This window comes from Anolis sagrei, chromosome 12, assembly GCF_037176765.1.
Source record: "Anolis sagrei isolate rAnoSag1 chromosome 12, rAnoSag1.mat, whole genome shotgun sequence".
NCBI classification, from domain to species: domain Eukaryota; kingdom Metazoa; phylum Chordata; class Lepidosauria; order Squamata; family Dactyloidae; genus Anolis; species Anolis sagrei.
In genome coordinates, this window is record NC_090032.1 from 9,174,250 (window position 1) to 9,246,338 (window position 72,089).

The window sequence follows — 72,089 nt, forward strand, 5'->3', positions numbered from 1 at the left end:
AGACGACATTGTCATCAGCATACTGGAGTTCTATAACAGATGTCAATGTTTAATAAGAGGGCGAGCTTCTCGTATGCTTCTGCAAAGGTGTTTAGAGTGGCTTGTAGTTCTTCTTCTGAATGTGCACAGACGACATTGTCATCTGCATATTGGAGTTCTATAACAGATGTTGTTGTGACCTTGGTTTTAGCGTTCAGTCTGCTGAGGTTCAATAGCTTGCCATCTGTCAATGTTTAATAAGAGGGCGAGCTTCTCGTATGCTTCTGCAAAGGTGTTTAGAGTGGCTTGTAGGTCTTCTGAATGCGCACAGACGACATTGTTATCAGCATACTGGAGTTCTATAACAGATGTCAATGTTTAATAAGAGGGCGAGCTTCTCGTATGCTTCTGCAAAGGTGTTTAGAGTGGCTTGTATGTCTTCTTCTGAATGTGCACAGATGACGTTGTCATCAGCATATTGGAGTTCTATAACAGATGTTGTGACCTTGGTTTTGGCTTTCAGTCTGCTGAGGTTCAACAGCTTGCCATCTGTCAATGTTTAATAAGAGGGCGAGCTTCTCGTATGCAGAAGCAAAGGAGTTTAGAGGGACTTGTAGGTCTTCTTCTGAATGCGCACAGATGACGTTGTCATCAGCATACTGGAGTTCTATGACAGATGTTGTTGTGACCTTGGTTTTGGCTTTCAGTCTGCTGAGGTTCAATAGCTTGCCATCTGTCAATGTTTAATAAGAGTGCGAGCTTCTCGTATGCTTCTGCAAAGGTGTTTAGAGTGGCTTGTAGTTCTTCTTCTGAATGTGCACAGACGACATTGTCATCTGCATATTGGAGTTCTATAACAGATGTTGTGACCTTGGTTTTGGCTTTCAGTCTGCTGAGGTTCAATAGCTTGCCATCTTTCAATGTTTAATGAGAAGGCGAGCTTCTCATATGCTTCTGCAATGGTGTTTAGACTGGCTTGTAGGTCTTCTTCTGAATGTGCATAGACGACGTTGTCATCCGCATATTGGAGTTCTATAAAAGATGTTGTGACCTTGGTTTTGGCATTCAGTCTGCTAAGGTTCAATAGCTTGCCATCTGTCAATGTTTAATAAGAGTGCGAGCTTCTTGTATGCTTCTGCGAAGGAGTTTAGAGTGGCTTGTAGGTCTTCTTCTGAAGTCTGCTAAAGGAACTCTGCACACGCACAGAGGCCCCTTTGTCAGATGGAAAACCTAGCTACAGTCATTGCATGATTCATTTGAAACAACGAGGCCCTGCCTTTCAGCAAAAGGGAACAACTCACTGTCTGCGTCATCGGAAACCAGAAATGGTTGCAACTCCTTAAACCACAAAATGTCCAATTTAGGCACCAAAAGAAGGAAATGCCTTGTATTTGGAAATGCCTTGTATTCCAGCTTCGGCCTGGAAGGATATTTCGAATTACCCCCAAAGTCTGTGAAACTTTGTAAAATGTCAAAGATAAACACTATGCATCTTGCAATAAATAAGAAAAGAAGCAAAAACCCTGACAGGGCAGATATTTAAACACATGTTCATGACTCACACATTGCTAATTGTGAGTAATGCCAATGAGTTGCAAAAGTATCGGATCAGCACCGAAAGGTCGCATTGAACATTATGCAGATTGTAATCGTTACCTGCGAGAACGAAAATAGCCAAGTCATAAAGAGGCATACGAAAACCGTATGGACCAATAACTGTTGGGAAGTCATTATGTTCAGAGAGGGATTACTGTATGCAATAATAATAAAGTAAAATAATAAATGTAATAATCATCATAAATAGTGTAAAATAATAAATGTAATAATAATAATAATAATAATAGGGTAAAATACTATAAATGTAATAATAATAAAGAGAGTAAAATAATACATGAAATAAAAATAATACTAATAGCAGAGTAAAATAATAAATAACCTTGACTCGAGTTTAAACATAGTTTTTCAGCCCCCCCCCCCTTTTTTAGCCCCTCAGCTTATACTTGAGTCAAAGTTATTGATTATTTTACTCTGTTATTAGTATTATTATTTTTATTTCATGTATTATTTTACTCTCTTTATTATTATTATTACATTTACAGTATTTACCCTATTATTATTATTACATTTATTATTTTACACTATTTATTATTATTATTACATTTATTATTCTACTCTATTATTACTGTTATTATTGCATTTCTATTATTTTACTTTATTATTATATTTATTATTTTACTCTATTATTATTACATTTATTATTTTACTTTATTATTATTATTGCATTTATTATTTTACTCTATTATTACATTTATTATTTTCCTTTATTATTATTGCATTTATTATTTTACTCTATTATTACATTTATTATGTTACTCTATTATTACATTTATTATTCTATTCTATTATTACTGTTATTATTGCATTTCCATTATTTTACTTTATTATTATATTTATTATTTTACTCTCTTTATTATTATTATTATTACATTTATTATTTTACACTATTTATGATTATTATTACATTTATTATTTTACACTATGATTATTATTGCACTTATTATTTTACTCTATTATTACATTTATTATTCTACTCTATTATTACTGTTATTATTGCATTTCCATTATTTTACTTTATTATTATATTTATTATTTTACTGCACATGTTTGTAACTTGGGGACTGCCTTTGTGAAAACTAGGCTTGGGTGGGTAACCACGGAAAAAATTGGTTCTAAACTCGTTTTGTTTTTAGGGGGCCCTTGCATTTCGTTTTTTTTAAGAATTCCGAAATTTTCCTTTTAAACATTTCAAAATATACGAAATTTCGTAAAATTATGAATCGATTCATTAATGGCGGACGCAATTGTGCAATATGCTAAAAAAACCTCCAAATGGGACAGGGGGAACTTCTGAAACTTCCCTCTCCCTCTGTGGTTGACTGTTGGTGTGATAAAACAAACAACAACTATATTATATTATATTATTATAATATTATATTATATTGTTGTATATTATATTATAATATTATTATATATGTTATATATATATTATATTATATTATTATAATATTATTATATTATATTATTGAATATTATATTATTATATTATAGTATATTATATATTATATTATATTAGAATCATTGAATCATAGAATCAAAGAGTTGGAAGAGACCTCATGGGCCATCCAGTCCAACCCCATTCTGCCAAGAAGCAGGAATATTGCATTCAAAGCACCCCTGACAGATGGCCATCCAGTCTCTGTTTAAAAGCTTCCAAAGAAGGAGCCTCCACCACACTCCAGGGCAGAGAGTTCCACTGCTGAACGGCTCTCACAGTCAGGAAGTTCTTCCTCATGTTCAGATGGAATCTCCTCTCTTGTAGTTTGAAGCCATTGTTCCGCGTCCTAGTCTCCAAGGAAGCAGAAAACAAGCTTGCTCCCTCCTCCCTGTGGCTTCCTTTCACATATTTGTACATGGCTATCATATCTCCTCTTATTATAATATTATTATGTTGTTGTTCATTCATTCAGTCGTCTCCGACTCTTCGTGACCTCATGGACCAGCCCACGCCAGAGCTCCCTGTCGGCCGTCACCACCCCCAGCTCCTTCAAGGTCATTATATTATATATAATATTATAATATTATAATATTATAATATTATAATATTATAATATTATAATATTATAATATTATAATATTATAATATACAATTATAATATAATATAATATATTATATTATATTATTATAATATTATTATATTATATATTATATTATAATTGTATATTATATTATATTATATTTTATACTAGCTGTACCTGGTAACGCATTCCTGTGGCATAGAGTGAGGGTATGAAAAATAAAGTAATGAGAAATTTTGGGTAAGAAGGATGCCAGGAGAAAGAGGAGCGAGGGGGGAATGTGGGGTTTGCCAGCAGGAAGGAAGGAAGGAAGGAAGGAAGGAAGGAAGGAAGGAAGGAAGGAAGGTAGCCCAGTGCAGCCCAGAGTGAGGCAAGAAGAAGCATGAGGAAAGAGGAGGGAAGCAGCAGAGCAAAGGGACCGGAAGTGGGGTAAATGCGAGATTGTAAAACTTGCACCAGACATACAAAAATAATTACGAAATAATTACAAAATAATTACGAAATAATTACGAAAATTGGAAAAATTGTTTTGATTCTTAATTACTCCTCACACTATTCCTGCATGACTCAATATTGGATTGTAAGCTAATTTAAATACGAATTAATAACGAATAACGAAATTAACGAACTGGATCGCCCAAGCCTAGTGAAAACTCCAAGGTTGGTCTCAATATCAGGCTTCCCTGTCACCTGATGTGCTGCGAGTCGAAACTGACGGTTGAAAAGCCAAAGGAGACCGAGCCAACAACTTAACTCAAGAGGATCTGATGACTCAGGAAACCCCACCCTGGACTTTGGTCTTCTCTCGGCGTCATCCAGGTGAGCGCACCGGTCCCACCCAAAAGAAAGGACTGGTTGCCAAGAATTGAAAAAACACAGCAAGAAAACGCATTAGGGCAGACCCATAGGGCTTGAGGATCCAAATAAGTCCAAATTTATTTATATCCCGATCTTCTCATCTCCGGGGGAGTTGTGAACTCCGCCAATAATGGACCTGGACCAAACCTGGCACACAGAACCCCCATGACTAACTCAACGTACTGGAGAGGTTGGAGGGGAATGACTCACCTAATGGGAGTTGTAGTTTAGCCTACAGCCAGAGAACACACTGAACCCCACCCATGATGCATTTAGATCCCTAATCTATCTAAAACACAGACATGTGCTTTTCACCTTAAGAACAGACAAGCATCCCGAACTCTGAGGATTACCTGGGAAGAAATCTCACTGGAGCATTGCAGCGCACCCAAATATCTGGGAGTCACTTTGGACCGTGCTCTGACCTACAAGAAGCACTGCCTGAACATCAAACAAAAAGTGGGCGCTAGAAACAGCATCATACGAAAGCTGACTGGCACAACCTGGGGATCACAACCAGACACAGTGAAGACATCTGCCCTTGCGCTATGCTACTCTGCTGCTGAGTATGCATGCCCAGTGTGGAACACATCTCACCACACTAAAACAGTAGATGTGGCTCTTAATGAGACATGCCGCATTATCACGGGGTGTCTGCGCCCTACACCACTGGAGAAATTACACTGCTTAGCCGGTATTGCACCACCTGACATCCGCTGGGAAATAGCAGCCAATAGCGAAAGGACCAAGGCAAAGACATGTCCAGCCCATCCACTGTTTGGGTATCAGCCAGCACGTCAACGACTTAAATCAAGACATAGTTTTCTTAGATCTACAGAGACACTCGCTGGAACACCTCAGCAAGCGAGAGTTCAAAAGTGGCAGGCCCAAACCCAGCACCTCAATTCATGGGTGATACCAGATGAGAGACTCCCCCCTGGGCACTCAGAAGACTGGGCGACTTGGAAGGCGCTGAACAGACTGTGCTCTGGCACCACGAGATGCAGAGCCAACCTTCAGAAATGGGGCTACAGGGTGGAATCCTCGGCATGCGAGTGCGGAGAAGAGCAAACCACTGACAACCTGCTGCAATGCACCCTGAGCCCTGCCACATGCACAAGGGAGGACCTTCTTGCGGCAACCCCAGAGGCACTCCAAGTGGAAAAACACTTAAAACAATACAATAATTAAAATGAAGAACAATTTTAACAAATATAAGCTTAGTAGTATTTCAATGGGCCTGCTTTTGGCTGATGAGATAGGATTGTTGTTGTGTGTTGAGACTTACATTAAGAGACTATTTTGAGTTAGCGTTTGCAATACGCTTCTGTTTACTTCTGTTTCCTTTTCGGCTGAGCTCAAGCCTGGAAGATCCGGAATACTGTGTTTTCTAATTGTCTTTGGCGACCCCTCTGACAACCCCTTGCGACCCCCCCAGGGGTCCCGACCCCCAGGTTGAGAAACACTGGTCTAGAGGCATTCTCTCCTGACGTTTCGCCTGCATCTATGGCAAGGATCCTCAGAGGCAGTTTATTTACCTGCCTGAAGGTTCCTTTGAGTTGCTAATTTTCACTGCTGTTAAGTGCCTCTTTTGTTGTACCTCATTAAGGACTATTATTAGCATTTCAATTGCTGTGAAAGACATTATCTGTGCTCTAAGTCTCAACATTGTGTGCTTTCAAAACGTTTCAGACTTAGGTTGACCCTGAGCAAGGGCCGGGTAAATAATCTTGGAGGGCCGCATCCGGCCCCTGGGCCTTAGTTTGAGGACCCCTGATTTAGAGCAAACTTGCCCAACATAACAAACTTCAAGTACTGGTCATTCCACAGATATATAAACCCCTTTTCCTAGTTCCAACAGACCTCACTACCTCTGAGGATGCTTGCCATAGATGCAGGCGAAACGTCAGGAGAGAATGCCTCTAGACCAGTGTTTCTCAACCTGGGAGTCGGGAGAAGGGGTGGCTCAACCCATTACGCGAAGTAAGCATTTGCAGTATAGTTGATTTTGCCCAGGGGCGCTCTTGGGGGAAAATAGACCTTGACATATGCGAGTTGTAGTTACTGGGATGTATAGTTCACCTACAATCAAAGAGCATTCTGAACTCCACCACTGATGTAATTGAACCAAATATGGCACACAGAACTCCCATGACGAACAGAAAATATGTATCAGTGATTGGTTGGGGGGGGGGGGGCGCCAAAATACTGTTTGCTTACCATTGAAAATTACTTAGGGCCGCCTCTGGTCGCAAGGGGTTGTCAGAGGGGTTGCCAAAGACAATTAGAAAACACAGTATTTTCCGTTGGTCGTGGGGGTTCTGTGTGGGAAGTTTTGCCCAATTCTATCATTGGTGGAGTTCATAATGCTCTTTGATTATAGGTGAACTACATTGGTGGAGTTCAGAATGCTCTTGGATTATAGGTGTACTCCCAGCCACTACAACTCCCAAATATCAAGGTCTATCTTCCCCAAACCTCACCAGTGTCCACATTTGGGCATATTGAGTATTCATGCCAAGCTTGGTCCAGATGCATCGGCGTTCTCTGGATGTGGGTAAACTACAACTCAAAAACCCAAGGTCAATGCCCACCAAATACTTCTGGTATTTTCTGTTGGTCATGGGAGCTCTGTGTCCAAAGTTTGGTTCAATTCCATCATTGGTGGAGTTCAGAACGCGCTTTGATATTGTAAGTGAACTGTAAATCCCAGCAACTACAACTCCCAAATGACAAAATCAATCCTCCTCTCAACCTCACCAGTATTCAAATTTGGGCGTATTGAGTATTTGTGCCAAATGAATGAAAATACACCCTGCATATTAGTGTTGCATCCCAGTTCAAGAAACAAGACCATAAGATTAAATCCACCACTCTGGACTGTAGGAAAAGCAATCCTTGTTTATTGATGAAAAATTGGTTACAAAAGAAAAGTAAATGCAGAGTAAAAAAGCCACAGAAAAACACAGTAGTCAATAGGATCTCTGAACTTGAGCAAAACTTCAAAAGCCACAAAACAATAACCAGGAGTCTGTTAGCCTTTTACTAACCATGAACTTGGAAACTACAAGCCTCTAGGATTACTGGCCATGGAACACAGGAATTCTGCCAAGACCAGCCACAGTCCCGAACGTTGCTTGACCTAAAGAAGCACCCGGCAGGGATGCTCTTAAACCAAAGAAGCTATTCTTAGAAACGCCCCTTGACTTTTCTGTTTGGGCCTCTTTCTGCTGAAGGCGCTGTGACCTTCGTACAGACTGGGAAACAAATCTATCTCTCACTATCTGTTCTCTTCGGACCTCATTATCAAGCCCAGGTGGGGAGATATCACGGCTAATTTCCAAAACATTTTCTTCTAACTGTTGGGTTTCGTTTTCATTCCCACTGACCTCTGCATCAACAACAGATTCCACACAGTCAGAGTCAGGGAGAGCTTGCTCAGTTGGAAAAACTATCAGAGAATCCTGTTCACACAGATCAGGATCAGACTGAACCCCAACAATTAGATATTTACAAGATGATTCATAACAGGAGCAAAATTATAGTTGTGAAGTAGCAATGAAAATAACATTATGGTTGGGGGTCATCACAACATAAGGAACTGTATTAAGGGGTCACGGCATTAGGAAGGTTGAGAACCACTGCTCTAGACTATGGCCATATAGCCCGAAAAACCCTACAACAACCCATTATTATTATTATTATTATTATTATTATTATTTTATCTTGTAAGCCGCGCTGAGTCCCGTTTGGGGTGAGAAGGGCAGCATATAAATGTTGTAAACAAACAAATAAATAAATCTATTGCTTTGGACAGTAATTCCCATCAGCCCCAGCTAGTAAGTGATTATGGAAGCAAACAGTCCTATTCAGCATCCAGAGGCTCTAGTTTAGCAGGTTATGTTTCCTTCTAAAAGGGTGTGCGTTCTCTTGCTATTTCCATCTCAGAATCTTATTTAAACAAAGGCAAGGAACATGTTCGCTATGGCTACACCACAGCAAACGGACCAAAGTCCAAGCCATGGATGCAATCTCAAAAGCAAGGACTTACAAATAAGGAAGCGAGTGGTTTTATTTCGCCTTGGACATGAGGACATGGCCAAGCCGTGTTTCCACGGGAGCAAAACCTTCAGTGAACCCAGAAAGCTTGCATATTTTAGGCTACAAGGAAGTCAAAACTGCAGCTCGATTTTCCAGCCCACTGGGGCTCAGTTAGGCATTAACCAAAGCCGGCAGAGAGGCAAGAACCAGACGAGTGTTTTTCATTTTCTTGCCACAAGACCTTAAAAGGTTATTTCATGGCGACGCCTCTGGGGAAATGGAAAGGAAAACATTAACGTGTGTGTGGGATAGGGAAGAAGGATCAACCAGGGGTGTTTAAATAGGACACTGCTACTGGAAGTTTCCAGTTTGGTGGGTCTACATAAGTTGAATATGCTTTTATGGATTTTAACTGCTTTTTTAAAAATACCATTAATATTTTGTTTTAATGTTTGCATATTTGTAAATTTAAAATAGTATCAAAATGCTTTGCTTTTACTGGAAGTAAAAGAGACATACACAAGAAGTGGGAAAAGGGAGAAATCACCAAAGAAGAATTCAAACAAATAGCCAACACCTGTAGGGATAAGGTCCGCAAGACGAAAGCACAAAACGAGCTCACACTTGCCAGGGACATTAAAAACAATAAGAAGGCCATCTTTTCTTATGTCAGTAGAAAAAGGAAAAACAAGGAGGCGATAGGGCCTCTTTGAGGAGAAGATGGGGCAATGCTGACAGGGGTTAGGAAAAAGGCAGAACTACTTAATGCCATCTTTGCCTCGGTCTTCTCACAAAAAGAAAGTCATCTTCAACCTCAGCAAGATGGAGTGGGTGAGGGATTAGAGGACATCCAACCCCAAATTGGGAAACAAGTCGTCCAGGAATACCTGGCCGCTCTAAATGAGTTCAAGTCCCCTTTCAGGGCCAGATCAACTACACCCAAGAGTATTGAAGGAACGAGCGGAAGTCATTTCGGAACCATTGGCAATCATCTTTGAGAGTTCTTGGAGAACGGGAGAAGTTCCAGCAGACTGGAGGGGGCCAATGTGGTCCCAATCTTCAAGAAGGGAAAAAAGGATGACCCAAACAATGACCAATGTCCGGTCAGCTTCTTGGCAGAATGGGGCTGGACTGGATGGCCCATGAGGTCTCTTCCAACTCTTTGATTCTATGATTCTACTGGAAGTTGCTATGAATTTCCTTGTCGAGAGAAAAAGCAGGGTATAAACAAACATGTTTCAGCCATTTGTTCCATTGTATATAATACTAGCCGTCCCCTGCCACACGTTGCTGTGGCCCAGTCTGTGTGTATGTGTTTTAGGTGTATATTTTTGTGTATATGTGTATATCTCTCTTGAATTGTGGTGACCAGAATTGGAATATTGTGTCCAATTCTGGGCACCACAATTCAGGAGAGATATTGACAAGCTGGAATGTGTCCAGAGGAGGGCGACTAAAATGATCAAGGGTCTGGAGAACAAGCCCTATGAGGAGCGGCTTAAGGAGCTGGGCATGTTTAGCCTGAAGAAGAGAAGGCTGAGAGGAGATATGATAGCCATGTATAAATATGTGAGAGGAAGCCACAGGGAGGAGGGAGCAAACTTGTTTTCTGCTTCCCTGGAGACTAGGACGCAATGGAACAATGGCTTCAAACTACAAGAGAGGAGATTCCATCTGAACATGAGGAAGAACTTCCTGACTGTGAGAGCCGTTCAGCAGTGGAACTCTCTGCCCCGGAGTGTAGTGGAGGCTCCTTCTTTGGAAGCTTTTAAACAGAGGCTGGATGGCCATCTGTCAGGGGTGCTTTGAATGCAATATTCCTGCTTCTTGGCAGAATGGGGTTGGACTGGATGGCCCATGAGGTCTCTTCCAACTCTTTGATTCTAGGATTCTATATATGTGTGTTTGCGTGGATGTGCTTTTTGTGTTTTTCAGTGTTTTTATGAGTGATGGTCACTCATTGGCCTGATATGTGTTGTGTCCAAATTTTGTGTCAATTCGTCCAGTGGTTTTTGATGTATGTTAATGCCACAAACGATTTCAGCACCTAGTATAGAATCAGTGTTATGCAATGGTTTTTGAGGAGAGGCAGGCAATAAATAAATGCATTATTAGTATTATTGATAATAAAATCTATTTTATTATAATAATAATAATATAGTATATAATATTGGTATTATATTTATATTATAATATTAGTATTAATTTAAATATATCACTAATTAGTAATATAATAAATAAGGTAAAGGTTGTCCCCTGACATTAAGTCCAGTCATGTCTGACTCTAGGGTGTGGCAAAATTACTAAGTTGATCATAGAATCAAAGAGTTGGAAGAGACCTCATGGGCCATCCAGTCCAACCCCCTGCCAAGAAGCAGGAATATTGCATTCAAATCACCCTTGACAGATGGCCATCCAGCCTCTGTTTAAAAGCTTCCAAAGAAGGCGCCTCCACCACACTCCGGGGCAGAGAGTTCCACTGCTGAACGGCTCTCACAGTCAGGAAGTTCTTCCTCATGTTTAGACGGAATCTCCTCTCTTGTAGTTTGAAGCCATTGTTCCACGTCCTAGACTCCAAGGAAGCAGAAAACAAGCTTGCTCCCTCCTCCCTGTGGCTTCCTCTCACATATTTATACATGGCTATCATGTCTCCTCTCAGCCTTCTCTTCTTCAGGCTAAACATGCCCAGCTCCTTAAGCCGCTCCTCATAGGGCTTGTTCTCCAGACCTTTCATCATTTGAGTCGCCCTCCTCTGGACACATTCCAGCTTGTCAATATCTCTCTTGAATTGTGGTGCCCAGAATTGGACACAATATTCCAGATGTGGTCTAACCAAAGCGGAATAGAGGAGTAGCATGACTTCCCTAGATCTAGACACTAGGCTCCTATTGATGCAGGCCAAAATCCCATTGGCTTTTTTTGCCGCCACATCACATTGTTGGCTCATGTTTAACTTGTTGTCCATGAGGACTCCAAGATCTTTTTCACACGTACTGCTCTCGAGCCAGGCATCGTCCCCCATTCTGTATCTTTGCATTTCATTTTTCCTGCCAAAGTGGAGTATCTTGCATTTGTCCCTGTTGAACTTCATTTTGTTAGTTTTGGCCATTCATCTCTCTAATCTGTCAAGATCGTTTTGAATCCTGCTCCTGTCCTCTGGAGTATTGGCTATCCCTCCCAATTTGGTGTCGTCTGCAAACTTGATGATCCTGCCTTCTAGCCCTTCATCTAAGTCATGAATGAAGATGTTGAACAGGACCGGGCCCAGGACGGAACCCTGCGGATGGCACTCCACTCGTCACTTCTTTCCAGGATGAAGAGGAAGCATTGGGGAGAATCACCCTCTGGGTTCGTCCATTTAACCAATTACAGATCTATGACAAATGGCCTGTATCATGACTTGAATTGTCATTCAATCCGATATCCTATATTATATTAACTGATCCTGTTAATTTGCTTTGCTTCCATGGTTTTTCCTAAGCCGTTATACCTTACTAAACCACTTTATCCTTTAACTCAGGGGTCCCCAAACTTTTTGAACAGAGGGCCGGGTCACAGTCCCGCAAACTGTTGGAGGGCCGGATTATAATTTGAAAAAAACATGAATGAATTCCTATGCACACGGCACATATATTATTTGCAGTGCAACCCCCCCCCCCAAAATCAAAACACAAAAACCCACACTTCTATATAAATAAAAATGTAATGTTCGTTTGTGGGATTAACAGAACTCAAAAACCACTGGACGAATTGACACCAATTTTGGACACAAGACACCTAACAACCCAATGTACGTCCTTCACACAAAAAATTGATTTTGTCATTTGGGAGTTGAAGTTGCTGGGATTTAAAGTTCACCTACAATCAAAGACCATTCTGAACCCCACCAACGATGGAATTGAACCAAACTTGGCACACATTTCTCCCATGACCAACTGAAAATACTGGAAGGGTTTGGTGGGCAGCGTCCTTTCGTTTTGGAGTTGTAGTTCACCTACATTCAGAGATCATTGTGGACTCAAACAATGATGGATCGGGATCAAACTTGGCACAAATACTCAATATGCCCAAATGTGAACACTGGCGTAGTATGGGGGAAATAGAATCTTGACATTTGGGAGTTGTAGTTGCTGGGATTTATAGTTCACCTACAATCAAAGAGCATTCTGAACCCCATCAACGATGGATTTGAACCGAACTTGGCACACAGTTCTCCCATGACCAACCGAAAATACTGGAAGGGTTTGGTGGGCAGTGTCCTTTGGTTTTGGAGTTGTAGTTCACCTGAATCCAGAGATCGTTGTGAAGTCATACAATGATGGATCTGGACCAAATTGGCACGAATATTCCATATGCCCAAATGTGAACACTGGTGGAGTTTGGGGAAAATAGAATCCAGAGATCGTAGTGAACTCATACAATGATGGATCGGGATCAAACTTGGCACAAATACTCAATATGCCCAAATGTGAACACTGGTGGAGTATGGGGGAAATAGAATCTTGACATTTGGGAGTTGTAGTTGCTGGGATTTATAGTTCACCTACAATCAAAGAGCATTCTGAACCCAATCAATGATGGAATTGAACCAAACTTTGTCGCACAGTTCTCCCATGACCAACACAAAATACTGGAAGGGTTTGGTGGGCAGTGTCCTTTGGTTTTGGAGTTGTAGTTCACCTGTCTCCATAAATCACTGTGGACTCCATGATAGATCTGGACCAAATTGGCACGAATATTCCATATGCCCAAATGTGAACACTGGTGGAGTTTGGGGAAAATAGAATCCAGAGATGGCAGTGAACTCATACAATGATGGATCTGGACCAAATCGGCACGAATATTCCATATGTCCAAATGTGAACACTGGTGGAGTTTGGGGGAAATAGAATCCAGAGATCGCAGTGAACTCATACAATGATAGATCTGGACCAAATTGGCACGAATATTCCATATGCCCAAATGTGAACACTGGTGGAGTTTGGGGGAAATAGAATCCAGAGATCGCTGTGAACTCATACAATGATGGATCTGGACCAAATTGGCACGAATATTCCATATGCCCAAATGTGAACACTGGTGGAGTTTGGGGGAAATAGAATCCAGAGATCGCTGTGAACTCATACAATGATGGATATGGACCAAATTGGCACGAATATTCCATATGCCCAAATGTGAACACTGGTGGAGTTTGGGGGAAATAGAATCCAGAGATCGCTGTGAACTCATACAATGATAGATCTGGACCAAATTGGCACGAATATTCCATATGCCCAAATGTGAACACTGGTGGAGTTTGGGGGAAATAGAATCCAGAGATCGCTGTGAACTCATACAATGATGGATCTGGACCAAATTGGCACGAATATTCCATATGCCCAAATGTGAACACTGGTGGAGTTTGGGGGAAATAGAATCCAGAGATCGCTGTGAACTCATACAATGATGGATATGGACCAAATTGGCACGAATATTCCATATGCCCAAATGTGAACACTGGTGGAGTTTGGGGGAAATAGAATCCAGAGATCGCTGTGAACTCATACAATGATGGATCTGGACCAAATTGGCACGAATATTCCATATGCCCAAATGTGAACACTGGTGGAGTTTGGGGGAAATAGAATCCAGAGATCGCTGTGAACTCATACAATGATAGATCTGGACCAAATTGGCACGAATATTCCATATGCCCAAATGTGAACACTGGTGGAGTATGGAGGAAATAGAATCCAGAGATCGCTGTGAACTCATACAATGATGGATCTGGACCAAATCGGCACGAATATTCCATATGCCCAAATGTGAACACTGGTGGAGTATGGGGGAAATAGAATCCAGAGATCGCTGTGAACTCATACAATGATGGATCTGGACCAAATTGGCACGAATATTCCATATGCCCAAATGTGAACACTGGTGGAGTTTGGGGGAAATAGAATCCAGAGATCGCTGTGAACTCATACAATGATGGATCTGGACCAAATTGGCACGAATATTCCATATGCCCAAATGTGAACACTGGTGGAGTATGGGGGAAATAGAATCCAGAGATCGCTGTGAACTCATACAATGATGGATCTGGACCAAATTGGCACGAATATTCCATATGCCCAAATGTGAACACTGGTGGAGTTTGGGGGAAATAGAATCCAGAGATCGCTGTGAACTCATACAATGATGGATCTGGACCAAATTGGCACGAATATTCCATATGCCCAAATGTGAACACTGGTGGAGTTTGGGGGAAATAGAATCCAGAGATCGCTGTGAACTCATACAATGATAGATCTGGACCAAATTGGCACGGATATTCCATATGCCCAAATGTGAACACTGGTGGAGTATGGGGGAAATAGAATCCAGAGATCGCTGTGAACTCATACAATGATGGATCTGGACCAAACTTGCCACTGATATGGCCAAATATGCCAAACCTTTTCAGAGCGGCGCTGCGAGGGCTTGTTTTCCTGGCGCGGCTGGGAGTGGAGTGGGAGGCACCTAGCGGCTGCGGAGAGCAGAGGGTGCTCGCGGTTGGAAGAGCGGCGTCGGGTGGCCCACCCAGCGCTGCTCCGCCAATTTTGGACACCCTCTGCTCCGGCCGCTCTGCTCTCCAGAGGTCCCACCTGGGAAGATTCTCCCTCCCACACGGGCAGAGCGGCCGGAGCAGAGGGTGTCCGCGATTGGCGGAGCGGAGTCGAGTGGGCATGGCCAGGAAACACCGGCTTCCTTGGCCCGTAGGCCCCACACGGGAGGGAGAAGCCTGGCCCGGCACGACCCCGCTCGAAGCAGCTCCGGAGAGAAGAGAGGGAGAAACGCTGCTGATGCTAGTGGCGAGGGGTTTGTGCAAGGCCAGGCGGGCCAGAGAAATTCCCTCGGCGGGCCGCATATGGCCCGCGGGCCGTAGTTTGAGGTCCCCTGCTTTAACTAGTTCACGTGGTGGTTTCCCCCCCCCCCTGCCCCTCCAAAATTAGTCTGCCGTTATTGTTGTTTTTGTTGTGTTGTTTTATTGTTATTGCTTTATTTTAATTGTATTCTGTCTTTATTTTAATTGTATTTGGGGGATTAACAGAACTCAAAAACCACTGGACGAATTGACACCAATTTTGGACACAAGACATCTAACAACCCATTGTATGTCCTTCACTCAAAAAATTGATTTTGTCATTTGGGAGTTGTAGTTGCTGGGATTTAAAGTTCACCTACAATCAAAGACCATTCTGAACCCCGCCAACGATGGAATTGAACCAAACTTTGCACACATTTCTCCCATGACCAACTGAAAATACTGGAAGGGTTTGGTGGGCAGTGTCCTTTGGTTTTGGAGTTGTAGTTCACCTACATTCAGAGATCATTGTGGACTCAAACAATGATGGATCGGGATCAAACTTGACACAAATACTCAATATGCCCAAATGTGAACACTGGTGGAGTATGGGGGGAAATAGAATCTTGACATTTGGGAGTTGTAGTTGCCGGGATTTATAGTTCACCTACAATCACAGAGCATTCTGAATCCCACCAACGATAGAATTGAACCAAACTTGGCACACAGTTCTCTCATGACCAACAGAAAATACTGGAAGGGTTTGGTGGGCAGTGTCCTTTCGTTTTACAGGGGTCCTCAAACTACAGTCCGCTGAGAGAATTTCTCTGGCCCGCCTGGCCTTGCGCAAAGCCCCTCGCCGCTAGCATCAGCGGAGTTGTGCCCCATGTAAGCTGCCCCGGGTCCTTTCGGGGGGATGGAGGTGGGGTAGAAAATCAAGTTCTTCTTCTTCTTCTCAGCCCCCCCCCCAAAAACCAAGTGACAGGTTCACCGCAAGGCCAGAAACAATTCCAAATAACATGACAACAGTGCATATAAAGTCTGCATCTCGTCCCCAAAGCTGAGGTGACAAAGGAGTGACAGATGAAAGGTAGCATTATTTTTTTTATTGAAGGTCATTGGTGCTGCTTCCATTATTTATGATTCATTGTTGTTGCTGTTAATTCCACCCCTGATACTGAGATGGGCGCAGCTTTCTCCACAATATTTCATTTATACACAGTTATTACAGACAAGCACAAAGCCACTACGGCAGTTAAAGGGGAGGGGGGGTCGGGGAAGGGGAGGGGCCAGAACACAGCTGCCATTCCACATGGTTTTTTCCAAAAACACACATACGGGGGAGGAACCGATAAAAAAAAATTTACACACTGGGAATGATAAAGACTAATCCTGGAATTAATAGGGGGCCTTGTGTGAGCCCCCCGAGCCTCAAATGCCCTCCCTGCCCAAGCCCTCGGCCAGGAGCGGATCCCTGCTCAAGAGTGGAATGGAGGAAGCGGAGATGGTCCCAATGGGGGAAAAGAGGAATGGAAGCCCCCCCCCAAGGAATGTGGCTGGGAATGAAGGCTGGGAAAAAGGAAGGAGAGAAGGAGCTGGAGCTGGTTTGGCAAGTTTCAACAGCAGCGGCAAAGGTTGGGGGCGGCTGCTTCTATATTTTTCATTATTATCATTATTATAAACAGGAGGGAGCACCAGAGGGAAATTTGGGGGGGGGGGGGGGGGGGGAGAGAGAGATGAGAAAAGTAGAAAACTGGAACGTAACTATAAAGGAAACCCCAACCCACAAAACCCCAAATGGTAGCACAGGGTCATTAGACATGGAAGCTCCGGAGACGCTGGCACGACAGTGGGGAAGGGGAGGCTCACAAGGGCTTGCCCTCCAAGGTGATGACGGAAGTGCCGCCCAACTTCTCTGCCAGGGCGCAGCGGTCCTTCACTTCCTCCATACAGTTCGCTTGCCACTCGTGCTTGACTCCTGCAAAGGGAAGGCACAGGAAATGAATGGCTGGGATGGTCTACGCCAGTGGTTCTCAATCTTTCTAACACCATGACCCCCTAAATATGGTTCCTCATGTTGTGGTGACCCCCAACCATAAAATTATTTTTGAGAGCGCAAGGCAGGCAAGGGTGGCTCTGCGTGAGGCCTGGCCTCGTGCAAAGCCTCCAACCCCTCCAAAATGGCCAAACGACCCTCTTGGGGGTCGCGACCCCCAGGTTGAGAACCGCTGGTATACGCCTACAATGACATCTTTTTGAGTCCCAGTTCCCTTGATTCTTATCCAGATGCTTTCAAGCTGGTTTCCTGGATTGCTCTCTTGCATCTCTTCTGCAGCATAACAGTTTTTGACATTTAAGGCTACTCCGTCTCCTCTCCCCTTTCATAGAATCAAAGAGTTGGAAGAGACCTCATGGGCCATCCAGTCCAACCCCATTCTGCCAAGAAGCAGGAATATTGCATTCAAAGCACCCCTGACAGATGGCCATCCAGCCTCTGTTTAAAAGCTTCCAAAGAAGGAGCCTCCACCACACTCCGGGGCAGAGAGTTCCACTGCTGAACGACTGTCACAGTCAGGAAGTTCCTGTCCTGGGGCACTGCGAACAGGACCCGTGACACTATCCATAGCAGGGGAGGAAAAAAGCAAGCAAGCCATCCCTTTAAACCAGGGGTCCTCAAACTTTTTAAACAGAGGGCCAGGTCACAGTCTCTTAAACCGTTAGGGGGCCAGATTATAATTTGAAAAAAAAAATGAATGAATTCCAATGCACACTGCACATATCATTTGTAGTGCAAAAAACCACACAAAAACAATACAATAATTAAAATGAAGAGCAATTTTAACAAATATAAATTTATTAGTATTTCAATGGGAAGTGTGGGCCTGCTTTCGGAAAAAATTGTTTCTAAATTCGTTTCCAGGGGGCGCTAGTGTTTCCAAATTCTAAATACTTCCGAAATTTTGAGATTTCAAAATTTCGTTATTTACGAAATTTCGTTAATTTCGAATCGATTCGTTAATGGCGGACGCGATTGCGCAATATGCTAAAAAAACCCTCCAAATGGGACAGGGGGAACTTCTGAAGCTTCCGTCTCCCCCTGTTGTTGACTGTTGGTGTGATAATTTATTTTTTATCACTGATAAAACAAACAACAACTATAAAACTTGCACCAGACGTACGGAAATAATTACGAAACAATTTCGAACCAATTACAAAACAATACGAAATAAATTGGAAAAATTGTTTCGATTTTTAATTACTCCTCACACTATTTCTGCATGGCTCAATATCGGATCGTAAGATAATTTAAATACGAATTAATAACGAATTACAAAATTAACGAACGAAACCGCCCAGCCCTTTTATATAGTAGTATATATAACAATATATATATATAATATATTATATAACAATAATATATATAATATATATTATATAGCAATATATATAATAGTAATATACATATTATAATTCTATATACACATCACACCAACCAGTGATGCAACATCCATACATGTGTGTGTGCGTGTCTTCTTCCTTTTTTGAATTTAAAGGTGTTTTGTGTGTGTGTGTGTGTGGGGGGGGGGATTTCAGTGATGGTCACTCCTTGGATTGTGAGTTTTGTTGCCAAATTTGGGGTCATTTGACCCTGTAGTTTTTTTGTTTTTAAGGTACTCATTATGCAAAGAGCATTTATATATATATAGATTTCGATAGTAGACTGTGACCCCTTAATAGAAATATATTATCAGATAAATGATTATAGAACATTAATAGATAGAAAGTATTGCACTGTATGCAACACTTTGTTGCATACAGTGCAATACTTTCTATCTATTAATGCAAATGTATGTTTACTTAAATAAAATAAAATAGTTGTCGAAGGCTTTCATGGCCGGAATCCATGGGTTGTTGTAGGTTTTTCCGGGCTATATGGCCATGTTCTAGAGGCAATTTTTCTCCTGACGTTTCGCCTGCATCTATGGCAAGCATCCTCAGAGGTAATGAGGACCTCATTACTTCTGAGGATGCTTGCCATAGATGCAGGCGAAACGTCAGGAGAAAAATTGCCTCCAGAACATGGCCATATAGCCCGGAAAAACCTACAACAACCCAATAAAATAGTTAAACGGAAGCTAGCTTTGGACTGCATTAAATGGAAGCGAGACTCAGGATGGAAGAAGTGGCACCCAACCTCCCCATGGACAGCAAGCCAGGGCTCATGCTGGCTCTCACCTGGTAATGTCTTCTTCATGCCATCCTTACTACTGGCGTAGATCATTTTGCTCTTCAGGGGTGCGCATTCAGGCGCCCTGCGGAAAGACGAAACAGACAGTTCAGCACCAAGGGCCAGACGAGCTCCGCCAGCTAAATGCATGCTTTTACTGGTTCAAAGTGTTAGATGCCCTCCATCTCCTTTATTAAGTTGGAACTCTTCACTGCATTAAAGGTCCTCCATAATTGTACTTCGCAACAGATATCTACGCAGTCTTTCAACTAGGGATTCTAATGGGAATCTGTGCCGGTTTGGGACTCATTTCCTTGCATAGAAGCACATCTTGATGCCTTGCACTTGGGTCATCTGCAGTTCTCATTCATCACTGGCAGTTCTATTCCTGTACTCTTGTGTCATCATGTGCAAAGGCAAGTATTGGGCAATTGCTTTCCATTCCCGTCAGAATTCGCAATGTGGAGGAGAGGGGAAATATTCCAGCACCTTACATACTTTTACCTTAAACAAGAACCCCTGCCAGAACGATACAATATGCTTGGTGCAATGAGAAAGCTGGGTTAGTACTATATTAGGAGCCCCCGGTGGCGCAGTGGGTTAAACCCCTGTGCCGGCAGGACTGAAGAACGACAGGTGGCAGGTTCGAATCCGGGGAGAGGCGGATGAGCTCCCTCTATCAGCTCCAGCTCCTCATGCGGGGACATGAGAGAAGCCTCCCACAAGGATAGAATCATAGAATCAAAGAGTTGGAAGAGACCTCATGGGCCATCCAGTCCAACCCCCTGCCAAGAAGCAGGAATATTGCATTCAAATCACCCCTGACAGATGGCCATCCAGCCTCTGCTTAAAAGCTTCCAAAGAAGGAGCCTCCACCACACTCCGGGGCAGAGAGTTCCACTGCTGAACGGCTCTCACAGTCAGGAAGTTCTTCCTCATGTTCAGATGGAATCTCCTCTCTTGTAGTTTGAAGCCATTGTTCCGCGTCCTAGTCTCCAAGGAAGCAGAAAACAAGCTTGCTCCCTCCTCCCTGTGGCTTCCTCTCACATATTTATACATGGCTATCATACCTCCTCTCAGCCTTCTCTTCTTCAGGCTAAACATGCCTAGCTCCTTAAGCCGCTCCTCATAGGGCTTGTTCTCCAGACCCTTGACCATTTGAGTCGCCCTCCTCTGGACACATTCCAGCTTGTCAATATCTCTCTTGAATTGTGGTGCCCAGAATTGGACACAATATTCCAGATAAAACATCAAATCATCCGGGCGTCCCCTGGACAACGTCCTTGCAGACTGCCAATTCTCTCATACCCGAAGCGACTTGCAGTTTCTCAAGTCACTCCTGACATGACAAAAAAAAAGTACTATATTTCTAACTAGCCATCCCCTGCCACGCGTTGCTGTGGCCCAGTCTGGTGATCTCGAAAATAAAGTAATGAGAAAGTGTTGGTTTCTAATATATGTAATGTCTTCATCCTTGCGGGTAAACACTCAACAAAAGATTCCCCCAGGCTCAGCCAGGCCTTCAAATGCTAATGAAGGTGGTCAGTTGAAACATTCACACCTAGCTTCAGCAGAGAAGAGCTCTTTATTTATTGTATTGTCGAAGGCTTTCATGGCTGGAATCATTAGGTTCTTGTGGGTTTTTTCGGGCTATAGGGCCATGTTCTACAGGCATTCTCTCCTGACGTTTCGCCTGCATCTATGGCAAGCATCCTCAGAGGTAGTGAGGTCTGCTGGAAATAGGAAAATGGGTTTAAATATCTGTGGAATGACTGGGGTGGGGCAAAGACCTCTCTGCTGAAGCTAGGTGTGAATGTTTCAGCTGACCACCTTCATTAGCATTTGAAGGCTTGGCTGAGCCTGGGAAAATGTTCTGTTGAGAGGTGTTAAGATGTGCCTGGTTGTTTCCTCTCTGCTGATTTATTTATTTATTTGCTTCACGTGTATACCGCTCTTCTCAGCCAATGGCGACTCAGAGCGGTTAACAACCAGTATCAACAATACAGTACAAAATCATTAGTCATTTAAAACAGTAATATCAATTAATTAACATCAGGACATCAATACAACAATACAGGAAAACAACAATCCATCTTTACCCCACCACAGTCATTCCACAGATATATAAACCCGTTTTCCTAATTCCAACAGACCTCACTACCTCTGAGGATGCTTGCCATAGATGCAGGTGAAACGTCAGGAGAAAATGCCTCTAGAACATGGCCATATAGCCCGAAAAAACCCACAAGAACCTAGTATTTCTTGTTGTTTCTTTGGCAGTAGAGATTGTCTGGTTTGCCTACTCTGGAACATGCAACATATTATTGTCCTTCTTTAGGGGTCCCTTTCAAATATATCATACTATATCTCTCTCTGTGTGTGAATCATATCTATCTATATCTATGGCTGGATGGCTCTTTGTCAGGAGGGCTTTCTTTGTGTTTTCTTGCCCTGGTGAAGGGAATTGGATTGGATGGCCTTAAGTATTTTCTGTTGGTCATGGGGGTTCTGGGTAGGAAGTTTAGCCCAATTCCATCATTGGTGGAGTTCAGAATGCTCTTTGATTGTAGGTGAACTATAAATCCCAGCAACTACAACTCCCAAATGTCAAGGTCTCTTTCCTCCAAACTCCGCCTGTGTTCATATTTGGGCATATGGAATATTCGTGCCAAATTTGGTACAAATCCATCATTGTTTGAGTCCACAGTGCTCTCTGGATGTAGGTGAACTACAACTCCAAAACCAAAGGACACTGCCTGCCAAACCCTTCCAGTATTCAGTTCTTGTGGGTTTTTTCGGGCTATATGGCCATGTTCTAGAGGCATTTCTCCTGACATTTCGCCTGCATCTATGGCAAGCATCCTCAGGAGAGAATGCCTCTAGACTGAAAGCCAAAACCAAGGTCACAACAACATCTGTTATAGAGCTTGAATATGCTGGTGATAATGTAGTCTGTGCGCATTCAGAAGACCTACAAGCTGCTCTAAGCATCCTCACTACCTCTGAGGATGCTTGCCATAGATGCAGGCGAAACGTCAGGAGAAATGCCTCTAGAACATAGCCATATAGCCCGAAAAAACCCACAACAACTGAGTGATTCCAGCCATGAAAGCCTTCGACAATACACCTTCCAGTATTTTCTGTTGGTCATTGGAAAACTGTGTGCCAATTTGGTTCAATTCCATCATTGGTGGGGTTCCGAATGCTCTTTGATTGTAGGTGAACTATAAATCCCAGCAACTACAACTCCCAAATGTCAAGGTCTCTTTCCCCCCAAACTTCATCTGTGTTCATATTTGGGCATATGGAATATTCGTGCCAAATTTGGTCCAGATCCATCATTGTTTGTGTCCACAGTGATCTCTGGATGTAGGTGAACTACACCTCCCAGACTCAAGGTCAATGCCAACCAAACCCTTCTGGTGTTTTCTGTTGGTCAGGGGAGTCCTTTGAGCTAAGTTTGGCCCAATTTCATCATTGGCGGAGTTTAGAATGCTCTTTGATTGTATGTGAACTATAAATCCCAGCAACTATAACTCCCAAATGACAAAATCAACTTTTTGGAGTGAAGGACACACATTGGGTTGTTAGGTGTCTTGTGTCCAAATTTGGTGTCAATTCGCCCAGTGGTTTTTGAGTTCTGTTAATCCCACAAACATTACATGTTTATTTATATAGATTCCTATGAAGCAAGCATGCACCTTAAGGAATCCAAGCTCAATAAGAAAGGGAATAAAAACCCTGAGTCTTCTCCATGATTCAAGCCTAGTTTGTCATCAAGGCTTTCAGAGCCAGAATCACTGGGTTGCTGTGACCTTTCCAGGCTGTCTGGCCACGTTCCAGAAGCATTCCCTCCTGACGTTTCGCCCACATCTATGGCAGGCATCCTGATAGGATGTGAGGTCTGTTGGAAACTAGGCAAGTGGAGTTATATATTTGTGGAAGGTTCAGGGTGGGAGAAAGAACTCATATATGTTGAGAACAAGTGTGAATGTTGCAATTGGCCAGCTTGAGTAGCATTGAATGGCCTTGGAGCTTCAAAGCCTGGCTGCTTACTGCCTGGGGGAATTTTATTTATTTATTTGCAGCATTTATATTCCGCCCTTCTCACCCCGCAGGGGACTCAGGGTGGATTACAGTGTACACATATATGGCAAACATTGAATGCCAATTTTTGACATACAACATATACAGACATACGCAAAGGCTATTTAACTTTTTCTGAAATACTTCCGCATTCCCCGCATGCTTCCCCGCTGGAATGCTTTGCTGGAGTCTTTTTTATGGCCTCATAAATTAGTTAATGTATCCTCCCCACACTTTAAGGTGGTACCTAATTTTCCTACTTGACAGATGCAACTATCTTTCGGGTTGCAAAGGTCGACAACAGGCTACACAATTGGTTGGAAACTCACTCCAACCCGGGCTGGCTTCGAACTCATGACCTTTTGGTCAGAGTGATCTTAATGCAGCTGACACTCAGCCTGCTGCGCCACAATCCCGGTGCTTTGCTGGAAGCAACACTCAAAAATGGGAATTCCAGGCAAGAATCAATCAGGGCCAGCTAACACCTCCCAACAAAGGACTCTCCCAGGCATGAAGCAGTTACACTTTTTTTTTGTCTACTCTAGACATTCCAGAGAGATATAAATCTCTTGCCTAGTTTCCAATATACCTCACAATCTCTGAGGATGCTTGCCATAGATATGGCATAGTGTCTAGATCTAGGGAAGTAATGCCACACCCTGTATTCCGCCTTGGTTAGACCACACCTGGAATATTGTGTCCAATTCTGGGCACCACAATTCAAGAGAGATATTGACTCTAAGCTGGAATGTGTCTAGAGGAGGGCGACTAAAATGATCAAGGGTCTGGAGAACAAGCCCTATGAGGAGCGGCTTAAGGAGCTGGGCATGTTTAGACTGAAGAAGAGAAGGCTGAGAGGAGATATGATGAGAGCCATGTATAAATATGTGAAAGGAAGCAACAGGGAGGAGGGAGCAAGCTTGTTTTCTGCTTCCTTGGAGACTAGGATGCAATGGAACAATGGCTTCAAACTACAAGAAAGGAGATTCCATCTGGGCAAAGACTGTGAGAGCCGTTCAGCAGTGGAACTCTCTGCCCTGGAGTATGGTGGAGGCGCCTTCTTTGGAAGCTTTTAAACAGAGGCTGGATGGCCATCTGTCGGGGTGATTTGAATGCAATATTCCTGCTTCTTGGCAGAACTGGATGGCCCATGAGGTCTCTTCCAACTCTTTGATTCTATGACTTTTCCAGGCTGTCTGGCCACGTTCCAGAAGCATTCCCTCCTGACGTTTCGCCCACATCTATGGCAGGCATCCTCATAGGATGTGAGGTCTGTCGGAAACTAGGCAAGTGGAGTTATATATTTAAATTGTTTTAAAACTGTGATAGATTTTAGCCGTTTCTGTAAGCCGCTCCGAGCCCCAGGGGAGTGGCGGCATATAAGTTCGAATAATAAATAAATAAATAAATATATTTGTGGAAGGTTCAGGATGGGAGAAAGAACTCTTATATGTTGGGAATAAGTGTGAGTAGCAATGAATGGCCTTGGAGCTTCAAAGCCTGGCTGCTTACCGCCTGGGAGAATCCTTTGTTGGAAGCAACACTCAAAAATAGGAATTCCAGGCAGGAATCAATCAGGACCAGCTAACACCTCCTAACAAAGGACTCTCCCAGGCAGGAAGCAGTCACACTTTTTTTGTCTACTCTAGACATCCCAGAGATATTTTTTTTAATCGTGTCAGGAGCGACTTGAGAAACTGCAAGTCGCTTCTGGTATGAGAGAACTGGCCGTCTGCAAGGACGTTGCCCAGGGGACCCCTGGATGATTTGATGTTTTCATTATCCTTGTGGGAGGCTTCTCTCGTGTCCCCGCATGAGGAGCTGGAGCTGATAGAGGGAGCTCATCCACCTCTCCCTGGATTCGAACCTGCGACCTGTTGATCTTCAGTCCTGCCGGCACAAGGGTTTAACCCACTGTGCCACCGGGGGCTCCTAATATAGTACTAACCCAGCTTTCTCATTGCACCAAGCATATTGTATCATTCTGGCAGGGGTTCTTGTTTAAGGGTTCTCTCATGTCCCCGCATGAGGAGCTGGAGCTGATAGAGGGAGCTCATCTGCCTCTCCCCGGATTCGAACCTGCGACCTGTCGATCTTCAGTCCTGCCGGCACAGGGGTTTAACCCACTGCGCCACCGGGGGCTCCTAATACAGTACTAACCCAGCTTTCTCATTGCACCAAGCATATTGTATCGTTCTGGCAGGGGTTCTTGTTTAAGGGTTCTCTCTTGTCCCCGCATGAGGAGCTGGAGCTGATAGAGGGAGCTCATCCAGCCATAGATAAACCCTTGTGCCGGCAGGACTGAAGATCGACAGGTCGCAGGTTCGAATCCGGGGAGAGATTCGAACCTGCGACCTGTCGATCTTCAGTCCTGCCGGCACAAGGGTTTATCTCTCCCCGGATTCGAACCTGCGACCTGTCGATCTTCAGTCCTGCCGGCACAAGGGTTTAACCCACTGTGCCACCGGGGGCTCCAGAGAGATATAAATCTCTCTTGCCTAGTTTCCAATATACCGCACAATCTCTGAGGATGCTTGCCATAGATATGGATGAAATGTCAGGAGAGAATGCTTCTGGAACATGGCCAAGCAGCCCAGAAAACTCACATCAACCTTCAAAGCCCAGTTGCTTGCTTCTAAAAGGCTGGGATGGATAATATGTGGTCACAAAACGATGTTGAGACATTATTATCTCTAACCACCAGCACTAGGGATTGCAGTTCAACACCCAGAGAACCACATTCAAGCAGGAACAGCTTTTGTTCCCAAACCTCGCAAATCCAGGAAGAACAAAATTGCCCTAAGAAGCAGGAAAAGACTGGAGTGCTTCAGGTGGAGGTGGAGGAAATGGCCAGTTCAGACGTAAACAATACTTGCGCACCAAAGAAAGAGGTCACCAAGCAAGAGCTACAAATGGGCCAGAACCTTAATTCCATCTTCATTCATCAGCATCACTATAATTAGGTGCTACATGGAGATGGGTTTGGTGAAGATGAGAAGGCTGTAATTCTAGGATGGTTTTTGAGGGCTCTCACCAGAAGATGAAGACAAGGTCCTCCTTTTTGCTCTCCTTGGTCTCGTAGGTGGCATCATAGAGGGCGTAGCGGCAGTCGTGTTCAGGCAACATTTTGATGAAATGCAAATAAGGGTCTTCGATGGTGTCGCCCACTTCCCCCACGAGGATTTCCTTCCCCTCCTCCAGGATGATCGTCTTCTTGTCTTCGCTGAGGCAGAAAATGACAGCCTTCTTGCGCTTCTTCACTTCCTCCGGGCTGGAAGCTTTGCGCACCTTCATCTCGTTGAAAACCTTGATGACTGCATCAGAGACGGCGACACCAGATGCCTGATGGGAGGAAGAGAGAGAAGACAGACGTGAAGGAAAGGGGGTCAAACGCAGTCACAATGAGGGCATTCATGGTGCAGAGGAGGGAGAAAAGAATCTTTCACTCATAACAGCAGAGCGCAAAGCTAGCGAATGATGCCAAAATAGATGTTCAAGTCAATTAGAAAACTTAACATAGGTTCTATGTGGTTGTTTATGTGGACGTCATTGTATTATTTTATGTACTTTTATGTACTTACTAACTGTACCCGCCACGCGTTGCTGTGGCCAACCTTCCCGTGTTCTTTGTCTCCTTCTTTCTTTGGAGGAAGATGTAGTGCATGCACACACACGCATACACATATGGGTGTGGATAATATGGTAATGTCTATGTTGAAAGGAAGTTGTGGAGAATGCCTACATGGATGTTAATTTTACTATATTTCCTCAACTCTCCCCTCAAATACACACAGGAAATAAGTGGCTCTGCTGGAGTGCATGTCTTGAGGGGTTATTGAGGGGATGATCTTGCATGTGCATTAATTCCACTATATTTTCACAACTCCACACACCCATACACACTCACTGTTGGTCTGCCAACATGTGTATGTTGCCAAGTTGTAAAAGATAGATAGATAGAATGGTTTTCAATTCATATAGCAGCTCAAAAACATGTAAATGTGAGTAGAGCAATAGGTACCACTCTGGCAGGAAGGTAAGGGCGCTCCATGCAGTCATGACTTTGGAGGTGTCTATGGACAACGCCGGCTCTTCAGCTAAAAATGGAGATGAGCACCAGAGTCCCAGAGAGTTGGATATGACTGGATTTAATGTCAGGGGGAAACCTTTAGCTTTAACCTATACACACACACAGAGTGTGGCTATGCTATTGTGTGTTTTGTTTCGTGAACAAATTGTGGGACTATAGATATCCTACGCTACCTTCCCAACTGTCCTCCCTCCCTGACAGGGGCAGACCCCCCTCATTGGTCGGGCTCTGTCCCCCCCCCCCCAACTCCTGGCTCCCCCTGCTTTGCTTGGCTTCACCATCCCCACCAAGTTGCAATGGAAATGGCTGTGATGGGCTCTGAGCCTGGGGTCCACTGCTACTGCTGTCTGTGCTTCTGCCTCCTCCTCCTCCTCTTCTTCTTCATCCTCTCTGTGGGTCTCCCTTCAGACTCTCTCCTGCCTCAGAAGCTTGGTGGGGGGCTGGAAGCCTTGGAAGTGCCCACCTTTGCAAAGACAACGGGAAGAGCCAAGAGGAGGGAAGAGAGGAGGTTGCCTCTCTTTCTCTCTCTATCCCCCAGGCTGTGCAAGGCGCACTCTCCCCTCTTTCCCATGCTTCCTTCTTTCTTTCTTTCCTCCCTTCTTCCTTTCTCCCTTTCCTCCATCGCCACAGCAGGCAAGGAGGAAGGTGAAGAGGAAGGGGTCATGCTGCCATGAGGAAGCTCCCTGTCGATTGCTGTGCCAGTTCTGTTTGTATGGTCGTGAATGCGCACGCGCTTCGCTCTCAATGCTGTAACGGCCGCTCTTCCCTTGTGTGGATTTTTGGGGTTTCTGCTGTTTCTTTGGGGGTTTTTTTGAGTGGAGGACATAAATTGGATTGTTAGGTGTAAGGTGTCCAAATTTGGTATCAATTCTCCCAGTGGTTTTTGAGTTCTGTTAATCCCACAAATGAACATTACATTTGTAGTTATATAGATAATACAGGAGACCCATATGTGAGCATTTCACAGGGACCACGCAGAGGAAGTATGGGTTGCTTACCTATAACCATTTCCTCCAGTGGTCACCTGCAAAATCCACACATCATATGTACAAAACCCATTATGTGTGCATTTCACAGGGACCACGCAGAGGAAAAATAAAATTATTATTATTATTATTATTATCATTATTATTATCATTATTATCATTATTAAAATGCAACGAGGGCTTCCAGATTAGACAGGTTAGACCGCCAGGCTCTACTCCTCACCATAGAGTTCTGAAACCCAGTTTAGGTCATTTTTGGCCTCATGTGACTGTTTGTCAAGCTCAAATTGGAGGGACAATAATATGTACACCATCTCGAGTTCTTAAAGAATCATCAAGGTTTTAAGCAGAGCGACTAAGTAAGCAAAGTTATTAAGGCTAAAGGTTTTCTGCCTGAGGTGCAGTCATCTCTGTGTTTCAGGCAGCAATAGCTAAGTGTTGCTCCAGGATATGAAAAAATGGACCTCTGGTTAGGCAGTGATGGAAACAAGGATTTCCTCACTCCTCCATAGAAACACACTGGTTGACTTGGGCAAGTTGCACTCTAAGGCCCAGAAAAACCCGAGAAAGAGTTGCCATTAAGTTGGAAATTACTTGAAAGCACCGAGCAACAGAGTTCTGCAGATTAATGATCCACAATCAGATCTGCTTCCATTTTGGACTCCAATATATACCATATATACTCAAGTATAAGCAGAGTTTTAGCCCTTTTTTGGCTTATTTATTATTTTACTCTGTTATTATTATTATTTCATTACATTTATTATTTTACTCTATTTATTACTGTTACTAGCCGTCCCCTGTCACGCCCACATGGGGGTTCTGTGTGTTCATATTTGGGTGCATTGAGTGCTTGTGCCAAGTTTAGTACAGATCCATCATTGAGTCCACAGTGCTCTCCAGATGTAGGTGAACTACAACTCACAAACTCAAGGTCAACGCCCACCAAACCCTTCCAGTATTTTCTGTTGGTCATGGGAGTTCTGTGTACCAAGTTTGGCTCAATTCCCTCATTGATGGAGTTCAGAATGCTCTGTGATTGTAGGTGAACTGTAAATCCCAGCAACTACAACTCCCAAATGACAAAATCCCCAAACTCTACCAGTGTTCACATTTGTGCGTATTGAGTATTCTTGTAGAGTTTGGTCCAGATCCATCATTGTTTGAATCCACAATGATCTCTGGATGTAGGTGAACTACAACTCCAAAACCAAAGGACACTGCCCACCAAAGCCTTCCAGTATTTTCTGTTGGTCATGGGAGAACCGTGTGCCAAGTTTGGTTCAATTCCATCGTTGGTGGGGTTCAGAATGCTCTTTGATTGTAGGTGAATTATAAATCCCAGCAACTACAACTCCCAAATGACAAAATCATTTATTATTTTTTGTGAAGGACATAGATTGGGTTGTTAGGTGTCTTGTGTCCAAATTTGGTGTCAATTCGTCCAGTGGTTTTTGAGTTCTGTGAATCCCACAAACGAACATTACATTTATTATTTTACTCTATTATTATAACATGTATTATTTTACTCTATAATTATATATATTATTATATTAATTACCCTCTTTATTATTATTATTTTATTTTATTAGACTTAATATTTTACTCTATTATTACTGTTATTATTACATTATCTATTATTTTTATTACATTATTTTTCTTTATTATTGGAAGGACGCGTGAGCACATTCACATTGAAGAAGGTTAGAATAATGGTTTAATCAGAGTTGGACAGACTTATCTTAAATTAGTTTTATGTAAATACTAGCCGTTCCTTGCCACGTGTTGCTGTGGCCCACATGGGGGTTCTGTGTGAGAGGTTTGGTCCAATTCTATCGTTGGTGGGTTTCAGAATGCTCTGTGATTGTAGGTGAACTATAAATCCCAGCAACAACAACTCCCAAATGTCAAGGTCTATTTTCCCCAAACTCCACCAGTGTTCACATCTGGGCATATTGAGTATTTGTGTAGAGTTTGGTCCAGATCCATCATTGTTTGAGTCCACAGGGATCTCTGGATGTAGGTGAACTACAACTCCAAAACCAAAGGACACTGCCCACCAAACCCTTCCAGGGTTTTCTGTTGGTCATGGGAGTTCTGTGTGGAAAGTTTGGCCCAATTCTATCATTGGAGGGGTTCAGAATGCTCTTTGATTGTAGGTGAACTATAAATCCCAGAAACTACAAGTCCCAAATGACAAAATCAATTTTTTTGAGTGAAGGACATACGTTGGGTTGTTAGGTGTCTTGTGTCCAAATTTGGTGCCAATTGCCCCAGTGGTTTTTGAGTTCTGATGGTATCACAAACGAACATTACATTTTTATTTATATAGATTGGGAGCCTCCGGTAGGGATATGGGTCAAACCCTTGTGCCGACAGGACTGCTGATCGACAGGTCAGCAGTTCAAATCTGGGGAGAGCTCCCTCTGTCAGCTCCAGCTCCCCATGCGGGGGCATGAGAAAAGCCTCCCACAAGGATGGTAAAAGATTTTCTGGTTTGTCTACTCTGGAAAATGCAACATGTAATTGTCCATCTTTAGGAGTCCCTTTCAAATCTTTACTTTATCTGTGTGTGTGTGAATCATATATATCTATCTATATCTATGGCTTGATGGCTCTCTGTCAGGAAGGCTTTGATTATGTTTTCTTGCCCTGGTGAAGGGAGTTGGACTGGATGGCCTTAAGCATTTTCTGTTGGTCATGGGGGTTCTGTGTAGGAAGGTTGCCCCAGTTCTGTCATTCGTGGGGTTCATTCAGAATGCTCTTTGATTGTAGGTGAACTATAAATCCCAGTAACTACAACTCTCAAATGCCAAGGTCTACTTCCCCCAAACTCCATCTGTGTTCATATTTGGGCATATGGATTCTTGACAGATTAGAGAGATGACTGGCCAAAATTAACAAAATGAAGTTCAACGGGGACAAATGCAAGATACTCCACTTAGGCAGAAAAGGTTTGGTCTAGATCCATCATTGTTTGAGTCCACAGTGCTCTCTGGATGTTGGGGTACTACAACTCCCAAACTCAAGATTAAACGCTGCTAGTGTTTTCTGTTGGTCATGGGAGGCCTGTGTGCCAAGTTTGGTTCAATTCCATCGTTGCTGGAGTTCAGACTGTTCTTTGATTATAGGTGAACTATAAATCCCAGCAACTACAACTCCCAAATGACAAAATCATATTTTTTTGAGTGATTCACTCCTTATGTAGTGAGACATTTTGTTGCCAAATTTGGTGTTCATGGTAATCACAGATTTTGGTTTTTTATGGAGAGCAGGAAGACTGTGATGTCTTCCAAGTGCAAACAATGGAAGCACAGGATCTAATCTGTCTCTCCCAATCTGCTCAGTGGTGACTCTGATCTTGATGCCCGTGTTGTGTCATCTGAAGTGGCCTTATTAAACGTTTTACAAGGACTACGTCAAATAATGATTACACAATCAAAGGTACCTGTCCAACCTGAAAGCAATCAACCTCAAAGCCAAGTCAAAAGTTGGGTTACTGTTGAGTTTTTCGGGCTGTGTAGCTATGTTCCAGAAGCATTCTCTCCTGACGTTTCACCCAAATCTATGGCAGGCATCCTCAGAGGTTGCGTCAGAAGAGAATTCTTCTGGAATGTGGCCATACAGCCTGGAAAAACTCACAGCAACCCAGTGATTCCAGCCATGAAAGCCTTTGACAACACAAGCTCCAAGTGAGATGGAACTGGAAGAGGAACTCCTTCTCTTTTGGGATGAAAAACGGATCTGGCACCCTCTTGGGTGGTATAACCTCTAAAAACTGTAAATTATGGAGCTAAGACATCTGGTCACCAAATTGGGAGAGATAGCCAATACTCCAGAGGACAGGAGCAGGATTCTTGACAGATTAGAGAGATGATTGGCCAAAACTAACAAAATGAAGTTCAACGGGGACAAATGCAAGATACTCCACTTAGGCAGAAAAAACGAAAAGCAAAGATACAGAATGGGGGACGATGCCTGGCTCGAGAGCAGGACGTGTGAAAAAGATCTTGGAGTCCTCGTGGACAACAAGTTAAACATGAGCCAACAATGTGATGTGGCGGCAAAAAAAGCCAATGGGATTTTGGCCTGTATCAAGAGGAGCATAGTGCTTAGGTCCAGGGAAGTCATGCTACCCCTCTATTCTGCTTTGGTTAGACCACACCTGGAATATTGTGTCCAATTCTGGGCACCACAATTCAAGAGAGATATTGACAAGCTAGAATGTGTCCAGAGGAGGGCAACTAAAATGATCAAGAGTGTGGAGAACAAGCCCTATGAGGAGCAGCTTAAGGAGCTGGGCATGTTTAGCCTGAGGAAGAGAAGGCTGAGAGGAGATATGATAGCCAATGTATAAATATGTGAGAGGAAGGCACAGGGAGGAGGGAGCAAGCTTGTTTTCTGCTTCCCTGGAGACTAGGACGCGGAACAATGGCTTCAAACTACAAGAGAAAATATGAGGAACTTCCTGACTGTGAGAGCCGTTCAGCAGTGGAACTCTCTGCCCCAGAGCGTGGTGGAGGCTCCTTCTTTGGAAGCTTTTAAGCAGAGGCTGGATGGCCATCTGTCAGGGGTGATTTGAATGCAATATTCCTGCTTCTTGGCAGGGGGTTGGACTGGATGGCCCATGAGGTCTCTTCCAACTCTTGGATTCTAAGATCCTGGGAGGAGAGAACAAGTGAGATGGAACTGGAAGAGTAGCTCCTTCTCTTTTGGGATGAAAAACAGATCTGGCACCCTCTTGGGTGGTATAACCTCTGAAAACTGGAAATTACGGAGCTAAGAAATCTAGTCCCCTGATCTCATGCCAGGAGCAAAGATGCCTGGAATATAATATCAGCTTCCTGGAGAAAATGAGAGAGGAGCAGGTGCCCTTAAGCCACCAGAATGGAAGGAGGCGCTCCCGAAAAGGAAGTTGAATTGTGCCACATGGGGCTGGGCGGAAGGGAGGGGAGAAAGAGAGAGAAAGAAAGAGGAGGTTAAAGGATGGAGGCGGAGAGGGGGAGGCGGATAAGAGATCTATTGTCAGTAGCAGAAGCTGGGAGAGCGCAGCTTTTCTTTGGAGAGGGGCACAGAGGCTCAGCTGTTCCATCGCTCCAAAGGAAACCTAGCTTTGCGGATTCGCGTTCGGCTAAGCCGAAGGCGTTTCTAGATGAGGCAAAGAGCGAAAGACAAAAGTTCAGGGCGGCAATGAATATGAGGAATAGCACGGGAGACTCCCTGGGTAACAATGGGAAGCACTTATTCAGAGCAGCTTAAGGTACAGACTGTCAAACAGCTGCCAGGAAGGATGGAGAAACCCCAACCCTGGGAGAGAAGGATCATATTTTGGGGAAACCAACATTTAGGGAACCGTAAGAGCGAGCCAGGAGGGTGCTATAGGATATTTGATTATTTTAACAGTTTTTATTTCAAATATTTGCATCAGCGAAGGAATATACTGCCTCAAAATTGAGAGTTTCTCTCTGAAGCAAGGTCTGGATGGCCATCTGTCAGGAATGCTTTGTGCGTTCCTGCCTAGCAGAGGAAGGTTAGCTGGAATGGCCCTTATGGTCTTTCCCTAGTTATGATTAAATTACACTTTTAAAAACGTTGTGAACTGCTTTGTTTCTCAATTAATACATAAACAAAGGAATGTGTCCAGAGGAGGGCGACTCAAATGATCAAGGGTCTGGAGAACAAGCCCTATGAGGAGCGGCTTAAGGAGCTGGGCATATTTAGCCTGAGAGGAGATATGATAGCCATGTATAAATACGTGAGAGGGAGCCAGCTTGTTTTCTGCTTCCCTGGAGACTAGGGCACGAAACAATGGCTTCATAGAATCATAGAATCAAAGAGTTGGAAGAGACCTCATAGGCCATCCAGTCCAACCCCAATCTGCCAAGAAGCAGGAATATTGCATCCAAATCACCCCTGACAGATGGCCATCCAGCCTCTGTTTAAAAGCTTCCAAAGAAGGAGCCTCCACCGCACTCCGGGGCAGAGAGTTCCACTGCTGAACTCCAAAGAAGAGAGTTCCACTGCTGAACGGCTCTCACAGTCAGGAAATTCTTCCTCATGTTCAGATGGAATCTCCTCTCTTGTAGTTTGAAGCCATTGTTCCGCGACCTAGTCTCCAGGGAAGCAGAAAACAAGCTTGCTCCCGCCTCCCTGTGGCTTCCTCTCACATATTTATGCATGGCTATCATATCCCCTCTCAGCCTTCTCTTCTTCAGGGTAAACATGCCCAGCTCCTTAAGCCACTCCGCATAGGGCTTGTCTTCCAGACCCTTGATCATTTTAGTCGCTCTCCTCTGGACACATTCCAGCTTGTCAATATCTCTCTTGAATTGTGGTGCCCAGAATTGGACACAATATTCCAGGTGTGGTCTAACCAAAGCTTCAAACTATAAGAAAGAAGATTCATCTGAACATGAGGAAGAACTTCCTGACTGTGAGAGCCGTTCAGCAGTGGAACTCTCTGCCCCAGAGTGTGGTGGAGGCTCCTTCTTTGGAAGCTTTTAAACAGAGGCTGGATGGCCATCTGTCAGGGGTGATTTGAATGCAATATTCCTGCTTCTTGGCAGAATGGGGTTGGACTGGATGGCCCATGAGGTCTCTTCCAACTGTATGATTCTATATGTAAATACTATTAATAATACATCATAATTGATAATGTAATTAAATAATAATCATCCCCGAAGAGGGAGAGGACCAGACCAATGCCTTCAACCTGGGGGTCAACAGAGAGACTAAGGTCCCTTCTACACAGGTGCATAAAATCCACACTGAACTGGGTTATATGGCAGTGTGGACTCAGATACCCCAGTTCAAAGTGGATATTGTGGATTATCAGTATTCTGGGTTACATGGCTGTATGGAAGGGCCCCTTGTGCTGCAATTTCCTGCACTATATGCACTAAACACACGCCTTACACGCAACTGGCCTCTATGGCCTTCAATCCCCCTCCATCTACATCTTCAGATAGGAAAGGAAGGACAATACTAATAGGAGAGTCTTCTTTGGGGTGGAAGTAGCCACAGCGGAGTTTAAGATAATCTGGGGAGGCCCTGCTCTCGGTCTCACCTCCCTCGCAAGTGTGATTGGACGGGAGGAGAGACAGGTCCTTCTCAGTAGTGGCCCCTCAGTTGTGGAACTCCCTCCCCAGCAATGTTAGATCAACCCCCTCCCTTCTGACCTTCTGCAATAGAGTGAAAACGTGGCTTTGGGACCAAACTCGTGCAATAGATAGACTTGGAACAATGTGCAATGACCATTGGAACAGCCTGGATTACTACTACTACTACTACTACTAATAATAATAATAATAATAATGAAACTTTATTTATACCCCGCTACCATCTCCCAAGGGACTCGGTGCGGCTTACATGAGGCCGAGCCCACAATACATCAGCAAAAAAACAGCAACAGTAATACAAAACAATAAAATAAAACTCATAAACAAAAAAATAAGCAGTAAACATCAACAATATCACAATCTATATAAATAAAAATGTCATGCTCGTTTGTGGGATTGACAGAACTCAAAAACCACTGGGCGAATTGACACCAAATTTGGACACAAGACACCTAACAACCCAATGTATGTCCTTCACTCAGAAAAATTGATTTTGTCATTTGGGAGTTGTAGTTGCTGGGACTTATAGTTCACCTACAATCAAAGAGCATTCTGAATTCCACCAACGATGGAATTGAACGAAACTTGGCACACAGTTCTCCCCTGACCAACTGAAAATACTGGAAGGGTTTCATGGGCAGTGTCCCTTGATTTTGGAGTTGTAGTTCACCTACATACAGAGATCACTGTGGACTCAAACAAGGATGGATCTGGACCAAACTCTACACGAATACTCAATATGCCCAAATGTGAACACTGGTGGAGTTTGGGGAAAATAGAATCTTAACATTAGGGAGTTGTAGTTGCTGGGATTTATAGTTCACCTACAATCAACAGAGCATTCTGAACTCCACCAATGATGGAATTGAACCAAACTTGGCACACAGAACTCCCATGACCAACAGAAAAGACTGGAAGGGTTTGATGGGCAGTGTCCTTTGATTTTGGAGTTGTAGTTCACCTACATCCAGAGATCACTGTGGACTCAAACAAGGATGGATCTGGACCAAACTCTACACGAATACTCAATATGCCCAAATGTGAACACTGGTGGAGTTTGGGGAAAATAGAATCTTAACATTTGGGAGTTGTAGTTGCTGGGATTTATAGTTCACCTACAATCACAGAGCATTCTGAACTCCACCAATGATGGAACTGAACCAATCTTGGGACACAGAACTCCTATGAATAACAGAAAATACTAGAAGGGTTTGGTGGGCATTGACTTTGAGAGTTGTAGTTCACCTACATCCAGAGAGCACTTTGGACTCAAACAATGATGGATTTGGGAGTTGTAGTTGCCGGGATTTATAGTTCACCTACAATCACAGAGCTTTCTGAACTCCACCAATGATAGAATTGGGCCAAACCTCCCATACAGAACCCCTATGACCACCAGAGTGGGCCACAGCAACGCGTGGCAGGGGACGGCTAGTAACATTTAAAAAACCGATGGCTGGGCCAAATGTAGGAATTCAAATTTTAAAAATAATGCTGGGCAAGAACAGGTGAAATATAACTAGGATAGAATTTCAGAAAAGAATGGGGATTATCATTACTCTCGTGGATTGCGTGTATAACTCTGAATGTATTTTTAAAAAATGTTTTAGCGTACTTTTTAATTATATTTTAATATTTAAGTGTACATTGTGTTTTGAGGCATCGAATTGTTGCCTGTGTGCAAAGCCGCGGTGAGAATAGCAGGGTAGAAATGTTGTCAATCAATAAATTAGGTCCCTTTCTTAATTCTTCAAAGGGAAAACAGGAGAGACAGAACGGAGGAGAAGAAATTAGGGCATCACAGTGGTTCCTTTATAATAATATGTATTATTTATATCCCCCATTCCCCTCAATCTAGATTGAGGAAAGAGCAAGGAGTGGAAGTAGCACAAGGCAGGGCTCCTGGGTCCCTTTCTTCATTCTTAAAGAAGCAGAACCAAGGAGAAGAAAGTAGGGCAGTTGCGCTCTTGAGTCTCGGCAAACATGAGAGACTGGTGTGTTGTCCAAGGCTTTTATGGCCAGAATCACTGGGTTGCTGTGAGTTTTCCGGACGGTATGGCTATGTTCCAAAAGCATTCTCTCCCTATGTTTGGCCACATCTATACCAGGCATCCCTGAGGTTGTGAGTTTTCTGGGTTGTATATTCCAGAAGCATTCTCTCCTGACGTTTCTCCCACATCTATGGCAAGCATCCTCAGAGGTTGTGAGGTCTGTTGGAAACTAGGCAAGTGGGGTTTATACATCTGTAGAATGTATAAAAAATGTGGTAAAAAAAACTCTTGTCTGTTGGCGGCAAGTGTGAATGTCTTTGATTAGCACTGCATGGCCTTGCAACTTCAAAGTGCTGATTTTAACCTACAAAACCCTATACGGCTCCGGCCCAGCGTATCTGTCCGAACGCATCTCCTTCTATGTCCCGCCTTGGAGTTTAAGATCTTTTGGGGAGGCCCTGCTCTCGGCCCCACCTCTATCACAAGTGAAATTGGTGGGGACGAGGAGCAGGGCCTTCTCGGTGGTGGCCCCTCGCCTGTGGAATTCCCTTCCCGGGGAAATCAGATCATCGACATCCCTACTCTCTTTCGGAAGGAAACTAAAAACATGGATATGGGACCAGGCAGATAGACAAAGGACTAGAATTGATAGGATTTGACAATGTGGAATGAATTTCTGGATTCTGAGCTGGCGAACGATGAACATTAGATTGGTTTTATTCATTGTGATATATAACTTGATTGTTTTAATTGTTTATGATTGCTTTTGATACATGTTTTATTTTATTGTGGTTGTTGGCATCGAATTGTGCCTTTTGTAAGCCGCCCAGAGTCCCCCCTCGGGGGTTGAAAAGGGCGGGGTAGAAATGTGCAAAATAAATAAATAAAGTCTGGCTGCTTCCTGCCTGGAAGAATCCTTTGTTGGGAGGTGTTAGCTGGCCTCGATCGTTTCCTGTCTGGAATTCCCCCATTATCATCTCCTACTACAACCTGCACAATCCCTTCGATCCTTGGGGGAGGCCTTCTTTCACCCCTTCCTCCATCATAGGCACAACTTTTGGGAAACGTGTGGGAACAAGGGCAAGAGCCTTCTCCGCTGTAGCCCCCAGGCTGTGGAACTCGCTACCTAGTGAGATTAGGCAAGCCCTCACCCTAGCAGCCTTCAAGAAGGATCTATGAACTTGACTCTTCCAATGCGCCTTTGGAGAGCAACTATATATTTCTTTCCTGTTGTCTCATAGAATCCTATAGTTGGAAGAGACCTCGTGGGTCATCCAGTCCAACCCCCTGCCAAGAAGCAGGAATATTGCAGTCAAAGCAGCCCCGACAGATGGCCATCCAGCCTGTTTAAAAGCTTCCAAAGAAGGTGCCTCCGTCTCTCCCACAATGTGTCCTCATGTTGCCCCCCCCCCCAACCCGTTTCTCAGAAGGCCTGTCTCCACCGGTCCATCCTCTACGACCTCCTCCGAGATATATATATGAATGAATGAATTTCTATGCGCACTGCATACATTTTATTTGTAGTGCAAACACACGCTTAAAAACAATACAATAATTAAAATGAATAATTTTAACAAATATAAACTTATTAGTATTTCTATGGGAAGTGTGGGTCTGCTTTCGGCTGATGAGATAGGATTGTTGTTGGGTTGTTGTAGTTTTTTTTGGGCTGTATGGCCATGGTCTAGAGGCATTCTCTCCTGACGTTTCGCCTGCATCTATGGCAAGCATGCTCAGAGGTAGAGACCTCGCTGTCAGGCCATTGTATGCTAATCAAGGTGGTCAGTTGAAACATTCACACCTAGTTCCAGCAGACAAGAGTCCTTTGTCTCACCCTGGTCATTCCACAGATATATAAACCATTTTTTAAAACTCCAACAGACCTCACTATCTCTGAGGATGCTTGCCACAGATGCAGGCAAAATGTCAGGAGAGAATGCCTCTAGACAATGGCCATACAACCCGAAAAAACCTACAACAACCCAGTGATTTCGGCCATGAAAGCCTTCCGACAATAGGATTGTTGTTGTTGTGTGCTTTCAAGCAATTTCAGACTTAGATTGACCTGAGTGAGGGCCGGGTATCATAGAATCATATAGTTGAATCATAGAATCATATAGTTGGAAGAGACCTCGTGGGCCATCCAGTCCAACCCCCTACTAAGAAGCAGGAATATTGCATTCAAAGCGGTCCCGACAGATGGCCATCCAGCCTCTGTTTAAAAGTTTCCAAAGAAGGTGACTTTAGAGGGCCATATCTGCCCCCCCCCCCCCGGGCCTTAGTTTGAGAGGGTTTTTTTGAAATATTGGTACCCTCCCACCACAGGATTCCCTAAGGCAGGAAGCAGCCAGGCTTTGAAGCTGCAAGGCTATTCAATGCTAATCAAGCTGACCCATGGCCCTGATCGTTTCCTGACTGGAAATCCTCAGTTTTGTTTTATTTTTGGTGTTATTCTTTTGTTAATGACGTTGTTTTAATACAAGATGCCTAATTTTGTTCGTTTTTATCATTTCCTCCTTTCTGTTGACACTTGTCCACATGGAGATTAATGGCTTCTCTTTGTAGTCTGGTTGTCAAGAGTTGTCCAGTGTTTCCTGTCTAAGGTGGGAGAAAGAACTCTTGTCTGTTGGAGGTGGGTGTGAATGTTCCAATTGGCTGCCTTGATTAGCATTTAATGGCCTAGCAGTTTGGAAGATCTGGCTTCTTACTATCCCAACAAAGGATTCCCCCAGGCAGTAAAAGCCAGACCTTTAACACTGCTAGGCCATTAAATGCTAATCAAGGTGGCTAACTGGAACATATAGTTTTCTTGGCAAGGATACTGGGGTGGTTTGCCATTGCCTTCCCCAGGGATCACGCTTGGTCTGACCTCTCTGCCATGACCGTCCCGTCTTGGGTGGCCCTTCACGGTTTCGCTCATGACATCATTGAGGTGCTCAAGCTCCAGCGCCACGACACGGCTGGGGGTGGTGACGGCCGACAGGGAGCTCTGGCGTGGGCTGGTCCATGAGGTCACGAAGAGTCGGAGACGACTGGACGAATGAACAACAACTGGAACATTCACACCTACCTCAAACAGACAAGAGTTCTTTCTCCAGATGTTAAACAATCGGGGCCAGCTAACACCTCCAAAACAGAGGATTCCCCTTGGCAGGAAGCAGACAGGCTTTTGAGCTGCAAGGCTATCAAGCTGGCCAATTACAAGATTCACACTTGCCTCAAGCAGCCAGGCTTTTGAGCTACAAGGCTGTCAAATGGTAATCAAGCTGGCCACACTTGCCTCCAGCAGACAAGAGTTCTTTCTCGCACCCTGGACATTATTCCACAGATATATCAACCCCACTTGCCTAGCTTCCAACAGACCCCACAACCTCCGAGGCCATGAAAGCCTTCGACAATAGGATTGTTGTTGTTGTGTGCTTTCAAGCCATTTCAGACTTAGATTCACCCTGAGTGAGGGCCGGGTATCACAGAATCATATAGTTGAATCATGGAATCCTAGAGTTGGAAGAGACCTCGTGGGCCATCCAGTCCAACCCCATTCTGCCAAGAAGCAGGAATATTGCATTCAAAGCGGCCCCGACAGATGGCCATCCAGCCTCTGTTTAAAAGCTTCCAAAGAAGGTGACTTTAGAGGGCCATATCTGGCCCCCGGGCCTTAGTTTGAGAGGGTTTTTTTGAAATACTGGTACCCTCCCACCACAGGATTCCCTAAGGCAGGAAGCAGCCAGGCTTGGAAGCTGCAAGGCTATTCAATGCTAATCAAGCTGACCAAGGATCGTTTCCTGTCTGAAAATCTGCTGTTTTGTTTTTGGTGTTATTCTTTTGTTAATGAAGTTGCCAAATTTTGCTCATTTCCATCATTTCCTCCTTTCTGTTGACACTGTCCACATGGAGATTAATGGCTTTTCTTTGTTGTCAAGAGTGGCCCAGCATTTCCAGATATATGGAACCTCACCTGCCTAGTTTCCAACAGACCCCACAACCTCAGAGGATGCCTGCCATAGACGTGGGCGAAACGTCAGGAGAGAGTGCTTCTGGAGCAACCCAAGAGGGACTGGGCTTCAGCAGGAACCCTCACAGGCCCAGAAGAGGGGAAGCAAAGCTTCTCAATGGCAGGTTTCCAACAGGCCCCACAACCTCAGAGGATGCCTCCCATAGACGTGGGCGAAATGTCAGAAGAGAGTGCTTCTGGAGCAACTCAAGAGGGGCTGGGCTTCAGCAGGGACCCTCACAGGCCCAGAAGAGGGGGAGCAAAGCTTCTCAATGGCAGGTTTCCAACAGACCCCACAACCTCAGAGGATGCCTGCCATAGACGTGGGCGAAATGTCAGAAGAGAGTGCTTCTAGAGCAACTCAAGAGGGGCTGGGCTTCAGCAGGGACCCTTATAGGCCCAGAAGAGGGGGAGCGTGGCTTCTCAGTGGCGGGGGCGTGAGGGGGCGCCAAAGGCGGCCTTCCCGAGGCTCCATCCCCCACGAGTCCCCCACAAAATGGCGGCCGGGTGACAAGATGGCGGCCGGGCGGCGAGGCAGGGGGGCGGCGAGGAGGAGCCGCAAGCCTTACCATGGCGCTGGAAGTCAAGCAGGCTGGGCGAGGAACTGTCGGCGGGTGCTGGAGGCTGCTCTGGGCCTTGGGGGTGGCTCCGGCGGCGAAGGGGGCTCCTGCGTCTTCCTCGGCGGCGGCTCCGAGCCCGTCTGCGCGTCAAGCGAGGCCCGAAAAGGAACTGCTGCCCCGCCCGGCTCCGCGCTTCCGCTTTAAGGCGCCTCGCCGAGGAGGAGCCGCTTCCGACTTGCGGCGCGGGGCATCACGGGAAAGCGAGTCCTCCCTCGCCCGCCTCCTTTCCCCTGCTGGTGCCAGGCCGGCATCTCAGGCAGAGGTTGCCATGGAGACGGAAGGGCGGGGGGAAAAAGAGTCTCTCTCTCTCTCTCCCCCAAAAGCAGGCCTGCCTCTTCAGCCAGGTTTTGAGGCCTGCCTTGAGTTATGGTAGAGGCCATTCCCTACCATACTATGTATGGATTGTAATAATAATATCATCATTGTATTGTCGAAGGCTTTCATGGCTGGAATTACTCAGTTCTTTTGGGTTTTTTCGGGCTATAGGGCCATGTTCTGTATAGGAAGGATCTGTATATATATTATATATATACAATATACAGAAGATCTGTATAGGAAGGATAATAATATCGAGGATAGTTTTGACGGTGTGGTGAATGAATTAGAACCAGACATCCTGAGGAGTGAGGTGGAATGGGCCTTAAGAAGCATTGCTAACAAGGCAGCAGGAGACGACGGGATCCCAGCTGAACTGTTTAAAATCTTAAAAGAGGATGCTGTCAAGGTGATGCATGCCATATGCCAGCAAATATGGAAAACACAAGAATGGCCATCAGACTGGAAAAAATCAACTTATATCCCCATACCAAAAAAGGGAAATGCGAAAGACTGCTCAAACTTCCGTACAGTGGCCCTTATTTCTCATGCCAGTAAGGGAATGCTCAAGATCCTGCAAGGAAGAAGACTCCAGCAAGACATGGAGCGAGAGTTGCCAGATGTTCAAGCTGGGTTTAGAAAAGGCAGAGGAACCAGAGACCAGATGCCAATATCCAGATGCTGGAGAATGGAGAAAGGCAGGGAGTTTCAGAAAAACATCTATTTCTGCTAAAGCCTTTGACTGTGTGGATCATCATAAATTGTGGCAAGTTCTTGGTGGGATGGGCATCCCAAGCCCCCTTCCCTCTCTCCTGAGGAATCTGTACAAGGACCAAGGAGCAACAGTCAGAACTGACCACGGAACAACAGACTGGTTCAAGATTGGGAAAGGCGTCCGGCAAGGCTGCATCCTCTCACCCAACCTTTTTAACTTGTATGCAGAACACATCATGCGAGGATGTGCAGGGCTGGATGAATGCAAAGCTGGGGTGAAAATTGCTGGAAGAAACATTAACAACCTCGGATATGCAGATGACACCACTCTGATGGCCGAAAGCGAGGAGGAGCTGAGGAGCCTTCTAATCAAGGTGAAAGAAGAAAGCGCAAAAGCCGGGTTGCAGCTAATCATCAAAAGAACCAAGATTATGGCCACAAGAATGATTGACAACTGGGAAATAGAGGGAGAAAACGTGGAGGCCGTGACAGACTTTGTATTTCTAGGTGCAAAGATGACTGCAGATGCAGACTGTGGCCAGGATATCAGGAGACACTTACTTCTTGGGAGGAGAGCAATGGTCTTCCCTGTAGTCACCTACGGATGTGAGAGCTGGACCTTAGGGAAGGCTGAGCGAAGGAAGATCGATGCTTTTGAGCTGTGGTGTTGGAGGAAAGTGCTGAGAGTGCCTTGGACTGCGAGAAGATCCAACCAGTCCATCCTCCAGGAAATAAAGCCCGACTGCTCACTGGAGGGAAGGAGACTAGAGACAAAGTTGAAGTACTTTGGCCACATCATGAGGAGACAGGAAAGCCTAGAGAAGACAATTATGCTGGGGAAAGTGGAAGGCAAAAGGAAGAGGGGCCGACCAAGGGCAAGATGGATGGATGGCATCCTTGAAGTGACTGGACTGACCTTGAAGGAGTTGGGGGTGGTGACGGCCGACAGGGAGCTCTGGCGTGGGCTGGTCCATGAGGTCACGAAGAGTCAGAGATGACTGAACGTATGAACAACAACAAACCACTACTCGATGGATTGTCATCACCATGTTCCAATGAACCTGCGGGCATAACCACCGGAGTCATGTTACATCCCAGGAGAGGCCACAGCAACATCTATTATAGAACTCCAATATGCCGATGACAACGTAGTCTATGCCTGATGGAATCGTTCCAGGAGTTGCATGCGACATCTGTAGACTGTCCACGTTTCGCAGGCATACAGTAGGGTTGGGAGGACAATATATAATAGAAGACAATAGACAATAGAAGCAGAGAGTGTTTGAGGACCGGGACATCCGTAGGGCGACCAAGGTGCTTGTTTATAAAGCTATTGTCCTCACTTCATTGCTGGTGGTATTTCATTCTTCCAGCATGCTGACATTTGCCTGCTTGTCTTCCCAAGAGATTTACAGCGCTGATGTGATGTCTGTAGACTGTCCACGTTTCACAGGCATACAGCAGGGTTGGGAGGACAATAGCTTTGTAAACAAGACCCTTGGTATCCCTACGGATGTCCCGGTCCTCAAACACTCTCTGCTTCATTCGGAAAAATGCTGTACTTGCAGAGCTCAGGCGGTGGTGTATTTCAGTGTCATTGAACATCGAGAAAACCAAAGTGCTCTTCCAGCAGTCACCAGCCAATCCCTCTCCAATGCCAGAGATACGGCTTCATGGTGTAACATTAGAAAATGTTGACCATTTCCGCTCCCTTGGCAGCCACCTCTCCACCAAAGTCAACATTGACACCGAAATACAACACCGCCTGAGCTCTGTGAGTGCAGCATTTTTCCGAATGAAGCAGAGAGTGTTTGAGGACCGGGACATCCATAGGGGGACCAAGGTGCTTGCTTATAAAGCTATTGTCCTCACTTCAGTGCTGGCGGTCTTTCTTTCTTCCAGCGCGCTGACATTTGTCTGCTTGTCTTCCCAAGAGAGTTGCAGGATTTTCCGGAGGCAGCGCTGATGGAATCATTCCAGGAGTTGCATGTGACATCTGTAGACAGTCCACGTTTCGCAGGCAAACAGCAGGGTTGGGAGGACAATAGCTTTATAAACAAGCACCTTGGTAACTTCAGCAGACTGAAAGCCAAAAGCAAGGTCACAACAAGTTATAGGACTCCAATATGCCGATGATAACATAGTCTATGCGCATTCAGAAGAAAACCTACAGGCCACTCTACAACATCTGTCATAGAACTCCAGTATGCTGATGACAATGTAGGCTGTGTGCATTCAGAAGACCTACAAGCCACTCTAAACACTTTTGCAGGAGCATACGAGAAGCTCGGCCTGTCACTGAACATCGAGAAAACCAAAGTGCTCTTCCAGAAGTCACCAGCCAATCCCTCTGCAATGCCAAAAAGATTGCAGGTGAACTATACATCCCAGTACCTACACTTATAAATCATGGTGAATGCTCCCCAAACCTCTGTAGTGTCTTCAGTTGCTGATCAGTTCCTCTGTATGCTGTGTGCCATAGAAAAGAATAGGAAAGGGTTAAGGGAGAGGCAATGGGCGGGGTCGTACAAATTCCACACCAATGGAGAGAGTAAGAAACACTGGGATGTCTGTGGTGGAGGAAACACATGAAATCTAGGATGGAATTGTCCCCACATGAAAGCCTTTACTTGGTTGGTGAGCAGTATTGTGTTTGTGGAGGACATTGGCAGGGCTCTTGGATATGTTTATGGTGTTCTCTATAACTGCAATATCATTGGGAGGAGGGCCATTGGTGTCTCCTGAGTAGTGGGAGCTATAGCTGTTTGTGGAAGTGGGAGCTTGTCTGTGCAAGTGGACACCCCAGCCACACATATTTTAACTTTTTATTATGTGTTGATAGATGGTTTGGGTTGCTGTGAGTTTTCTGTGCTGTATGGCCATGTTCCAGAAGCATTCTCTCCTGACGTTTTGCCCACATCTCTGGCAGGCATCCTCAGAGGTGAATATAAGGTTTGCCTGGAAATGGGAAGAGATTGATTATAATTCCAACGAAATTTCCTTCGTCTTGCAAAGAGATCAGACTGATCTGGGTCTCTATCTGGCCATAAAATGTCACTTTGTCTGGCTCCGACTATGCAAAACCTTTGCAAAAGGTTATGTGTGTTTGTGATGGAAATCAGGACTCCGACCATCAAATAACTTGGCAGCATTACAATGAGCAACATTAGCCTCCCACCGAAGGCACACACACAAAAAAGTGCATTTGTTTAGTGGTTTTTCTTCTATTTGATTGGGAAGAAGAAAATCTGGGGAAAACGTTGCCTTTAGAAATAGAACGCGCCAGGGATTCTCTCTCTCTCTGCATAAAAGAACCAGAGTGTGACAGAATAGGCTTTAATACATGTATATGTCCATTTTAGGCAATTTTGGAGGAATAGGCTTTAAGAAAGAGGGGGAGAGCGTTATTGTTCCTTTGTGGAGTACTGCCTTAATCCTGCCTTGTTTAGTGGCATAAACCATCACCCACCTGCTTTAACTAGAGCTGAATACTAATAATAATAATAATAATAAATTATATTATATTAATAATAATAATAATAATAATAATAATAATAAATTCAGCCATCAGAGTGATTTTGTTTGCTGTGGACTCATCTTGTTGTGTTTCAAATAATAATAATAATCTTTATTGCCCTGCATAGCAAGAAGCGGATCCCTCCATCCATCCATCCATCCATCCATCTATCTATCTATCTATTATGTATGTTTATTTGTACCTCAAAGGTTCCTCTCTGTGGCTTGATAGATCTGGACCGAACTTGGCACACAATGTCTTCATTTTTCAACTTAAAATAATTGAGAGATCTGAACTTTAAAAAAAAAACGAGGAAATAAGTGGATTGGCTGCTCCTAGGGTGAAGTGGCCCTCGGTGATGTCGCTAAGAGAGAAAGGGAAAGGAAAAGAAAGAAAAAGGAGGGAAGAAAAAATAAGGGAAGAGAAAAAGGTATGAGGGGAAGGGTGGAAAGAAAGGGAAAGAAAGAAGAAAGAGGAAAAAGAAGAAAGAGAAAGGAGAAAAGGTATGAGGGGAAGGGAGGAAAGAGAAAGATGGGAAGAAAGGGGACAAAAAGGGGAAACGAAAGGAAGGACAGAAAAAGAAAGTGGAGGGAAAGAAGGAAGCCAGGAAGAAGGGGCGAAGGAAGGGAAAGCAAGGAATAGAGAAAGGAAAGGGAAAAGGAAGCCAAGGAGGAAGCAAGGAAGGATGGCAGGTGGGAAAGAAAGGAATACAGAAAAAGGAAGGAAACGGGAAAGGAAGTCAAGGAGGAAACAAGGAAGGATGACAGATGGGAAAGAAAGGAATGGAGAAAAAGGAAGGGAAAGGGAAAGGAAGCAAAGGAGGAAGGAAGAACGAAAGAAGGGATGGAGAGATAGAATGGAATAGAGAAAGGAAAGGGGAAAGGAAGGAGGGGATGAAGGGAAAGAAAGGAATGAAGGAAAGAGGAAGGGAAGTAAAAGAGGAAGGAAGAAGGGATGAAGGAAGGGAAAGAAAGAAATAGAGAAGGGAAAAGGAAGAAGGGATGAAGGAAGGGAAAGAAAAGAACAGAGAAAGAGGAAAGGAAGCAAAGAAGGAAAAAGGAATGAAGGAAGGGAAATAAGGCAATAAAGGAAAAAGGGGAAAAGAAGGAAAGGAGGAAGAAAGAAGGGATGAAGGAAAGAATAAAGGAAAGAGGAAAGGAAGTAAAGAAGGGATGAAGGAAGGAAAATAAAGAAATAGAGAAAGGAAAGGGGAAAGGAAGACGGGATGTAGGAAGGGAGAGAAAAGAACAGAGAAAGGAAAGAGGAAAGGAAGCAAAGAAGGAAGATGGGATGAAGAAAGGGGAATAAAGGAAAGAGGAAAGGAAGCAAAGAAGGAAGATGGGATGAAGGAAGAGTAAGAAGTCAAGGAAAAGGAAGAAGGGATGAAGAAAGGGAAAGAAAAAGGAAAGAGGAAAGGAAGCAAAGAAGGAAGAAAGAAGGGATGAAGGAAAGGAATAAAGGAAAGAGGAAAGGAAGCAAAGAAGGAAGATGGGATGAAGGAAGAGTAAGAAATCAAGGAAAAGGAAACAAAAGAGGAAGAAAGAAGGGATGAAGGAAAGAAAGGAATAAAGGAAAGAAAGCAAAGAAGGAAGAAGGGTCGAAGGAAGGGAAAGATAGAGAAAGGAATAAAGGAAAGGAAGCAAAGAAGGAAGTAGGGATGAAGGAAGGGAAAGAAGTAGACAAAGGAAAGGGGAAAGGAGGAAGGTACAGAAAGGAATAAAGGAAATGAAGCAAAGAAGCAAGATGGGATGAAGGAAGGGAAAGAAAGAGAGAAAGGGGAAAGGAAGAAGGGATGAAAGAAGGGAAAGAAAGGAATGAAGGAAAGGAAGCAAAGAAGGAAGAAGGGACGAAGGAAGGGAAAGAAATGGAGAAAGGGGAAAGGAAGAAGGGATGAAGGGTAAGAAAGGAATAAAGGAAAGAAAGCAAAGAAGGGACGAAGGAAGGGAAAGAAATGGAGAAAGGGGAAAGGAAGAAGGGATGAAGGGTTGTTGTTGTTCATTCGTTCAGTCGTCTCCGACTCTTCGTGACCTTATGGACCAGCCCACGCCAGAGCTCCCTGTCGGCCGTCACCACCCCCAGCTCCTTCAAAGTCAGGGTAAGAAAGGAATAAAGGAAAGGAAGCAAAGAAGGGATGAAGGAAGGGAAAGAAAGGAATAAAGGAAAGAGGAGGAAGGAAGAGAATGAAGGGAAAGGAATAGAGGGAGGTGTATGAGGATAAATGGAGGAGAAGCCACCAAAAATGCATATTCAAGCAATGTTGGGTATGTATATATATGTACATACATATAATAGTATAATTATAGATCTGGAAGCATTTCAAATGCTTGCTTCACAGAGTATTATTATGAATGCCTCAGAACAGCTCTAGAGGAGGCCTCATCATGGTACTATTCATGTTTGTGTGTTGGGGACAAGCCTGGTTTTCTTGTTTGAGGGTTTGACTTGATTTCACAGAGAAGGAAGGCCTGAGTGAGGAACTGCTGCTCAGCCAGGCGGTTTCCTTTCCAATCTCCCTAGGAAGTGATTCAGAGAGGCCTAGGAAGCCCTTTCTGTCAGGAGCTCCCTCCCAACGCCTCCGCCTCCCAAGAAGCTCCAGGCCAGACAAAGGCCGTTGGCGCCCAAACAGCCCCGCCCCCTTCGGAGCCCTCACTGCGCCTGCGCAAGCCGCCTCCCTCCTCCCTTTCCCCCCCTTTCCCTCTTCGCCGCTTCCAAATAAGGCGTCGAATGAGCCAAACCCGCAAGCCACGCCCCGCCTGCAACTTGATTTGCCCTTATATGGGCATATGAAGCGATGCGGCGCGGGCGGGGGGAGGAGGGAGAGGAGCAAGGCTCGGGAGCGCCCTCTAGCCGCCCTGGGAAGGCATTGCAGGGCTTCCGGAAAGCCTTTGAATCACCATAATAATGAGACTCTCTGCTAACCGGCACCCATGCATTATTAGTTCTTAACTTGCAGTGCAGTTTGACACGCTTTCACAGTCAAAAACATAACAAAATATACAAATAAAAGTGTATCATATATTATCAGTAATTATATTTAACTATAGACTTACACTATAGTCTTATTTATTGATATAATTATAGTTACTGATATAACTATATCCTATATATCCTGGAAGCTTCCTAGGCCTCTCTGAATTGTGTCCAATTCTGGGCACCACAATTCAAGAGAGATATTGACAAGCTGGAATGCGTCCAGAGAAAGAGGGCGACTAAAATGATCAAGGGTCTGGAGAACAAGCCCTATGAGGAGCGGCTTAAGGAGCTGGGCATGTTTAGCCTGAAGAAGAGAAGGCTGAGAGGAGATATGATAGCCATGTATAAATATGTGAGAGGAAGCCACAGGGAGGAGGGAGCAAGCTTGTTTTCTGCTTCCTTAGAGACTAGGACGCAATGGAATAATGGCTTCAAACTACAAGAGAGGAGATTCCATCTGAACATGAGGAAGAACTTCCTAACTGTGAGAGCCGTTCAGCAGTGGAACTCTCTGCCCCGGAGTGTGGTGGAGGCTCCTTCTTTGGAAGCTTTTAAGCAGAGGCTGGATGGCCATCTGTCAGGGGTGTTTTGAATGCAATATTCCTGCTTCTTGGCAGAATGGGGTTGGACTGGATGGCCCATGAGGTCTCTTCCAACTCTTTGATTCTATGATTCTATAGTAATTAACAAAATATACAAAAATACAATAAAAGTGTATCATATATTATCAGTAATTATATTTTTGTGCCACCTCTACAAAGTTCTGGAGAGACTTATTTTTAATAGAATTATGGAAAATATAGACCCATACCTGATCCCACAACAAGCTGGCTTCAGGAAAGGCAGAAGCTGCACATCGCAAGTGCTGAACCTGACTCAACACATAGAAGATGGCTTTGAAAGGCAGAAGATCACCGGAGCTGTCTTAATCGACCTGTCAGCAGCCTATGATACTGTGAACCACCACCTCCTCCTGAGAAAAATCTATAATATCACAAAGGACGACCACCTCACCCGCCTCATAGGAAACCTGCTACAAAACAGGAGCTTTTTTGTTGAGTTCCAAGGCCAGAGAAGCAGATGGCGGAAACAGAAGAACGGCCTGCCTCAGGGGAGCGTGCTTGCTCTATCCATGTTCAACATCTACACAAATGACCAGCCACTGCCAGAAGGGACAGAGAGTTTCATCTATGCTGATGATCGTGCCATCACCACTCAAGCAGGGAGCTTTGAGATGGTAGAACAGAAGCTCTCCAAAGCTCTAGGTGCTCTTACTGTTTATTACAGGGAAAACCAGCTGATCCCTAATCCATCTAAAACACAGACATGCGCCTTTCACCTTAAGAACAGACAAGCATCCCGAGCTCTGAGGATCACCTGGGAAGGAATCCCACTGGAGCATTGCAGCGCACCCAAATACCTGGGAGTCACTTTGGATCATGCTCTGACCTACAAGAAGCACTGTCTGAATATCAAGCAAAAAGTGGGCGCTAGAAACAACATCATACGAAAGCTGACTGGCACAACCTGGGGATCACAACCAGATACAGTGAAGACATCTGCACTTGCGCTATGCTACTCTGCTGCTGAGTACGCATGCCCAGTGTGGAACACATCTCACCACACTAAAACAGCGGATGTGGCTCTTAATGAGACATGCCGCATTATCACAGGGTGTCTGCGCCCTACACCACTGGAGAAATTACACTGTTTAGCCGGCATTGCACCACCTGACATCCGCCGGGAAGTAGCAGCCAATAGTGAAAGGACCAAGGCAGAGACATCTCCAGCTCATCCCGTTTGGGTATCAGCCAGCACGTCAACGACTTAAATCAAGATATAGTTTTCGAAGACCTACAGAGACACTCGCTGGAACACCCCAGCAAGTGAGAGTCCAAAAGTGGCAGGCCCAAACCCAGCACCTCAATCCATGGGTTTGAGAGACTCCCCCCCTGGGCACACAGAAGACTGGGCAACTTGGAAGGCGCTGAACACACTGCGCTCTGGCACCACGAGATGCAGAGCCAACCTCAAGAAATGGGGCAACAGGGTGGAATCCTCGACATGCAAGTGTGGAGAAGAGCAAACCACTGACCACCTGCTGCAATGCAACCTGAGCCCTGCTACATGCACAATGGAGGACCTTCTTGCGGCAACACCAGAGGCACTCCAAGTGGCCAGATACTGGTCAAAGGACATTTAATCAACTACCAAGTTTGCAAAATCTGTGTGTTTTTTTCTTTTTCTTTTTAATCTGTGTGTTTGTTTTGCTCTGTTAAATTGTAATTCAATGGTATGGTTGCTGATGACATGATAAATATAAATATATATTATATTAATAGCATAACACAATATTGTATTTGTTTCTTTCTTTTTTTAATTTAAATCTTTATTAATTTCTTCATACTGATAACAAAACAATACAATATTGCACAATATTTTATATATGTGCAGATTATATTCTTCCTTCTTGCTATCTTTCACCATGGGGAACTCCCCTTGACTACTGCGCATGCGCAAATCGAGCCTCTCTCGGGTTCTTCCCTATCTCTGCAGTTTCAGCCTTCTGCCGCTGAGCGCGAAATGAGCATGCGCACACGGAGGCGTCTCGTTTCAGCCTTCTGCCACTGAGCGCGAAGTGAGCATGCGCACACGGAGGCGTCTCGTTTCAGCCGAGTACGCACGCGCACACCCGTTCTTTGGCGGCCACTTCGATTTCCTGGCACTTCCGGCAACTTTGAGGCGCGGGAGCACGAAAGGAAGTCCTCGAAGTGTGGGAAAAAGGATGCCGAAGCCTCCTCCGGTGTGTCCGAACCCTTTATTTCTGCGCTGGCTCCAAGAATGGCGCGACGAAGCCGCCGAACGCGGGCGACCAAGAAGCCAAAGGGCCTACGAAAGGGTAAGCCACGCCCCTTGTGGGGAAGCCACGCCCCCTTGTGCAGAAGCCACGCCCTCTTTCAGAGAAGCCACGCCCACACGAATGAATGAATGCATTTTGACACTGCTGTCACTGCTATGGCTCAATGCTATGGAATCCTAGTAGTTTCAGTTTGGCAGAAAAGGCGAAGGAAGGACCTTGTAAAACTACAACTTCCAGAATCCCATAGCATTCAGCCACTGGTATCAAACTGCATTAAATCTACAGTGTAGATGCATAGCAGAATGGCCCTTCAAACTCTTAATATTCCAAAATAATATTTGGTGATAATGATGATTGATTGAGTCTCCTCCAGAGGTTTTTTAAGCAAAGACTGGATGGCCATCTATCGAGAAGTATTTATTTAGCTGGGTTGTTGTAGGTTTTTTCGGGCTATATGGCCATGGTCTAGAAGCATTCTCTCCTGACGTTTCGCCTGCATCTATGGCAAGCATCCTCAGAGGTAGTGAGGTCTGTTGGAAGTAGGAAAAAGGGTTTATATATCTGTGGAATGACCAGGGTGGGACAAAGGACTCTTGTCTGCTGGAGCTAGGTGTGAATGTTTCAACTGACCAGCCTTGATGGCTTTTGTGTACTGTTTCATATTTATGATTTTGTGATTCAGAGGCTGTATGGCCATCTGTCAAGAGGGCTTTGATTGTGTCTGGCAGAAGAGGGTAGACTGGATGGCCCTTTTGGGTCTCTTCCAACTCTAGGATTCTGTGGCCGGCTATCTCTTTTTAATTGGGTTGCTGTGAGTTTCCTGGGCTGTATGGCCATGTTCCCGAAGCATTCTCTCCTGACGTTTTGCCCACATCGATGGCAAGCATCCTTAGAGGTAGTGAGGTCAGTTGGAAACTAGGCAAGTGAAGTTTATATATCCGTGGAATAATAATAATAATAATAATAATAATAATCTTTATTTATACTCCGCCACCATCTCCCCCAACGGCCAGCTTGATTAGCATTGAATGGCCTTGGAGCTTCAAAGCCTGGCTGCTTACTGTCTGGGGGAATCATTTGTTGGAAGCAACACTCAAAAACAGGGGAATTCCAGGCAGGAATAAATCAGGGCTAGCTAACACCTCCCAACAAATAATAATAATAGTAATAGTAATAGTAATAATAATCTTTATTTATACCCCGCCACCATCTCCCCCAACGGCCAGCTTGATTAGCACTGAATGGCCTTGGAGCTTCAAAGCCTGGCTGCTGACTGTCTGGGGGAATCATTTGTTGGAAGCAACTCAAAAACAGGGGAATTCCAGGCAGGAATAAATCAGGGTTAGCTAACACCTCCCAACAAATAATAATAATAATAATAATAATATAAAAAACTTTATTTATACCCCGCCACCATCTCCCCCAACGGCCAGCTTGATTAGCATTGAATGGCCTTGGAGCTTCAAAGCCTGGCTGCTGACTGTCTGGGGCAATCATTTGTTGGAAGCAACACTCAAAAACAGGGGAATTCCAGGCAGGAATAAATCAGGGCTAGCTAATACTTCCCAACAAATAATAATAATAATATTCCTGGGTTGTTGTAGGTTTTCTCAGGCTATATAGCCATGTTGTAGAGGCATTTTCTCCTGACGTTTCACCTGCATCTATGGCAAGCATCCTCAGAGGTAGTGAGGTCTGTTGGAAGTAGGAAAATGGGTTTATATATCTGTGGAATGACCAGGGTGGGACAAAGGACTCTTGTCTGTTGGAGCTAGGTGTGAATACAAACACCATTACAAATAACACATCAACAATATAAAATCACACCGGTTCAAACACAGAAATCAATCAGTGTGGGCAGGGCCAATCTAATAGATTAAAAAAATTAAAAACACTTGGTGAGACGCCAGTGTAAAGTATCTGGACATGGGTTCCGGAGGGTAAAATAGGGTTTGATTGTACTAATAGGTAAAATAAAGTGCTTCCGAGGGCATTTGCAGGAAATGGTCAGGTCAGGGAATTATTGTTCAGGGTGGGAGAAAGGAGGCAAATGTGAATGTTGCAATTGGTCTCCTTGATTAGCACCGAACAGCCTTGCAGCTTCAAAGCCTGGCTGCTTCCTGCCTTTATTGATAGTGCTTGGACTAGACATCCCACGCAAGCGCTCCTAGCTCTATGGGTCTGTAATCCTTTCCTTAAATGCAGCGTAACCCCTCTTTCTCTCTCCATTCATAGGCCCTGAGCTCCCTCCGCAAGTACCCCTTGCCTTTGCACAGTGGGCGTGAGGCCCGGATCCTTCAGTACTTCGGGGATCAGATCTGTCGGCAGCTGGAGGAACGCCTGGAGAGACACCGAGAAGACACGGCAACAACTGGTTTGTGCTGGGGGAAACTAGGGGTTTACCTCTTGATATGATAACTTACTTAGCCTCTTGATATGATAACTTACTTAGGCAATCCCTCGCTGTCCAAGCATGATGGTCTTTTAAGTGCAGTGTCTTGGTGGTGGATACGTAGGTTACTGTGGAGCCCTATTCTTGTCCTGCATGTTCTTCCACAATGAGGGCATCAGTTTCCAGATAGAAGGCGGTCCCAGTCAAGGCTGGCTTGACGCCCCTTCTTCCTCCCTTTCGCCCTGTATTTGTGCTTCTTCAAATTCCGCAGCACTGCTGGTCACAGCTGACCTCCAGTTAGAGCGCTCAAGGGCCAGGCCTTTCCAGTTCTCTGTGTTAATTTTATTTATTTTATTTACGGCATTTATATGCCGCCCTTCTCATCCCGAAGGGGACTCAGAGCGGCTTACAATATATATTTTCATACAATATATTATATTATTAGCATAGTACAATATCAGTATATATTACTATATTGCACTATACCGTTATATTATAATATTATTAGTAATACTACATGTAATGTAAATATATAATTATAATTGTAATATTGAATAATTATTACTAGTATTATATTTATTACATTATAATATTATAAATATTTTATGTATATAAAATATACTATATTATATTATTAGTAAAGAGAAGATGGAAGTGTCTTCTGCTCCCTTCTGTCTTTACTCTGGCCAGAGCAGCCATGTTTATGCAGCGAAAAGCCAATGCGATTCTAGGCTGCATCAATAGGAGGACAGTGTTATAATAATAATATCTATATAAATAAAAATGTAATGTTCGTTTGTGGGATTGACATAACTCAAAAACCACTGGACGAATTGACACCAAATTTGGACACAATAGACCTATCAGGTCAACGAGTGTCCATCACGCATAAAAACACTGAAAAACACAGCAGAAGAGACTTAAAAATCCAAAAAACAAAAATACATTACAACACATGCACAAAACCAAACATGGCTGGATGGACATCTTTCAGGAGTGCTTTGAGGGTGCCTTCCTGCCTGGAAGAAGAGGATTGGACTGGATGGCCCTTGGGTTCCCTTCCAAATCTAGGATTCAGTCTTCTTTGATGATGATGATGGGGATGGGTTCTCCTTCTCTGGAGTTTTGAAGCAGAGGCTGGATGGCCGTCTGCGATGAGGGCTTTAATGGTGGCTTCCTGGAAGGAGAGGATTGGACTGGATGGCCCTTGGGGTCCCTTCCAACTCTAGGATTCAGTCTTCTTTGATGGATGATGTAGCAGAGGCTGGATGGCCATCTGTCAGGAGTGCTTTGAGGGTGCCTTCCTGCCTGGAAGAAGAGGATTGAACTGGATGGCCCTTGGGGTCCCTTCCAACTCTAGGATTTAGTCTTCTTTGATGATGATGATGATGATGATGATGATGGTGTCTCCTCCTCTGGAGTTTGGAAGCAGAAGCTGAATGGCCATCTGCCAGGAGGGCTTTGATGGTGCCTTCCTGCCTGGAAAAAGAGAATTGGACTGGATGACCCTTGGGGTCCCTTCTAACTCTTGGATTCAGTTTTCTTTGATGATGGTGGTGTCTCCTTCTCTGGAGTTTTCAAGCAGAGGCTGGATGGCCATCTGCCAGGAGGGGTTTAATGGTGCCTTCCTGCCTGGAAGAAGAGGATTGGACTGGATGGCCCTTGGGGTCTTCTTTGATGATGATGGTGGTGGTGTCTCCTTCTCTGGAGTTTTGAAGCAAAGGCTGTATGGCCATCTGTGAGGAGGGCTTTGATGGTGCCTTTCTGCCTGGAAGGAGAGGATAGGAATGGATGGCCTTTGGGGTCCCTTCCAACTCTAGGATTCAGTCTTCTTTGATGATGATGATGATGATGATGATGATGGTGTCTCCTTCTCTGGAGTTTTGAAGCAGAGGCTGGATGGCCATCTGTGAGGAGGGCTTTGATGGTGCCTTCCTTCCTGGAAGAAGAGGATTGGACTGGATGGCCCTTGGGGTCCCTTCTAACTCTAGGATTCAGTCTTCTTTGATGATGATGATGATGGTGTCTCCTTCTCTGGAGTTTTGAAGCAAAGGCTGTATGGCCATCTGTGAGGAGGGCTTTGATGGTGCCTTTCTGCCTGGAAGGAGAGGATAGGAATGGATGGCCTTTGGGGTCCCTTCCAACTCTAGGATTCATTCTTCTTTGATGATGATGATGATGATGGTGTCTCCTCTGGAGTTTTGAAGCAAAGGTTGGATGGCCATCTGTCAGGAGGGCTTTGATGGTGCCTTCCTGCCTGGAAGAAGATTATTGTATTGGATGGCCCTTGGGTTCCCTTCCAACTCTACGATTCAGTCTTCTTTGATGATGATGGTGGTGGTGGTGGTGTCTCCTCCTCTGGAGTTTTGAAGCAAAGGTTGGACGACTATCTGTCAGGAGGGCTTTGATGGTGGCTTCCTGCCTAGAAGAAGAAGATTGGACTGGATGGCCCTTGGGGTCTTCTTTGATGGTGATGGTGATGGTGTCTTCTTCTCTGCAGTTTTGAAGCAGAGGCTGGATGGCCATCTGTGAGGAGGGCTTTGATGGTGGCTTCCTGCCTGGAAGAAGAGGATTGGACTGGATGGCCCTTGGGGTCCTTTCTAACTCTAGGATTCAGTCTTTTTTGATGATGATGATGGTGTCTTTTGAAGTTTTGAAGCAGAGGCTGGATGGCCCTCTGTCAGGAGGGCTTTGATGGTGACTTCCTGCCTGGAAGAAGAGGATTGGACTGGATGGCCCTTGGGGTCTTCTTTGATGATAATGGTAATGGTGTCTCCTTCTCTGGAGTTTTGGAGCAGAGGTTGGATGGCCATCTGTTGGGAGGGCTTTGATTATGTTCCTGGCAGAATGGGGTTGGACTAGATGGCCTTTGGAGTTCCCTTCTCTGGCTTTTAATAGAGGTTGCAGCCATTCTGACTCAAAGAATCAGAATTTCCCCTCTGTGCGTCCCAGACAGTCTAATAAATCGCCCCAAACAAGTGCATTCCTCTTCTCCGAGTCTATTTTGGGCATTTAGGACAACCTCTTCTGCTATAGATAAACACCAGAGTACTCTTGAATACTATAAATACCTCCGAGGGCTAAGGGCAGCTAGTAAAGTTTGGTATGCGAAGGGCAGACTCTTCTTGAGGACTGGAGATAACTTTTCTCTTGTTTATAAAAAATATCAGGAAAAAATTAATAAAATTCCTTGGGTTGGACATTTTCCATTCATTCCTTACAGTTTCTGATGGAGCCAGAAGGGAGTATCAGACATCTTTTTGGCTTCATTTAAGTTTGGGAGTTACAACAAGGTGTCGGGAGGCCATTAAACATTATAATGGAAAGCTCTATGGATCATACATTTGGCCCCTGTGATTTGAACTACAGGGAGTGGCGTGAGCCGCTGTCAGCCCCAGCTTCTGCCAACCTAGCAGTTCGAAAACATGCAAATGTGAGTAGATCAATAGGTACTGCTCCGGCGGGAAGTCCATGTTCCGCACTTCGGTTTTCCTGATATTCAATAAGAGGCCGAACTTCTCGTATGCTTCTGCAAAGGTGTTTAGAGTGACTTGTAGTTTTTCTTCTGAATGCACATAGACTGTGTTATCATCGGGATATTGGAGTTCTTATCGTGACCTTGGTTTTAGCTTTCAGTCTGATGAGGTTAGGCCCCCTGGTAGGAGCCCCCTTGGCGCAGTGGGTTAAACTCCTGTGCCGGCAGGACTGAAGACTGTCAGTCCTGCCAGCACAGGAGTAGATTTGAACCTGAAGGTTGAAGGTTCAAATCCAGGGAGAGGCAGATGAGCTCCCTCTATCAGCTCCAGCTCCTCATGTGGGGACATGAGAGAAGCCTCCCACAGGATGATAAAAACATCAAATCATCCGGGTGTCCCCTTGCAGACAACCAATTCTCTCACACCAGAAGTGACTTGCAGTTTCTCGAAGTGCCGGCAGGACTGAAGGTCATAGATTCGAATCCTGGGAGAGGCAGATGAGCTCCCTCTATCAGCTCCAGCTCCTCATGTGGGGACATGAGAGAAGCCTCCCATAAGGATGATAAAAACATCAAATCATCCGGGCGTCCCCTGGGCAACGCCTTTGCAGACGGCCAATTCTCTCACACCAGAAGCGACTTGCAGTTTCCCAAGTCGCTCCTGACACGACCAAAAAAAAAAAAGGCACCCCTGGTGACGTGGAGGGTTAAACTGCTGAGCTGCTGAACTTGCTGACCGAAAGGGCAGCAATTTGAATCTGGGGAGCGGGGAGAGCTCCTGCTGTTAGCTCCAACTTTTGCTAACCTAGCAGTTGGAAAACATATAAATGTAAGTAGATCAATAGGAACCGCTCTGGCAGGAAGGTAACGGCGCTCCATGCAGTCATGCCAGCGACATAACCTTGGAGGTGTCTATGGACAACACCGGCTCTTAGGCTTAGAAATGGAGATGAGCACCAACCCCCAGAGTTGGACACGACTGGACAATGTCAGGGGACAACCTTTACCTTTATCCATTTATATCTGCTTTGGAAAACAGGCAGTTCTTTAGATAGTTTGCTGCGTGGAAAGGCCCAACATAATGTATGAACAGGGCCCTAGGGGAGCAAGATACATAAGGGCAAGAGCGCAGCTCACAAAAGGCAATGTACCAATGCCCCATGGTCTCTGTTTGATTGATTTGATTTATGTCTCTGGATTTTCAGTACAGGCTCTTTTCTGCTGTGAATTTCAGATCTGCAGCCCCAAGCTTCCTTGTTGAGGGTCCCGAAAGATGCTGAACCATCAAGCATTGGGACCACATCCGCAAGTCGGATCCCGGGGCCACAGTCTGATCCCACTCATTGTCCAGAGCCGCATATAAAGGTGAGTATTTATTTATTTGTCGTGTCAGAGCAACCAGTTCATTATATTACATTTCTAAAAGAACAAAGCAAATAAACAGACAAAATACAAAATTGGTGAGTTTGGTAGTTGATTAAATGTCCTTTGACCAGTATCTGGCCACTTGGAGTGCCTCTGGTGTTGCTGCAAGAAGGTCCTCCATTGTGCATGTGGCAGGGCTCAGGTTGCATTGCAGCAGGTGGTCAGTGGTTTGCTCTTCTCCACACTCGCATGTCGTGGATTCCACTTTGTGGCCCCATTTCTGAAGGTTGGCTCTGCATCTCGTGGTGCCAGAGCGCAGTCTGTTCAGTGCCTTCCAATTTGCCCAGTCCTCTGTGTGCCCAGGGGGGAGTCTCTCATTGGGTATCAGCCATTGGTTAAGGTTCTGGGTTTGAGCCTGCCACTTTTGGACTCTCACTTGCTGAGGTGTCCCAGCGAGTGTCTCTGTAGATCTTAGAAAACTATGTCTGGATTTAAGTCGTTGACGTGCTGGCTGATACCCAAACAGGGGATGAGCTGGAGATGTCTCTGCCTTGGTCCTTTCACTATTGGCTGCTACTTCCCGGCGGATGTCAGGTGGTGCGATACCGGCTAAGCAGTGTAATTTCTCTGTGTAGGGCGCAGACACCCCGTGATAATGCGGCATGTCTCACCATCCCACGCCAGAGCTCCCTGTCGGTCGTCACCACCCCCAGCTCCTTCAAGGTCAATCCGGTAACTTCAAGGATCGTTTCCGACTCTTCGTGACCCCATCCATCCATCTTGCCCTTGGTCGGCCCCTCTTCCTTTTTCCTTCCTTTCCCCCCAGCATCATACTCTTCTCTAAGCTTTCCTTTCTTCTCATGATGTGGCCAAAGTACTTCAAGTCCTTTCATTACAGGCTGCTAATACCCATCGGATATCAGGTGGTGCAATACCGGCCAAACGGTATAATTTCTCCAGTGGTGTAGGGCGCAAACACCCCGTGAAAGTGCGGCATGTCTCAATAAGAGCCACAACCACTGTTTTAGTGTGGTGAGATGTGTTCCACACTGGGCATGCGTACTCAGCAGCAGAGTAGCACAGCGCAAGGGCAGATGTCTTCACTGTGTCTGGTTGTGATCCCCAGGTTGTGCCAGTCAGCTTTCGTATGATATTGTTTCTAGCACCCACTTTTTGCTTGATGTTCAGGCAGTGCTTCTTGTAGGTCAAAGCACGGTCCAGAGTGACTCCCAGGTATTTGGGTGCGCTGCAATGCTCCAGTGGGATTCCTTCCCAGGTGATCTTCAGAGCTCGGGATGCTTCTCTGTTCTTGAGATAAAAAGCACATGCCTCTGTGTTAGATGGATTAGGGATCAGTTGATTTTCCCTGTAATAGGCAGTAAGAGCACCTAGAGCTTTGGAGAGTTTCTGTTCTACCATCTCAAAGCTCCCTGCTTGAGCGGTGATGGCACAATCATCAGCATAGATGAAACTCTCTGTCCCTTCTAGCAGTGGCTGGTCATTTGTGTAGATGTTGAACATGGATGGAGCAAGTATACTCCCCTGAGGCAGGCTGTTCTTCTGTTTCCGCCATCTGCTTCTCTGGCCCTGAAACTCAACAAAAATGCTCCTGTTTTGTAGCAGGTTTCCTATGAGGCGGGTGAGGCGGTCGTCCTTTGTGATATTATACATTTTTCTCAGGAGGAGGCGGTGGTTCACAGTATTACTTGTATGTATGCCGGAAGCAACCAGCATGCATACAAGTAATACCAACAAACTGCAGGTTAAAATTCACAAGTTAAAATATGGGTGAAACTAGGACTTTCTGTTTTAGTTGTTTCCTGTTTGAACAGGCAAACTGTGCTTGAGCCCATGGCCTCATTCAAATCTTGAAGCTTGAAACAAAGAAATAAAGCAACTTGGAAGATTAATTTAGCAACTGATTTCTTTTTTCCTATAAGAAAAAGCAGCTTGCGTCCCGCCGACGTGCCCGGATCCCAGCCCAGCGGTCTGCAGCATATGCCGTACTGGTGGCTCTCTACCAGGACTGGAGGGTAAGCTGTAGTTGGTACAAAATGGGACACTATGGGCGGGATGTGTGACCCTGGAGAACTCGTAAAAGAGAATATGGGAACAACGCCTTCCCTGATCTCTCGCAGTTCAGAATGGCACGCCTGCCTGGTCATAGAATCATAGATTAATAGAGTTGGAAGAGACCACCTGAACCATCTAGTCTAGTGTTTCTCCACCTTCCTCATGCTGTGACCCCTTAATACAGTTCCTCATGTTGTGGTGACCCCCAACCATAACATTATTTTCGTTGCTACTTCATAACTGTCATTTCGCCACTGTTATGAATCGTAATGTAAATATCTGATATGCAGGATGTATTGTCATTCACTGGCACAAAGACCCGATACGCCCAAATTTGAATAGTGGTGGGGTTGGGGGGGGGGGGGGATTGATTTTGTCATTTGGGAGTTGTAGTTGCTGGGATTCATAGTTCACCTACCATCAAAGAGCATTCTGAACTCCACCATCAATGCAATTGAACCAACTGACCAAGAGAAAATATTGTAAGAGTTTGGTGGAGTAAATCCCAGACAGGCAAAACTATGGCTCACAAGATTAGAACACAGGAACAGCTTGACACTTGGTTACGTGAATTTCACGTCCAATGTATTGTCGAAGGCTTTCATGGCTGGAATCACTAGGTTCTTGTGGGTTTTTTCGGGCTATAGGGCCATGTTCTAGAGGCATTTCTCCTGACGTTTCGCCTGCATCTATGGCAAGCATCCTCAGAGGTAGTGAGGTCTGTTGGAAATAGGAAAATGGGTTTATATATCTGTGGAATGGCTGGGATGGGGCAAAGCAAAACAGCAGAGAGGAAACAACCAGGCGCATCTTAACACCTCTCAACAAAAGGTTTTCCCAGGCTCAGGCAGGCCTTCAAATGCTAATGAAGGTGGTCAGTTGAAACATTCACACCCAGCTCCAGCAGAGAAGTGCTTTGCCCCACCCCAGTCATTCCACAGATATATAAACCCATTGTCCTACTTCCAACAGACCTCACTACCTCTGAGGATGCTTGCCATAGATGCAGGCGAAACGTCAGGAGAAATGCCTCTAGAACATGGCCCTATAGCCTGAAAAAACCCACAAGAACCTAATTTCACGTCCCTTGACACCAAGAGCCCTGTACCTGAATGTGGTGTTGCTCTCACAACAATTGTATCAACATGAACCATTTTTTAAAAGCTAAAAATCCCTCCCATGAGATCATTTCTTTTGCACTTGCTCTACCTACCTCCAGAGAGCCCTGTGGACTCAAGCAATGATGGATCTGGTTCAGAATGCTCTTTGATTGTAGGTGAACTATAAATCCCAGTAACTACAACTCCCAAATGTCAAGGTCTATTTCCCCCAAACTCCATCTGTGTTCATATGTGGACTTATGGAATATTCGTGCCAAGTTTGGTCCAGATCCATCATTGTTTGAGTCCACAGTGCTCTCTGGATGTAGGTGAACTACAACTCCAAAACTCAAGGTCAATGCCCACCAAACCCTTCTGGTATTTTCTCTTGGTCATGGGAGTTCTGTGTGTCAAGATTGGTTCAATTCCATTGTTGGTGGAGTTCAGAATGCTCTTTGATTGTAGGTGAACTATAAATCCCAGTAATTACAACTCCCAAATGTCAAGGTCTATTTCCCCCAAACTCCATCTGTGTTCATATGTGGACATACGGAATATTCGTGCCAAGTTTGGTCCAGATCCATCATAGTTTGAGTCCACAGTGCTCTCTGGATGTAGGTGAACTACAACTTCCAAATTCAAGGTCATTGCCCACCAAACCCTTCTAGTGTTTTCTGTTGGTCATGGGAGAACTGTGTGCCAAGTTTGGTTCAGTTCCATCATTGGTGGGGTTCAGAATGCTCTTTGATTGTAGGTGAACTACAAAATCCAGCAACTACAACTCCCAAATGACAAAATCAAAAAAAATTGAGTGAAGGGTTGTTAGGTGTCTTGTGTCCAAATTTGGTGTCCATTCGCCTACTGGTTTTTGAGTTCTGTTAATCCCACAAACAAACATTACATTTTTATTTATATAGATGCATACCCATATGAATTCTTGTCCCAGCAACTACAAATCCCAAATGATAAAATCAGGGGGTTTTTTTAGTGATAGTCACTCCTTGGGTTAGTAGCTGTCTTGTGGCCAAATTTGGTGGCAATTCGTCCAGTGGTTTTTGAGTTACGTTAATCCCACAAACAAATATTATATTTTTATTTACATAGATAATAATAATAATAATAATAATAATAATAACAATTATTATTATTATTATTATTATTATTGTGGGTGGGGTTCAGAATACTCTTTGATTGTAGATAATAATAATAATAATAATAATAATAATATAGTTCCCCTACAATCAAAGAGCATGCTAATAATAAATATATTATTATTATTATTATTATTATTATTATTATTATTGTGGGTGAGGTTCAGAATACTCTTTGATTGTAGATAATAATAATAATAATAATAATAATAATAATAATATAGTTCCCCTACAATCAAAGAGCATGCTAATAATAAATATTATATTATTATTATTATTATTATTATTGTTATTGTTATTGTTATTATTATTATCTAAAATCAAAGAGCTTTCTGAACCCCCCCAATGATAGAATTGGGCCAAACTTCCCACCCAGAACCCCCATGACCAACAGAAAGTACTGGAGGGATTTGCGAATTAATTGACAGTGATTGACAGTGATTTAGGGGACATGTAGTTCACCTACATCCGGAGAGCACTGTGAACCCAAACGATTATGCCAAAGGGGTTCCCTAAGACCATCCAAAATATATGTTTTCCGATGGTTTTTGGTGACCCCTCTGAAACCCCCTCGCGACCCCCAGGTTGAGAAACACTTATCTAGTCCAACCCCAATTCGTTCATGCAGGAAAAGCACAACCAAAGCCCTCCCAACAGATAGCCATCCAGCCTCTGATTTCCTTGGTCGTGTCATGAGCCACTTGAGAAACTGCAAGTCGCTTCTGGTGTGAGAGAATTGGCCGTCTGCAAGGACATTGCCCAGGGGACGCCCGAATATTTTGATGTTTTATCATCCTTGTGGGAGGCTTCTCTCATGTCCACGCATGAGGAGCTGGAGCTGATAGCGGGAGCTCATCCACACTCTCCCCGAATTCGATCCTGCCGCCCCAGGGGTTTAACCCACTGCGCCACCAGGGGCTCGTTTTGATGTTTTATCATCCTTGTGGGAGGCTTCTCTCATGTCCACGCATGAGGAGCTGGAGCTGATAGAGGGAGCTCATCCACACTCTCCCCGAATTCGATCCTGCAGCCCCAGGGGTTTAACCCACTGCGCCACCAGGGGCTCCTAGTCTCTGATTAAAAGCCTCCAAGGAAGGAGCCTCCAATGGACTCTGAGGCAGAGAGTTCCACTTTTGAACAGCTCTATTTACAGTCAGAAAGTTCTTAATGTTCAGGTGGAATCTCCTTTCCATTTGTTTTTCAATTCTGCCTGAAAGGTCAGAGCAAAAGAAAAGGATGTTGGAAGATAATACCAAGCCTAGCCTGCTTTTTCTATCCCTTTCCTAGAATCCGGAATCTCGGGGTTACTTGACAAAGCCGGAGTTACAAAGAGCAGCTGAGCCACTCTGTAATAAATCTTTCTGTCTGGTGAGTTGGTTCCAAACGTGGAATATATCTGGTTGTGAAATGTCTCTGTTAGCCACTCGAAATGGCTTACGTTTGCTCTGTGTTCACTGGAATTGCTTCTTCTCTATTGCAGGCTGACCCAGGCGAGAAGAAGACAGCTTGGTCTGCTGTCGGCAATCTAATCCGCAAGGAGCTGGTCCTCAAGACCAATATCCCAGCTAGGTATGTATCCTATGCCAGTGTGTGTACTTACTTACTTACTTAGGCGATCCCTCGTAGTCCAAGGATGATGGTCCTCCAAGTTCGGTGTCTTGGTGGTGGGTCCGTAGGTGACTATGGAGCCCTATTCTTGATCTGCATCTTCTCCCGCAGTAAGGGCATTGGTTTCCAGGTGGAAGGCAGTCCCAGTTGGGGTTGGCTTGATGCGCCTTCCACTTGGCACAACCCCTTAATACAGTTCCTCATGTTGTGGTGACCCCGAAGCATAAAATTATAGTAATTGCTACTGCAACTTTGCTACTGTTATTATGTAAATCTCTGATATTTAGGATGTATTTTTATTCACTGGACCAAATTTGACACACATACTTGATACGCTCAAATTTGAATACTGGTAGAGTTGGTCGGGGATGATTTGTCATTTGGGAGTTGTAGTTGTTGGGATTTATAGTTCACTTACAATCAAAGAGCATTCTGAACTCCACCAATGATGGAATTGAACCAAATATGGCACACAGAACTAGAGGGGAGCAGAAGACACTGCCATCTTGTCTTTACTAATAATATAATATAGTATATTGTATATACGTATAATATTTGTAATATTATAATGTAATACAATATAATACTAGTAATAATAATTCAATATTATAATTATAATTATATATTTAATTACATGTAATATTACTAATAATATTACAATATAATGGTATAGTGCAATATAGTAATATATACTGATATTGTACTTTGCTAATAATATAATATATTGTATGAAAATAAATATTGTAAACCGCTCTGAGTCCCCATCGGGGTGAGAAGGGCGGCATATAAGCGCCGTAAATAAATAAATAAATAAATAAATAAAATACTGGAAGGGTTTGGTGATGAACTCCTTGAGTTTTGGAGTTGTAGTTCATCTACTTCCAGAGAGCACTGTGGACACAAACGATGATGAATCTGGACCAAACTTGGCTCGAATACTTAATATGCCCAAATGTGAACAGTGGTGGAGTTTGGGGAAAATAGACTTTGACATTTGGGAGGGGTAGTCACCGGGATTTATAGTTCACCTACAATCAAAGAGCATTCTGAACTCCCTCAATGATGGAATTGAACCAAACTTGGCACACAGAACTCCCATGACCAACAGAAAATACTGGAAGAGTTTGGTGGTGAACTACAACTTCCTTGAGTTTTGGAGTTGTAGTTGATCTACATCCAGAGAGCACTGTGGACTCAAACGATGATGAATCTGGAGTTTGGGGGAAATAGACTTTGACATTTGGGAGGTGTCACTGGGATTTATAGTTCACCTACAATCAGAACTCCACCAATAATAGAATTGGGCCAAACTTCCTACACAGAGACCTCCAGGACTAACAGAATATGCTGTGCTTTCTGATGGTCATGGGTGACTCCTCTGAAACCCCCTTGTGACCCCCCAGGGGTTCCGACCCCCAGATTGAGAAACACTGCTATAGAGACTTGTATCATTACTCATGTGCAGTTTCAGCATCCTGTGATATAGAAGTGGGTCAGGGGAAATCTTTAATGAACGTCCCTCGTATATATGTTGGGTTTTCCAGACTGAGTTCCGTTGTTTCCCTTCTAATCTGATTCCCATACTAATCTCAATCCAACGTTACAAATTTTAATGTTTTTTTTTAAAAAATATGCTCTGTTCCACCAGATATTCTCTGACAGAGGCCGGTTTGTCCTTGGCCCAAGAGTTGGTCGCCTTGGAAGAACCAAAGGGCGATACCTCGAAAGCACAATCAACCGCATCCACTGGAAACAGAGAATTATTTCCTTTTTTGGAGGGCGAAGGTGAAGACTATCTACATTCAGACCGGTTGGAGAAGGAGGATCTCCCAAGGTAAACAAGACAGCCCATTTCTTCCAATATCCCATATTTCAGGGGTCCTCAAAACGCATCTTTGAAGGATCTCGTTCTCCCCATTCTCCCTTTTGCAGGTCAAGCTGCAACGAACCAGAAAGAGAGCTGTTGAAGCCCCAGTTCACCCTTCAGCCCGGCCAGTTTGAAGTTGTCCTCTGCGTGGATGTCATTGAGACCACTGGGTGAGTGACCCCAAAATGATATAAATGGGGTCATCCAGTCCAACAATTTTCCTGCTTCCTGGCAAAATAGGGTTGGACTGGATGACTCCATTTATATCATTTTGAAGGAAGGCACAATTAAATCACTCCCAGCAGATGGCCACTCATACTCTGCTTATCAATATTCAGAGAAGGAAATATCATCATGATCACAGAATCCTAGAGTTGGAAGAGATCTTGTGAGCCATCTATTTTGCCAAGAAGCAGGAAAATTGTTTTCAAAGCACCCCTAACAGATGGCCATCCAGCCTCTGCTTAAAAGCCTCCAAAGAAGGGGCCTCCGCCACACTCCAAGGCAGAGAGTTCCACTTCTGAACAGCTCTCACAGTCAGGAAGACACAATCAAAGCTGACAGCCATCGAGCCTCTAAGTCTCTATCATCATCCTCCTCATCCTCCTCCTTTTCCTTTTCCTCCTCCTCCTCCTCCTCCTCCTCCTCCTCCTCCACCTTCTTCTCCACCTTCTTCTCCCCCTCCTCCTCCTCGTTCTCCTTCTCCCCCTTCTCCACCGCCTCCTTCTCCTTCTCCTCCTTGTTCTTCCCCTCCCCCTCCTCTTCCACCTTCTCCTCCTCCTCCACCTACTCCTCCTCCTTCTACTTCTCCTCCTCCACCTTCTTCTTCTCCTCCTTCTCCTCCTCCTCCTTCTGCTCCTCCTCCTTTTCCTTGTCCTCCTCCTTGTCCTCCTCCTTCTCCTCCTCCACCTACTCCTCCTCCATCTTCTTCTCCTCTTCCTCCTTCTCCTTCTACTCCTCCTTCTCCTCCACATCCATCTTCTTCTCCTCCTCCTCCTTCTCCTCCACCTTCTCCTCCTCGTCGTTCTCCTTCTCCTCCCCCTTCTCCACTGCCTCCTTCTCCTTCTCCTCCTTGTTTTTCTCCTCCCCCTCCTCCTCCACCTTCTCCTCCTTCTCCTCCTCCTCCACCTACTCCTCCTCCTCCTCCTCCTGCACCTTTTTCTCCTCCTCCTCCTCCTCCTTCTCCTCCTCTTCTTCCTCCTCCTTTTCCTCCTCCTCCTCCTTCTCCTTTTCCTCCTCTTCCTCCTTCTCCTCCTTCTCCTCCTCCTCCTTCTCCTCCTCCACCTTTTCCACCTTCTTCTTCTCCTCCTCCTCCTCCTCCTTCATCTCCTCCACCTTCTTCTTCTCCTCCTTCTCCTCCACCTCCTCCTCCTCCTCCTTCATCTCCTCCACCTTCTTCTTCTCCTCCTTCTCTTCCTCCTCCTTCTGCTCCTCCTTTTCCTTGTCCTCCTCCTTGTCCTCCTCCTTCTCCTCCTCCACCTACTCCTCCTCCATCTTCTTCTCCTTCTCCACCTCCTCCTCCTCCTTCTCCTCCTCCTCCTCCTCTACCTGCTCCTCCTCCTTCTCCTTCTCCTCCTCCTCCTCCTCTTCGTTCTCCTTCTCCTCCCCCTTCTCCACCGCCTCCTTCTCTTTCTCCTCCTTGTTCTTCTCCTCCTCGTTCTCCACCTTCTCCTCCTCCTTATCCTTCTCCTCCACCTTCTTCTTCTCCTCCATCTTCTTCTCCTTCTCCTCCACCTTCTCCTCCTCCTCCGTCTCCATCTTCTTCTCCTTCTTCTTCTGCCAGGTTGGAAGACACCATCAGAGCCCTCCTGCCAGATAGCCATCCAATGTCTTGTTTAAAAACCTCCACAGGAGATTTATTGTAGTTCTCTTGCCATCTGAATAGTGATGAGGCTAGTTTTATACCAACTTATCAGAGTATCTTGTACAAATCTTACGATGTGTTGAGACGCAGGACTCTTCCCTTAGGATGACCACCTGCTGCATTGATTGCTTTTCATTAGCCTCTAAACCCTTTTCCCTTCAGGGGTCCCGCATCCCGGAAACAGGAACTAATGGACGAACTCCGACGTCGCAATGTCCCCTTCAGCGTCCGGAAGCTTCACGTTGGCGACTTCCTCTGGGTTGCCAGAGAGCGGGTCTCTCCAGCCGCAGGTGGGAGTAGCGACTTGTTTGCGAAGTGGGATTCAAGGAAAGCAGGGGCTTGTCTGTGAGAGTGGGCACCCCAGCCACATACGAGGGTTGAGTGAAAAGTAATGCCTCCACCTTCGTAACTCCTCAACAGATGGCAGGTACTGGCTTCTTCAGTAGACTCTCCTCTACAGTTCCATTTTGGCAGGAAGCCTTAGCATTGAACGGTTGTGTTGTTAAAGTACAAAGTATGGAACCCTGCGCAGATGGTTGGTCAATGCGACTTAAGCAATGTGCAGTCATAGAATTCTTGACAGCAGAAGGTGTCACCCCAAAGGAGATTCATCCGAAAATGCGTGCTGTTTATGGTGATCGTGTTGACGTGAGTACTGTGCGTCGTTGGGCGAGTAAGTTTAAAGAAGTTGAGGTGGGAACATCTGACTTGCGTGACGAACCAAGAGTTGGACGTCCTGTGATAGCAACCACCGAGTTTCACAAGTAAAATGTATTTATTTATTTTATTTATTTCGCGCATTTCTACTGCGCCCTTCTCAACTCCCGAGGGGGGGCTCAGGGCGGCTTACAAAAGGCACAATTCCATGCCAACAACAGACAATAAGATAAAACATGTATCAACAGCAATGATAAAACAATTAAAACAATCAAGTTATACATCACAATCGATAAAAACCAATCTAATGCTCAACGTTCGCCATCTCAGAATCTGTAAGTTCATTCCACATTGTCAAATCCTATCAATTCTAGTTGTCATTGTCCTTTGTCTATCTGCCAGATTACCCAAAGGCCTGGTACCATATCCATGTTTTTAGTTTCCTTCTAAAAGAGAGGGATGTCGATGACCTAACTTCCCCGGGAAGTGAATTCCACAGGCGAGGGGCCACCACCAAGAAGGCCCTGCTCCTCATCCCCACCAGCCTCACTTGTGATAGAGGCGGGGCCGAGAGCAAGGCCTCCCCAAAAGATCTTAAACTCCGAGGCGGGATGTAGAAGGAGATCTGTTTGGACAGGTACGCTGGGGCGGAGCCATATAGGGTTTTGTAGGTCAAAACCAGCACTTTGAATTGTGCTCAGAACTGGATCGGCAGCCAGTGGAGCTGACACAACAGGGGGGTGGTATGCTCCCTGTATGATGCTCCTGTGAGTAATCTAGCTGCCGCCTGCTGGACTGATTGAAGTTTCCGAACAGTCTTCAAAGGCAACCCCACGTAGAGTACTTTGCAGTTCTATCTGGGATGTAACAAGAGCGTGGACCACTGTGGCCAGATCTGACTTCCCAAGGTATGGGTGCAACTGACACACAAGTTTTAATTGTGCAAAAGCTCTCCCGGCCACCGCTGAGACCTGGGGTTCCAGGCTCAGCGATGAGTCCAGGATCACTCCCAAGCTGCGAACCTGCGTCTTCAGGGGGAGTGTAACCCCGTCTAACACAGGCTGTAACCCTATACCCTGTTCGGCCTTACGACTGACCAGTAGGACCTCTGTCTTGTCTGGATTCAGTTTCAATTTGTTAGCTCTCATCCAGTCCGACACAGCAGCCAAGCACCGATTCAAGGTCTGGACAGCCTCCTTCGTGACAGGTGAGAAGGAGTGACAGATTTGGACATCATCTGCGTAGAGATAACACCTCATTCCGAAACTCCGGATGATCTCCCCCAGCGGCTTCATGTAGATGTTAAACAACATCGGGAACAAAATTGAGCCCTGTGGGACTCCCCACAATGGTTGTGGGGCCGAAAAGGTGTCACCCAGTAACACCTTCTGGGACCGTCCCTCAAGAAAGGACCGGAGCCACTGCAAAGCAGCACCCCCAAGTCCCATATCTGTGAGGCGTCCCAGAAGGATACCGTGGTCGACGGTATCGAAGGCCGCTGAGAGGTCCAGCAGAACTAACAGGGACACACTCCCCCTGTCCAGCTCTCGGCGAAGATCACCTACCAAGGCGACCAAGGCTGTCTCAGTTCCATGTCCTGGCCTAAAGCCAGACTGTGCCGGATCTAGATAATCCGTGTCTACCAGAAATCCCTAGAGTTGTGTTGCCACCACACGTTCCATGACTTTGCCCAAATAGGGGAGGT

General features: G+C 44.9%; 2 protein-coding genes across 4 annotated transcripts in view; one reads left to right on the forward strand and one right to left on the reverse strand.

Moving 5' to 3' along the window:
• Positions 1-16,431: 16,431 nt before the first annotated feature.
• Positions 16,432-42,584, reverse strand: CFL1 (cofilin 1). Its single transcript, XM_060758172.2, has 4 exons — positions 42,403-42,584; positions 26,689-26,996; positions 19,577-19,653; positions 16,432-17,318 (listed from the first exon to the last, which is right to left on the reverse strand). The coding sequence occupies exons 1-4, from the start codon at positions 42,403-42,405 to the stop codon at positions 17,206-17,208; spliced, it is 501 nt and encodes a 166-aa protein (XP_060614155.2). The 5' UTR covers positions 42,406-42,584; the 3' UTR covers positions 16,432-17,205.
• Positions 42,585-52,662: 10,078 nt separating this feature from the next.
• The window catches only part of MUS81 (MUS81 structure-specific endonuclease subunit), a 52,614-nt gene continuing 33,187 nt past the window's right edge, over positions 52,663-72,089 (forward strand). For 2 of the 3 annotated variants that reach the window (XM_067472400.1, XM_067472401.1), the window contains exons 1-9: positions 52,663-52,871; positions 55,068-55,206; positions 59,934-60,064; positions 62,005-62,097; positions 65,676-65,756; positions 65,869-65,957; positions 67,645-67,830; positions 67,929-68,033; positions 69,890-70,017. In XM_067472400.1, coding sequence (XP_067328501.1) covers positions 52,758-52,871; positions 55,068-55,206; positions 59,934-60,064; positions 62,005-62,097; positions 65,676-65,756; positions 65,869-65,957; positions 67,645-67,830; positions 67,929-68,033; positions 69,890-70,017 — 1,066 coding nt within the window. In that variant the 5' untranslated portion in view covers positions 52,663-52,757. The remainder of the gene's footprint in view (positions 52,872-55,067; positions 55,207-59,933; positions 60,065-62,004; positions 62,098-65,675; positions 65,757-65,868; positions 65,958-67,644; positions 67,831-67,928; positions 68,034-69,889; positions 70,018-72,089) is intronic. The other variant, XM_067472402.1, reaches the window with a different exon arrangement.

Bases quoted from the DNA above. Each gene is read 5' to 3' on its own strand.
- CFL1 (XM_060758172.2), bottom strand. The intron at 19,654-26,688 runs GTGAGAGCCCTC...GTCTTTCCGCAG, and splicing joins GACCTTGTCTTCATCTTCTG to GGCGCCTGAATGCGCACCCC. The intron at 17,319-19,576 runs GTGAGAGCCAGC...TTCCCTTTGCAG, and splicing joins CATGAAGAAGACATTACCAG to GAGTCAAGCACGAGTGGCAA.